The sequence below is a fragment of the Trifolium pratense genome, linkage group LG1, assembly GCF_020283565.1.
Source record: "Trifolium pratense cultivar HEN17-A07 linkage group LG1, ARS_RC_1.1, whole genome shotgun sequence".
Classification (NCBI taxonomy): Eukaryota; Viridiplantae; Streptophyta; class Magnoliopsida; order Fabales; family Fabaceae; genus Trifolium; species Trifolium pratense.
Window position 1 is genome coordinate 53212353 of NC_060059.1, and position 72089 is coordinate 53284441.

The 72089-nt window shown below is 33.8% G+C and overlaps 6 protein-coding genes across 6 annotated transcripts; 3 read left to right on the forward strand and 3 right to left on the reverse strand.

Moving 5' to 3' along the window:
• Nucleotides 1–931: 931 nt before the first annotated feature.
• Nucleotides 932–9305, reverse strand: LOC123906392. Its single transcript, XM_045956305.1, has 8 exons — nt 8773–9305; nt 7733–8101; nt 7392–7651; nt 5041–5182; nt 4507–4878; nt 4249–4380; nt 3648–3776; nt 932–3524 (listed from the first exon to the last, which is right to left on the reverse strand). The coding sequence occupies exons 1-8, from the start codon at nt 8884–8886 to the stop codon at nt 1284–1286; spliced, it is 3759 nt and encodes a 1252-aa protein (XP_045812261.1). The 5' UTR covers nt 8887–9305; the 3' UTR covers nt 932–1283.
• An 894-nt stretch (nt 9306–10199) lies between these two features.
• LOC123906403 (protein FAR-RED IMPAIRED RESPONSE 1-like) lies at nt 10200–12604 on the reverse strand. The gene is made up of 3 exons (XM_045956306.1): nt 11654–12604; nt 10503–10600; nt 10200–10253 (listed from the first exon to the last, which is right to left on the reverse strand). The coding sequence occupies exons 1-3, from the start codon at nt 12600–12602 to the stop codon at nt 10227–10229; spliced, it is 1074 nt and encodes a 357-aa protein (XP_045812262.1). The 5' UTR covers nt 12603–12604; the 3' UTR covers nt 10200–10226.
• Nucleotides 12605–14855: 2251 nt separating this feature from the next.
• Nucleotides 14856–17122, reverse strand: LOC123896479 (E3 ubiquitin-protein ligase SINAT2-like). The gene is made up of 3 exons (XM_045946862.1): nt 16895–17122; nt 15479–15865; nt 14856–15176 (listed from the first exon to the last, which is right to left on the reverse strand). Exons 1-3 carry the CDS (start codon nt 17120–17122, stop codon nt 14856–14858), a joined length of 936 nt encoding a protein of 311 aa, XP_045802818.1.
• An 8128-nt stretch (nt 17123–25250) lies between these two features.
• On the forward strand, nt 25251–28465 carry LOC123898720 (activator of 90 kDa heat shock protein ATPase homolog). Its single transcript, XM_045949738.1, has 3 exons — nt 25251–26492; nt 27879–27958; nt 28042–28465. The coding sequence occupies exons 1-3, from the start codon at nt 25617–25619 to the stop codon at nt 28133–28135; spliced, it is 1050 nt and encodes a 349-aa protein (XP_045805694.1). The 5' UTR covers nt 25251–25616; the 3' UTR covers nt 28136–28465.
• A 15230-nt stretch (nt 28466–43695) lies between these two features.
• Nucleotides 43696–45576, forward strand: LOC123885822 (histone-lysine N-methyltransferase family member SUVH9-like). Its single transcript, XM_045935154.1, has one exon. It carries the CDS (start codon nt 43797–43799, stop codon nt 45474–45476), a length of 1680 nt encoding a protein of 559 aa, XP_045791110.1. The 5' UTR covers nt 43696–43796; the 3' UTR covers nt 45477–45576.
• A 15891-nt stretch (nt 45577–61467) lies between these two features.
• LOC123885832 (protein trichome birefringence) lies at nt 61468–65121 on the forward strand. The gene is made up of 5 exons (XM_045935165.1): nt 61468–62492; nt 63004–63196; nt 63299–63492; nt 63793–63951; nt 64250–65121. The coding sequence occupies exons 1-5, from the start codon at nt 61750–61752 to the stop codon at nt 64587–64589; spliced, it is 1629 nt and encodes a 542-aa protein (XP_045791121.1). The 5' UTR covers nt 61468–61749; the 3' UTR covers nt 64590–65121.
• The last annotated feature ends 6968 nt before the right edge of the window (nt 65122–72089 follow it).

Here is a 72089-nt window from a genome sequence, read left to right on the forward strand (position 1 = left end):
TTTTGGTATGTGAGAAATGTAAATTTTTGTGAAAATGATGTTACCAGGGAATCTAACTCAGTCACAAACCATTTGAAACCAAGATATGTTGATTTTGTACAAGTCTTTGGAGTAATTTTGGCGCACTAAAACCTGGATGGTTAACTAGTATATACTATGCTCTTCGCACATTCATAAATGATCCTCAACATGGTCCATTTTGAATACGTATCAATGCGAAGCTTCATTTTCACACTTCAATCTTAATGTTCACCGTCAAAAGTGAAGTTGTGTGTGTGTGTGTGTGTGTGTTTTTTTTTTGACAGAGAAGGTGTGTGTTTTTGGTAAGTGAATTATTTCCAACACATCAACGAACTCATAGGAATGTGTTTCTAGCATGTTCACTGCTCGTTTGGAACACAGGGATGGAAATTTTCTCACATTCCGACACATGTTTGCCGCATAAGCTATTTGTAATGAGTATGAAACACAAATACATACATGTACACTGGATACAGCACATCAACATTGATAATAATTTTTAAAAATGATATAATTCATTGTAATCATGTGTCAGTGTCATGTCGGACCCGACAACGCAGGTCCAGCATCAAAACACACTTAATCTGAAAAGTGTCGTGTTGGACCCAACAACGGAGGTCCAACATCAAAACACACTCAATCTGAAAAGTGCCGGCATTTTATAGGCGGTGAGTTTGTAATTGAACATTATAGAAGGTGATGTGAACCATCAATACGGCATCCTATCTTCAAGGAAGACGAGTGTACACTGTATGAAACCTAAAATTTCTGCAAGACAATGCAAAAACAAGAATTTTGCGTCTCTCCTGAGTCCAAATTATGAGGTTAAAGTGAGATGCTCACATTAGAGATGACAAGATGTAATTCTGAATCGAGCTACCATGAAAGTTGAGAAAAATAGTAAGTAGAGTCAAGCAAATTTAGCACTTTAATCACATTGATAATGTTCATTCAAAATCCCCATATAGTTTCCACAATGAAGCAGCTTTGGTTTGCAACATGACAAGGGAAAGAAAATTGGCACAAACAAATGCCTCTCTTAAACTTATAATTGTAATCTCACATATAAAAAAATAAAAAAATCCTTGAAAGCCAAAACAAAGAGAAATTGGATAACAATCAACTAATAAATCTATAGAATAAAATAAGAAATTGCTGAAAGAAGCTTATTGTTTCCCAAATTACAAGATACCTCAAACCTCCAAAGCCACATGAAGATGGGGACTGAATACCACAACGGTTGCCCCTTATACTTCTCACTTTTAGAAAATTGTAAACCTTAAGGTATTACTCGCCGCAAACAAGTTGTACTCCTCCATGAAAGCAGTCTCTTTCTTATTGCAACCATGATCTTTTTCAACTTGATCTGGCGAACTTTTTGAGTTGAAATCTCCAACATTTTCTGAAGATGCACTAGCCGTTTTGCGTTCATTTGAAAATGCTACAGGCCCACCAAAATGAAACAAGGAAAACCCACCGTTACTATCTTGTGACTTGGCGGAATTGCCACGTTGGTCTTCCCCATTCAGTCCTTTTCTTGAATTAGCTGCAACTGGAATAACCCTTTCTGCCATAGATTCATTAAAACGCTCTTGCATGGATGCCGGCTTAGAAATTTGACTCAGTTCCTCTCCATTTAAGCCGTTTGTTCTGGCAACTGGATGATAAACTGGAATTGCAGCAGGGTTAAATTGGGGTGTTGGTTGCTGTAAGGAACCATACTGCAAGCAGAACCGAGGGTCCTCATTCAAGTTATATCCAAGAGGGCCAGCATATAAATAGTGATTTGGGTGTACAAAGGGCATAGCAGGAGCAGCTGGCCATGAAACTGGGTTTTGATGGTAGTAACTCATTGCTGAAGGGGTCTGAAACACAGGAAACTGTATGTTTCGGTTTGGCATTGGAGGAAGAATGCTTTCAGCTTGAGAACATACATTGGCGAAAGAAATACCATTTTCAAAACTTTGGGCAGTTTCTAACACAGGACTCCCAAACACTTCACTTTCTGCTGCATCCAAGGATGGAACAGATAGCGATCTGCTTGACAAACCCACACCATTTGCATTATGAGTTTTCTCGATCTCAGGTTCATAACAGCCAGACACGCCATTGTCAACGCAGGTTGAACTATCTGTTACTTCGTATTTTTGGCTAGCATCTTCAGAATCTGAATTTGAGAATTCTGTATTTTCAGGGTTTGAAGAGGTTGTATTATTATCGCCCTCACTTAAGCATGATGAGCAGTTATCGGAACTAGAAATGCTACCCTGACTGCGATCAGAAGAATTATTCATGGCCGATCTCCTTGTCGGACTTATTGCAGGTTCCTCGGATCCAATTTCTGTGGAGCTGCAAGATCCTTCAGCTTCTGCATCAAGATCATTCTGACAACCTGGAGTGATTCCACCGCTCTTCAAATCACTATCATCATTGTCAATTTCACCTGAATCATCAACTTCATCAACAGGTGACCTGACTGGATCGAACGTCTGTAATACTTGACCTGTGGACCTCAACGTAACATCAGAGTCTGAATTACTACGTGCATACTTATTGAGCGATTCCGTAGGCTCCCAAACTTTCTTTGGTTGAAGCATATCCCTACTTGGATAGTTCCCTGAGAAGACTCTGTTTTTGGGTCTTCCGCTACTCTCATGCATTAAGTCTCCCTGATTATACTTACTACCCCGATAAAACTGCCTAGATGTATCTACAGCAGATTCAGACACACTAGTGGCTTTCATCTCGCGGCTACCTCTGGTCATTCTATTGTTCACGCTACAGCTGCAGGAATGGAAATCATATTTTTCACTCATCCGGTAGTTGGAACTATAGAACTTGTCATTGCACTTATGACCAACGTTACGACCATTGGTTTTCGGAACATTTATTTTTGATTGTCTGTTCAATCCACCACTGATTCCCCTGGAAGATGTCCCAAAATTATCTCCATAGTGTCTTGGCTCAGATCTTCCTACCATTCCACCATTTTCGTGAACAACTGCATTATGGTGCCTGTCAGACCACTTTGAAGACATATCGACTTGAAACTCTTTCCTATATCTAAGTCTTTGACGATAAAATTTTGGTTGTTCAACTTTGGAAGTACCATTCCTTTCATGTGCATTTGCAATGTCTCCATCATAGTCATCATAAGCATAGTCTTGTGCTCTGAAAGTACTACACTCACTCGAGAACTCTTCATCTTGGATGTTAGGATAATCATCCTGTGATATATTAGTCTCATCTGTTGCAATAACAGAATTCCTGCATGTAATAGCGTTATTTTGCTCTGTATCAGCAGGTGCAGGCAGTTCTTCCTTTGTTGCTTCAGGAGAGCTAGGAACATCAATTGACTCAGAACACTTTTCCTCTTTATTCTTATCCTTTCCTTTTAGTCTTTCCTTTCTCCTAAGTTTTTTTTCTCGTTCTTTTGCTCTTTTCCTCTCCTTGCGCTCTTCTTCTTCACGTTTTTCCTTTTCTTCTTCCTCAAGAAGTTTCGTCTGCAAAAATATCATATAATTAGGATTTAGGAAGTATATTCACAAGATAGATAGAAGCAAGATCTCAGTTTTTTCATTTAATTCTCAATAATCTGTTCCTAATAAAAGCATCATCATTAAGACCTGCTTTTCTAATGTAATGATCTCTTTGCATGCTACATGAACTCGTTCCTCCAGCAATTTTAGTGCAAGACAAACGAATATGCTATGCGCATTTTGACGTGCTGTTCCTTCTCTGAAAGCTTTTTCTACCTGTAAATACAGACATAGTTAGAAGCAGAACAAGATGACTACACACAAAAACCATGGCCAATGCAAAAAAAATCCAAACATCCATAAGTTTTACTTAAACCAACAAGTCTGGCAAAATAAACAAAGAGTAAAAACATAGTCTGCAGAATGCATTAAACTTTTTCTTATTATAAAGTGAAATAGATTGGATTACAATATGAAGTTCAACACATGCCTAATAGTAATGCCATCCTAAATCCAAAACTAAACAGTACCCTTTCCAATATAAATTTTTATTCATTTGACGTATTGATTTTTACCCCTCGCCTTATCAATTATACTGTTTCGTGAAGAGTGCCATATTATCCTTTAATTTTGATAGTTACGGATGACAAAACCTCAAAATTCAAAGATAGTGTACTGTAAAGATGTTCATAGAAGGTGGAATAAAAAAAGATTTTTAAGCACAAAATAGCAATAAAGCAAAGCATACCTGCTCTTTGAATATAACTGTAGCAGCATCTAGAAGAAATTCTCGAGCAAGTTCAGGGCTCTTCGCATGCTTTTGCGGACGAGTGCATTCTCCATCAAGCTCATTCCCATCTTTGTCCATCAAATCATCATCCTAGAAGCAAGCATTGTATAATTAACTGATGAAACTTAGACAACATTCCTCATAAACGATTTTTTAAATTCCATGAATTTTGGACATTAGAAGGGAATCCAATTTCCTTAATGAAACATGAAGTACCTCTTCTTCTTCCGCCTCTTCAGCATGCTCAAAGAATCTTTTAATACTTTCTCCTTTTGTGATGGTAACATAACCATCCCCTACAATTAGCCTGCAATGTACGCACTCTTGGCCCTTTAATGCATGAGCTTTAACACAAAACTCAGTACATCGGCCATCTAGTTTCCAAGCTCGGAGGGTAATGAAGCATGCACTCAAGCCACCAAGATCTAGGCCACTGACTTGAACACATCCATTTGTTCCAACATTTTCAAATTCCAAAATGTCTGCTTTTCCTTCGGTTGTCCCCACAGCCCACTCAAAGTGATGATACGATCCTACAGTATCTGCAAATGTTTGACGCCAATCCGCTTGAATTGAGTCATCAGATACCTGAAAAAGAAGATGTATTGAATTAAGAACAGTATCTAATATAGTCCTAATCCTAACATGTAGCATGATAAATCGTCTATTTCATACAAATGATATTAAAGAATCTACCATTGAAATCTGAATCACAGCAGATTTCACAGCATAGAAATATGGAAGTCATACCTCATACTGAAATGCAGTATCGGCAACACAAAACCAACTGGTGCAACGAGGTTCTCTACGCATGCGCTTCAGTTCTTTTAGCTCCTTGAATTCTCGAATAACATTTCTTCTACAATCTCTGCAAAACCTCTTGCTATCAAACCTGATAAACAAAAGGTAAGCTTTTAGTAAAATCTAAAAATAAAATGTAGTAATAAATAATATATATGTACACACACACAAGCAATACCCTCAAGGACAGAGTCATATACTTTCAACAATACTATAAACTATATCATGCAACAAATTATATGAAAATTTCACATATTCGAAGTAGCATGCGAACAAAGTTTAGGAAAATAATTTGCTTAATAACCAAAGGAAATAAATCTTCAAAATCTAATAGCATTAAAACAATAGAAAGCAACAAGTTTTCTTTGGAAGTGGAACAAGCCAGCAACCGGACATAATGTCAAAAAAAAAATTTAAAAATGCCAAGGAAGAAAATGATGTAGTAGATATATAATGTCAAATTTTATATTGGGCCTAACTCATCCTCACAAAACCGGCTTGTAAGGTGAGGATTGCCAAAGCTATATAAACGCTACACATGCCATATCTCTTTGCAATGTGGGACTAAATCCACCCCATCACACCCAACACAATGAAGGTGTTGGAGGCTGCAATGAAGGCAGCCCAAACGCGGCAATTAGGCGGATGGGGGCGGACCGCAATGAAGGCGGAATTTCCAACACACCCCCTCACGCTCGGGCCCAATGGGCCTGAAGCGTGGATGATGCGGGAAGCCCAACAATAGATCTAGGATAGGCTCTGATACCATGTCAGATTTTATATTGGGCCTAACTCATCCTCACAAAACCGGCTTGTAAGGTGAGGATTGCCAAAGCTATATAAACGCTACACATGCCATATCTCTTTGCAATGTGGGACTAAATCCACCCCATCACACCCAACACAATGAAGGTGTTGGAGGCTGCAATGAAGGCAGCCCAAACGCGGCAATTAGGCGGATGGGGGCGGACCGCAATGAAGGCGGAATTTCCAACACACCCCCTCACGCTCGGGCCCAATGGGCCTGAAGCGTGGATGATGCGGGAAGCCCAACAATAGATCTAGGATAGGCTCTGATACCATGTCAGATTTTATATTGGGCCTAACTCATCCTCACAAAACCGGCTTGTAAGGTGAGGATTGCCAAAGCTATATAAACGCTACACATGCCATATCTCTTTGCAATGTGGGACTAAATCCACCCCATCACACCCAACACAATGAAGGTGTTGGAGGCTGCAATGAAGGCAGCCCAAACGCGGCAATTAGGCGGATGGGGGCGGACCGCAATGAAGGCGGAATTTCCAACATATAATAATATCAAGTATTGAGATAAAATGCTAGCCAAAAATACTAAGTAAACAAGTATTGAGATGCAAAAAGAAAATGATGTAGTAGATACATAATAATTTCATTTTCTTACGTATACCGCAAGAAACAGAATTCGTCATTTGAGCGAACTAGTAGTGTTTTCAACATCATATACAGGTAATTGTTCTATCACAATTTCTATAATAATGTAAATGAGGACTAGTAGTGCTTTCAACATCGTATGTAGGATTGTTCGATCACAATTTCATAACTTAAGTGGAATCATTAGAGAGACTTAATATAATGTAAATGAGCATCACATTGAGATTGAAATATTTTTTTCAATTATTTTCTACTTCAATTTTTCAAAATCAGACTCATAAGAATTCTATTTGAAAAATTCAATTGCCACAAAGTATAAAAATAAAATAAAAAAATAGCAATAAAAAATATAAATAAAATAGATGTTGCAAATAAATACATAAAAGTCATAAAACGATAGAATTTGGAAATGAAGAAAATGGCACGTTAATATTATATACCGCAACAATTTGATATCAATTATCTTCTTTAACAGCTCACTTCAAACGAATATGAGAAAAGGGAAAGAATAAGAGCAAAATGTTAAAATTTCTAAAATATATAGACAATAAAGTAACAGTTAAAATATTTAATTATTTTATCTGTTAGAATAAAAAAAATGTTGAATTATTTAACGTTGTAGCATGAAAATCTATGACAGTCATCACGCACGCGCATTCATGCCTAAAATGAGTTTTTGTCCTTTTTTAAAATGCATTCAATGTAAGCGAACTACAAGTGTCATTGCATACTGCATCTAAGGAAAATATACTCAAGTCAATAAAGTAAAATAGGTAATAAAACATTCGATACTATCATTACTACAAATTATTATTGTTTAGTGGCTGTTACGGCCCTACATTATCTAAGATAACACACTATGGGTAATGGTCAAATAGAAATCACACCTGAACATGAGTCTCTCTATAAAATCTTCTTCCTTCATCCTTAGAAGAGATTGTCTTGTCTCCTCACCCAGTGCCGACCAAAAATCCACCAGTGTGTCACATGAAAGTCTGGCAGTATGTAGGGCACAAGTTTCCCTTGTCCCATGCCCTCTACCGTAACTCACTATTCCTTGGCTTATCCAACCACGGCCTCCGCCACCACAGGCATCAGGATAAAGCAGTTCTCTTTCCCGCTCCCTAGCGCGTGCGCCGTCAAATACCTGATATTATAAAAATGATAAGCTACCAAACAGGGAAAATGATTGCATCACGAGAACCCAATACAAATACGCCACACTTACAATTTGAAGTCCCTTCAGAGACTTTGAGTACAAGTAGCAATCCATAAGTGTGAGTGAACCCTCACGCGTTGTTGTCAAACCTCCCCAAGGATGGACTGATGGATCTTGAATGTCATCTAGGACCCCATTGGAAATCGATGATCCACCGTTATTTGGATTTTTGAAACCCCCATGTCTGCCACAAGGAAACTGAACACATGTTCCTTCTTGCTGCAAAGATTTTCCATACATAACGATCTGCAAAAAGCCTTCAAGAAGCAATCCATTGCATCTGGAGCAGTACATATTTTTTCGCGCTTGCTCAAAAAGGGTTTGCTTGTCTATCCTCAAGAGTTCCTGCCGAGCTTGTGGTGACAACTCACTCCAAAACTATATCACAAATAAATAAAAACAATAAACACAAAAATGAAACCGTTAAGGATATTACGAACCACAAATTTATCTCCAAGAAAATGGTAACAACATGCACAACACATTCTCTATTCCTGTGACTTATATTATCAATTCCAATATCGGCTCCTTATTTACAACAAGCTATGATGCATGGACACTCATCAAACACTGACACGACACGATACTTATGACTACTTTGAATTACATCATTTTCTCAAATTATTATCGGGCGTGGACGTGTCAGTGTCCGGTGTATGTGCCCATGCTTCATAGTTTATACAAGCCAATACATTTTTAATATATAAAATAAAATAACAATGGTTCACATTAGTACAATACATACTAATGGTTAACTTATATAAATAACTTGTGAACTACTAGAAATTCAAACCATATGTAACATCAATTTACTTTTATATAGCATTATTTTCAGGCACTGATGTGAACACAAGAAAGTAAACTAAATAACCAATTATCAAACAATAAAAAATGATTGCATCCAATAATCATACAAATAAAAAATCAATCAATGAATTTTCATCACTGCCAGCCAGATCCAATAACCAATCATTTGCAACACAGCAACCAATACAAAACAATGATCTAGCATCATCTAAAATAATAAAAAAAATTGGATCGATATATACCTTATGGAGCTGATTGTAACCAACATCATCACGATTCTTGGACCAAAATCCATTGGCAGAAAGAGAATTAATCGATGGCGATGAGCCATTAGTGAATTGAGGTAATCCTGGCATATTAAATTAATTTTTCAATATGTAGAAAAAGATTGATACAAAAAAGTTTTCATTCCTTTGAATAAGGATCGAAACGGATTATTGAATTTTGATGTGAATCGGAATCGAAGATGAAAAAAAATGATGGATGATGAATAAAGAATTGACAAAATCTAGATGAATAATTCACAGATCGAGAATTGGTAGAGAGATTTAGAGAGAGAAAAAGAGGAAGGGTGTGGTGTGGTGTGTTCAATTAGGATGAAGATGAGATTTGGTGTCATGTGAGACTGCTTTGTTTGTGTGTTTGTGTGTTGTGTCATGTCGTCATGTATACATTCACATATTATACATTTATATATATATGAAGTTGTAGAAAAGTTTGAGAAAGAAAGAAAGAAAGACATACTCAAGGTGAAAAAATTTATTTTGGTAATGCTAAATTATTATTATTTTTATTTTATTTTATTTAGATAAGTGATAAGTACCACCAAAATTCATAAAGGTTCGATGGATTCGATAAAGATATCAAATTAGAGGTTTAAAGAATATGATAAAGACGTTTAATCTAGTAATATTGATAATTTGTTAGTTGAGTTAAAGTTTATGATTTATCTTTTTTGTTTACTAATATTGTTATTGTTAATTTAATTTATTATTACGTGCTAATCACGGAAACAAAATTACACTTTTATAATATTGGTCGTTTTCTGAATCTTGAGGTTTACCCTAACTCTGAAAAGTTATCATTTAAGTAAACTTGTTTGTGTAAAAAAAGTTGCAACATGGTGACATCATATTTTGACTTAATAATGTTGACACTTTATGTTATGAGAAATGCTATCCTCAAACTCTCTCACAAACTCCTTTTAACACACTCCACTATATTGGTCCACGTTGCACCTTTTATGACTCGTCTAATTAGTTACTGATTGAGCAATTTAAAAAGGTATTTAATATTTTTTATTTTAATTTTTTTACTATAATAACTACTCACACGTATGTAACCCACAATTCCCGTAAAAATAGTCACTTGGATAATCTGTGAAGGCAATGAAGAGTGATGAAGCTAACTTTCACATTTTAAATATTTGAATGGTTGTTTAAGTAAACCAGACAAGTTGATCGAGACACTAATTATCAACTACTCTTGGACTAAAACATAGTGTTTTGAATGCAAACTGCCACTGCAAACAATATTTGAATATAAACTAAGAAGTATATATAAGTAACAATATATGGTCTGTGAAAAGATCTAGCTGAATTATAAAATCAACACTACCAAATCCAGTAAAATATCATCTAGTTTGCACAAAAATCCAATAAAAAATCCTACAAAACAAATCTCTAAAACAACTTTATTAACTCCTCGAACACTCTTGATTTGCCTGTGAAAATGAGAAAATGAAAGACAGTTAGTTGAAATTCAAAATGCATCTTATAGCCAAAACATTAAGTATAATGTCATACCATCATTGTTGATGCAACTTTGATTTCATCATGTGAGATATTGTTTCACTTTAAACAATGACAGACTTCAAATCACTTCAAATGACAACAAATATATAACAATAATGAGAAAATCATGTTAAAATAAGATCATTGTAGAAATTTTGATAAAGTGGAAATATTCTAACCTTCTTTTTTTTATCATTAGATGTTCTTTTACGACCTTTCTCTATTCCACTCTTAATTCTTCTTGGAGCACCTTTTGTTTTTTTCTCTTGAGGATCACGTAGTGGCTTCTCATGTAAATTGTTATGACTAACTTTTTCCTTGTCTATTTTCAAAGATTGATTGATAGTTACACATTGTTTCAGGGCCTCTTCAAGTGCATGACATGCAAAATCATAACTCTCAAAACTTAATGATCCTTCCTCAAGCAATTCTATAGCATTTTCATATAAATGATCATATCTCTCCTTACTAGAACAAACATCTTTCTTTTTCCTTTTGTGATGCTTGCTTCTAACATCTTTGGTCCATCTTCTCAATATATAATGTGGCGGGACAGCAAATACACCAACAGCTTGGAGTGCCATTAATGAATGTCTACAAAGATATCCATTATACTCAAACAAGTGACATATGCATGATATTTCCTCTTTTGATACATCACACTCTACAATAAACTCTTCATTTTTCTGAAAGTCAAAGATTTTAAAAGTGGTAACTTGATTATCTTTATGCTCTTTCACAATACGACATCCAGATAATCCCAAAATTTCAACTTGAAATTTTTTGAAGACTTCATGTGTATAAATCATTGACATTTGCTTCTCAAAAGGTGATGGAGTCCTAAGAACAGGTTGTTTGTGCCATGTATTAAAATCAGCTTGCATTTCCGCCTCTTCTCTATCTTGTAAAGCAACCTTATATTTTTCAACAAATTCCCGTAATGTAGTTTTCTTACATACATATTTGTCAAAAAAAGAATTAATGCTCTCTGATCTCTGAGTAGTTGACATGCCACCAAAAAAAGTATCCTTCATGTAAACAGGAACCCAATGTTCACGTTCTTCATATAAAGAGTGAATCCACACATCTCTCGATAGTTGAAATTTTTCTACCATTTCATGCCATGAATCTTCAAATTGTTGTTTTGACCAAGACTTATAAATGCATATGTTGAGATATATCATGAAGTCTCTATGTTTACTCAATACATGACTAAGCTTCTCGGGCACCTTACGAAGTATATGCCAAAGACAAAAGCGATGTCGAGTATTAGGAAATACCTCTTTAATAGATGCTTTCATTGCTCTATCTTGATCAGTTATAATTGCATTCGGAGGTTTTCCACCCATTGCTCTGAGCCATGTTTTCATCAACCATGTGAAAGTATGTGTGGACTCATCTGAGAGTAATGCACAACCAAGTAACCTTGATTGAAAGTGATTGTTTACACCAATAAAAGGAGCAAATGGCATTTTGTACTTATTTGTGATATATGTGGTATCAAACGAAATCACATCTCCAAACTCTTGATAGTCATCTCTACCTTTTGCATCAACCCAAAATACATTTTTTATACGATCCTCATCATCCAAATCTATTGCATAAAAGAATTTTGGGTTTTCTTCTTGCATGTGCATAAAACACTCCAACATTGCATTTGCATCTCCTGATTCTAAAGCCAAGCGCCGACCTTTATCTAAATGATTTCTGATATCTTTCTCCAAGCAACCAATGTTTTCATATCCTCCATGTTGTTTGGCCATTGCATCGTAAATTTGGCTTGTTCTCACTCCAGCATGTTGCCAATTTTCAATACAATGCTTTTGAGCTTTATTGATTCCTCTATGACAAGGAAAATAATGTGCATATCCTGGAAAAAGTTCATGGTTATGATGTTTAATGAAATTGTGAACAATCCAGTTTCCGTCACAATTTCTTTTTATACGTAAGCTAGCCTCACATTCCACCTTCAAACAAGGACGTGGATTTTGTGCAATGGATTCCCGCTGCTTCCCATATCTTGTGCAAGCATAAGTCACATCAATAAACTGTCTCGAAGCTTTTGAACGACGACTATGTTTAGTTGATATTCCAAACCCGACAACTTTAGCATAATCCCTGTAAAATGAATGAGCATTTTCTTGTGAACCAAATTTCATTCCAGTGTATGGTTCTTTATCATTAACCTCAACAGCACATGAATCATTGTCGACAGTTTCATTGAAAGCTTGCTCTTCAATCCCATCAACAACATGCTCTCCATTTCCATCAACTTCCATGAATTCCTATACTATAAAACAAGTAACCATATTACTAAAAACAAAAATAACTAATTATAGTATACCAAACGTAAAAGAATACATTTATGATAAAGTTGGTTGGATAACATCAAAATAAAAAATATATTACAATAGAAAATTATATGCTAAAACTGATAGTCTACAAGCCACGTATTTATTGCCATAGTATATCAACCCGTAATTTATCTCAACTTACTTTAATTAAGAGATAATAACAGAGTGAAAGTAGTAGTGAAATATAAGACTTGTAGATGTTGGTTGTCTTCAAAAGAGGTGATGGTAGCATGCATCAACAATTTTTTGACAGAGAAAAGAACAACTTGCAATTTGTGTAGCGGCAAGGAGAATTCACAGTGGCGCCAAGGGAAAAAGACTATTTTTGCGGGAATTGTGGGTTACATACAACGTGTGAGTAGTTATTATAGAAAAAAAATTAAAATAAAAAAATATTAATTACCTTTTTAAATTGCATAAAAGGTGCAACGTGGACCAATATAGTGGAGTGTGTTAGAAGGAGTTTGTGAGAGAGTTTGGGGATAGCATTTCTCTTATGTTATTAGTTTCTAAACCATGTTCATAATTATTTTTATTTTTATTGTTAATTTAATTTATTATTACCTGCTAATCACGTAAACAAAATTACACTTTTGCAATATTGGTCGTTTTCTGAATCTAGAGGTTTACCCTAACTCTGAAAAGTTACTGTGATTCAATTTATGTAAACTTGTTTGTGGAAAAAAAGTTGCAACATGATGACATCATATTTTGACTTAATAATGTTGACACTTTATGTTAATAGTTTCTAAAACATGTTCACAATTATTTACGTAATAAAATGTGATTGGATGAATGCGTAAAAAATAATTATAATGTCCATATATACAACGAGTTGGAAATCAATGTTTACTATATAATTTATAATTTGTATAATAAAATTTGATCGGATAATTGCGTAAAAAAAAGTATAAGGACCATATATACAACGAGTATATGTCGTGTTGGAAATCAATGTTTACTAAATAATTTATTATTTATATAATAAATCTAATCGAATGAATATATAAAAAACTCTATATAGTGATAATACATTGCACGTTTATGTTACGTAACGTAACAAATCATTGTTTGGTTATTAATCAAACAAATATCAATGTTTCATTAGTTTAAGCAGCAAGAAATTCAAAAATTGTAAGTAATTGACTCAAGATTAAAACTTTTTTAAAAAAAGAATAGGCAAAACTATTATTAATAACCCATCGAATTACAATTATTCATAGTGGACTCACTAATGATAACACCAAGGATCGTTCCAACCCAACGTTTATCACATAACATGGATGCCCTTATATAATAGCGGATATGACTTCTAAGTACCTGCTATGTCAAGCATATAATATAACTAGTTTTTGAAATTTATGTGCCCTTGATTCTGAAATCTTGTTACAGTCAAAGAGACAAAACAACCACCCAGGTCAGAGACAAAACAACCACCATTCTTCTCACAGTCGAAGACAGACAAAGAAAAGAGGTGAAACAAACCTAATTGAAACCTGAAGATGAAAACGATGAAGCTGCCAATTACAACAAGCACATCCACCACAAGGACGGCGGTTTTAAAAAGCCAACACCATATGCAAAAATGCAAACAGTCCTTATCCAGGTAGAAAAGTGGCCCAACCACGAAACTCCGGTTGCAAACTACAAACAGAGAGGTAACAGAACGACCGTGACGATACGCCGACGGTAAAGTGACCCTAAAGGGTTAACGACCCCTGTTACAATAAATTAGCTCGCACTTTCACTATATTTATCCTCCCTTTTTCTCCAACATGAGACATTTAAAACTTTTAAAGAGATAAATTAATAAATAAAAATACAAGTGTTTCTAATTTTTAGAACTCTTTTTTCGGTGAAAGAACTTGTTTTACTTTATATTATTATTATTATTATTATTATTATTATTATTATTAAAGAAAATAAAAAGATAGAGGTCAAAATAACATGTAATTCACATTCAAAAGCAAAACATTTATTAGTAGTAATTAATGTCATTTTAATATCAACAGAAGAACAAAAAGTTCAAGGCCGGTTTGAATGTTACCTCTCTCATGTTGATGAGAGTCTACGAAGACAAATAAAATCTTCATTCTCTACAGAGACCAAAATCAAATGTTTCAGGATTTGTACAATTTATAAAATCATCGTGTGACATCCTAAAACAATTTAAAAAATTCATTCTTCTTTCCATATACGACCTGTGACCCTCAACTTTAATTGTTGTTTATCACCACCTGAAAAATAAAGAGCTAGATTTCTTTGAATGATGAGTCCATCTTGACTGTCACGGACTTTTCTATGACTCTCGCGAATGCTCCTTGGAATTCCCTGCCATATTAGTTTGCGGCTATTTGCCCCAACCTCTAAACTATACCTGAATTTCTTTGCCTCTTTCTCATCACCCAAAAATCGTAAAAATGCCATATAAACTGGAGATGTGCCAAGTAGAAACGCCTCGAAGTGCAAGCAAAAATGCTTTCCAAAACAATTAAAAACCTACAAAGATATGAAGCTTTCAATGATGACACGTTTTCGACTTGCATTTTAGGTTGAAGAAATATTTTGGACACAAATCAACGGAAAATATTACATTATGCAAATGAAATCAATTTGAATAGATAAATCATCAAAATTTATAAAAATGTGAGTGACACTAATATACACTTCAAAGAAGACGTCCAATGATGAACCTCTTGAATTGTACATACTATAGTGAGTTAACTTTTTTTTTTCTTTGCGTTTTAACATAAAAATACAATATATATAATCATCTAATAAATTTTTAAATAATAACTTACGGTTAGCATCCATGTGGCATTTTCAACTTCATGTGGATTTGATTTGACATATCGATGGTTAAAGGTGAATCCGTCATGTATGTCGACCTTGTGATCCTCCTTGAGATGGGTCATAAGTGTTGGAATGTCACACATCATAGAGCACTCTGATCCAGCATATGGGCAATTGTATGGACGAAATTGACAATTCTGCTCATGCTTTAGCTTAGTGTGGTATGCGAATATATCATGACAACCTAGATTATGGTATCTGCATGGAAGCTCCATTGATTCTGCGACTTTCTCTAAAGCCAAACACCTTATATTCCCAAGATCACGATGACATGTTGGGCAACGATTATGCACTACAATCTTACAATTGGAACATAATGTGTGGCCATTTGGGCACTGAAACACATAATGGAGAGACATGACATCAAGGAAAATATTAAAATTTAGAAATCTCATAAATGAACATCTAATTAACAAGTATTAGCTAGGGATTTTATTTCATAAATTTATACAGACACTACATAAAATATTAGTGACCGAAATATGATATATAGATCATTTCTTAGTTTAAATATGAACTTGAACCAACCCAACATTTTGACTTGGTAAATTTTTTGGTCAGCTGGGTTCAAACAAGTTATAATCTACTCCAATAGCACAACTTCAAAATATGCAAAAATCTAATCTAATAAATAAAACACACACATCAATATATATATATATATATATATATATATATATATATATATATATATATATTACCCACGATATTAATTTATGAAGCAATAAAATATCAAGAGAATGTTACAACAAATTTCTCGAAGGAAAAAACCTACCACACAAACTCCCTTCGCAAATAAATTGAACCACATTTTAAATTGGCTTATTTGAGCACTTGTAAAATTGTTTGGGAGAGTTTATAGAAACAATTCTGGCATTCTGGCATGTCAACAAGTTTTCAGCAACTTATTTTCATAAGCTCTCCATGATAATTCATAAAAACAACTTTTAGCTTATATGAAATTAGTCTGACTTTATTTTTCCTCTGTTATAGAAGAAATGACTTATATTGTGAGTCATTAAATTTTACATTGGTTCCAAGGATTTAAGCCATTAAATTTTCTAGTTATGGTCCTTACCCAATCCATCCCTATCATTCAAGATTAATACCAAATTGAAGTGTAATACACATCGACATTAGGGTGAATTGTCCCAAATTAGTATTTAAGCAATAAGTAATAAAAATATTTTGTGGAAAAAATCATTCTACATGAGTATGAAGATATAGATTAACAATCCCATTCAATATACCCGTTTTATTTTAACATCATGTAGTATAAAATATGAGCTTTTTGAACATGCAAGTAAATTTCAAGTTGAAAGAAAAGTGAGTTTCAAATTGAGATGAAATTACGAGTACTAAACCTGATGAATTGGGGGATACATTAAATTCTTGCAAACAGGACACTCTAGTAGGTCATAGACACCATTCTTTGAATGATTCCCATTCTTACCATCCAAATAAGTCCTTGATTTAGCAAATGTACTATTATAGTTGGCCTCAGATTTAGACTTAGATGTCTCAAAATCTGAAAATATCAGGTTAGACTCAAGAACTTCTTTGAAAGAACTGCCAGTGCCTCCTAGATCCATTGAAAAATCAAGACCTATAATAATCCTTTTTCAATGACCAAGACTCGGAATTCTTCTTTCATATGTTTCTACAAGCGTCACTCATCTGTTACAAAATAAAGAGATCAATTCATAAACAACATACTCAATAAATGATATACTATTTTAAAACGGTATATCCTTCATTTCTTCAAAGTTCATGAATTCAATAAAAGAAAATATTTATTATGCCAACATCATACACCATAGTAGTTTTTAAAATTGTACTTTGTCAATTAAATCTTTCTCATTACCAAAACAATAATGAATTCAATAGAAAATATTCATGTATTTGCATTTCATCAGTTTAACTACATGGAAAAAAGAACAACGCATATTTCTCTAACAAAAGATGCCCTTTAAACTTTTTCTTTGGATCAATTTGCCCTTTAAACTTCAAACTACTATGAAATTATTAAAATCAATATCCAAAACTTTCAATGTACTTTGATTTAAGATGAAGAAAGAAAATAACAAAGTCACAACTCGCAACAAAATACCACCACCGAGAACAACATTCTCATCCCATAAACACCCTTCTTTATTCTTACTTCTATCCTATGTCTCCGATTTCTTGAAAAATCTAGGAAATTGTGGAAAATTCCAAGTCAACATTCATGTTTATATTAAGGTGTAGTCAGGTGACATGAGTTAGGACACCGAAACAAGATTAAGGAGGAGATTCATGTTTCAATCTATCCTGCTAACAAATTCCTCACTCCCTAATAAATTATATATCCATTAACATTTTCAAACAAACATTGGATCACTAACTCATTTCTCTCTCCCACCTCAAACCTTCCACCAAAACAATCAATATGAGAAAAGATAAAAACAACAATGCAGAGATTAACCAAGCACATTATCAAAAAAAACAAAAAAATAACCACGCAACATAGTTCTTGTTGGCTTTTACCAAAAAATAACTGTATAGCACCTACAAAAAAAAAAACAACAGCCAATCTTCAAATTTAACATCTTAAATAAAACCACCATTAACTTATCACATGCAAAATAACATTTCATTCCTTTAACATGAACAATGAAACAAAATTAGGCACATAACATGACATGCCAAATAAAAATATACCTGAAAGACTATCATCCATAAAGTCACAAGATGTAAAATTTTTTTAAAGTTAAAATTAAATAAACAAACAAAAGCACATTTTTTAATCACAAACAACATGTTCATTTGGGTGAACAATAAAAAAGATCTAACAACTTTAAAATAATAATAATAATAATAATAATTTAAATTAAATGTAGCAATAAACGATGAACAATTTGTACCACAAAGTCCGCAAGATGTCGAGAGTTAGTTATGAATGGACGTCGAGCATCAAGATTGCCTTTTTCTTCTTTCTTTCTTTCTTTCTTTCTTTCTTCTATGTTTTTTTTTTAAATCATAATGTTTGTTTTTGTTACTTGTATTGTGCTATATTTTTTGTTGTTTATCTTTTATTAATTATTATCTTTCTTTTTAAAATTTATTTGTTTCTAACAACAATTTAATTTTCTTTTAAAATTGGTAAAATATTTTGACTTTTTTTTCTAATTAATTAAGTACGCTCCTCACAAATGTGGATGCAACAATGATAATACTAGTTTCAGATGTCATCACCACCTCCCAGCATAAATTTACAACAACTTTTTCTCCTTGGAATAATTATGTTTATGAAATGAAATAAATTAATTTTCATTTTCATGCTTAACATATTAGTATCTCTTTAATTTAGTTTTGAAAATATATGAAATAAAAAAAAACCGACTTTTTTTGTTACCAAAAAGGGTGTCTAGTAATCCAGAATTCAATCGGTAGATTATTTCAGGCCAATCATTTAGTTAAAAATAAATAAACTTTAAAATAAATTTGTTATTACTCATTAAAAAAAATAAAAGAGTAGTGTTATATGGTATGAATACCATACTCACGAAACACAAGAAAGGGGTGTAAGTAGTGTAACACCCTAACCCATACTACCCTTAAAAACGTAATATTAAAAACTTTTTAACAAGTGTAAAGGCAGAGTGTCACGCGGTAATTAAAACACAAGCATACACACAGAGCGTCATGAAGTTTAACATGAAAAGCAACAGCGGATTCAATAAAAACCAAGCATGCATAAAGATATATATACATAAGCCATATTCATCCCTAAGGATGTCACTTATACAAGAACTAGCATAACAAAAGGTAACACCGATATACGATGAAAGCCAAGCGTAATCCCCGACTCGATGTTACATTACCAGAGCAATTACTATTTACAAACTCTACCCAAAAGCTAGCACTAAAAGGAGAAATCTATGCTAAGTCTCCTCACCAAAAGATACTTCAACACCAAGCTAAAACAGCAGTCTAATCGTCGGCACAGTCCTCAGCCTGAATATCTGAACCCCCAAAGGTCCAGCAAATAACACAAAGCAGAGAGTTAGAAAACATAATCGCATATCATACGAGTATAAGAAAGGCCTTACACTTTCGAACTATCATACATATTCTAACTCACGCCATACAATTACAGTATTAAATACATAGGAATTTACCTAGTATGCTACTTACAGCAAACACGTCAAAACCAGTCAAGTAATGTCACATAACGATTACCAAGTAAATGTGCATATACCCTAATGCAATCTAATGCCAATCAATTCACTGTCATGCCATCCCTAAACATGACTAAATGCATGTGGTACCAAGGCGTCTCACCAACGGTGGACCAAGAACAGTTTTATATCTTGCTGGATATGTCGGAACTTACCGAACCATCTTATCTCCCTTGGATAAGCCAACACAGTTTTATATCCTGTTGGATAGCAGCTCTGGACTCATGGATTCATCTAATCCGATCCTCGGCTTCATTATGGACACATAATCCATTTTCGTTATTGGAACCCAAGTTTCCAATGTTCACATACAATCATGAATGCATGTATGTATGCACATATCAACCATATGATATTCTCTAGCTCGAAGCTACTCTTTATGAATGCGGGAACACAATCCTAACACATTCACTTAACATTACAACTTAATGCCAAAACAACACAATATTCACTTTAAACTGCATCTCATTGCATACACGTACAAACCATATAACGATTAACAATAAGCATTAACAGCATCAACATGTATCAACAATCATGTAAGGATACCCTTAAACCATGTTACAAGTGCCTAATTACACTTACAACCATTAACAAAAAGTTGCAGGTTCAGTACTGTTCGCTAAGCGAAGCAGTAGCGAACAGGTAGTGAACTATTCGCTAAGCGAAGCTCAGTTCGCTGCAGCGAACTACGTCAGAGGATTACAGGTGCATGGCGAACAGGTAGCGAGCTTGTGGCGAGCAGGTAGCGAGCTATTCGCTAAGCGAAGCTCCTGTTCGCTTAGCGAACTACACCAGAAAAATATCTGTTCTTGAGTTTTCTAAGACGGTTTAACATTGGATCCAACCAAAAATTCATTCAAACATGTTATAAATTCTCTTAAACAACAATTCCAAGCATATATGATATCAAGGAACATTAATCATCCCTTACAAACCTCCAAATACCTCACAAGATCATGATCATGCCCTTTTCTTGGATTTTAAGCAACTTTCATAAACTTTTCAAACATGATTCAAACACATACATATTTTTCATGGAATCAAGCTAGTGATTAACACATACAAAGTGATGATGAAGAACATCACACTCACATACAAAAGCTTAATCAAAAGTCTAAAAAGAAATTGAGTGGGAGAGTTCGGGAATGGAGACATAGACAATCTCCCCTCTCCTTGCCACTCAAGAATCATGAATTCTAATCTCTTACCTTAGCAAAGCTGATGATCCAAGCCTTTCCTCTTCTCTCTTGCTCGTGATTCTCTCCTTGTTCTTGCCTAAGGTTTTTGCTTTGCTCTTGCTTACTAACTTCTAACTTCTCAAAGAAAATAAATTGTGATACTATTCATTGGTTTGACTTGCTACTTATACTACTTCCTAAAGTCATGAACCAAGCCCAATTGGCTTAGGTCCATTGCCTTTCACGCCCATTAAGCCCAAAACAAAGGTTCTCGCGTCTAATATCTTACGCTCGGCTAAATAATTATTCGTCGCTCACTAAAATAATAAAAGCCAATTAATAAATAAAATAACATTTAATAAAATATACGAATACGAAAAATGGGTCGTTACAAGGGGCACTACGAAAATATTCAGGACGCGCACTTGTAAATTAGATAGTTTTAATAGGCAAAACTTACACACACAATCCACAACTTACACATTTTTTACTTTAATTTTCTTTTTGATGAATATTTTGCAAGTGCACAAAACAATCGCAAGTAGTAAAAATTATCGATCCTCAAGGATTGTTATAATTCAAACACAAATTGAATACATACTTAAACACACAAATTTAAATGTAAAAATGGGGGAAATTTTGTTTGGTTCAAAAGTTGATCATAAACTTTAAAATTGACTTAGAATTCAAATTGATGGAAGAAAAGCGATTGATCCTTTTGGTTTATCTAATTACTATTTCTCTTGGTAATTTCATGTATGATAACAAATTACTCAATTTAGTTTCATGATTAGATTAAACATAATTGATTATGCCCAATGTCTTGGTAACATAATCCTCTCCCTTGATCATTAATCTCTAATTTCTTTGGACGATCGATGATCAATTGAGGAATAAAAACTTTAATCCTTTAGATCTCAATTGAAAATCCAAAATGTCTTAAGTGAAAGTCAATTGATCATTTATTCCTAGATCGATGATTCATTCCTATTTTCATAGTAAAACAAATAATTGAAATCATCATACAATTGGTCAAATCATATAAAGCATTAAGCATAAGGAATTATCAATAGAAACTAACTTCGTAATTCATTCATCATATCAAATGACAATCACATTATTCAAGATCAAAAGTAATTAGAATCCCCTAAGGATCAATCATAAAGATTTAGTCAAACATGTTTAAATAAGAAATTACATTAACATGAGTGAAAGAAATCATGATTACAAGAAGAATCTTGATGTGTTTCCACACTTGAATCCTTGCTTGAATGCCTCTTTGATCCTCTGAAATAGCCGTAAAAAATCAGTTCTTGATCCAATATTTCGTAACCTAAAAATCAGAAAATGTTTTGAATTTATGGTGCAGTTTTCGTGCCAAGCCAGACTTGGATCTGCCCAAGCTGGGCGCAACAGGCAGTGGCTCAGACAGAAAAATAAATTTTTTCTGAGCCAGGCTTGGTTTTCCTGAGTCAGGTTTAGTTGACAGCAATAACACCAAATTTGACTCATTTCTTCCGATCCGAGAAACATCAAAACTCAATGTAATTCCTTGTATTATATTAAAACATGGTACAAACTAGTTGTTTGCTTGCATTTGCTTAAAATAACATAGAAATGACATGAAGTCGTCATTTTTTCACATACAAAAAATTAAATGATCAAAATATTGCACTCTCATCCAAATTCAAATATGAACCCCACCGCTCTTGTCAAGATAAAAGTGAGGGAACATGATTTTTTTATTCAACGTATAAATTTAACATTGGAAAAATATAGAGATGAAAAAAGAGTGAGTAATGGATAGAACATCAATGTTCTAGAGAGTTGTGGAACGCTAAAGCACAGTGTCGCCACAAGGAAGCATATGACGTGCAGAGAGATAGACTTGATAAACGATTTCCACTTTGCTTTCCAGCTAAAGAATTAAAAAAATATATTAAGAAAAAATAAAGAAATAAAAAGACGTCGTGTAATTCGTCTGTAGATTGGGTCATAACATTAAGCATTATTCAAAATAAAATTTGTCACTTTAATCTATATTGTTAATTAAGTTACTTGAGATTGATGATAAATTTTATATACTTTAACAACTATTTATTCAACTGTTATGATTGGGAGATGAAACAAACTCTCATGACAGACTTTCTCTCTTTGGGTGAACGCGTACCTTCTATTCTCCAAAACAAACCCTAGAGCCACCGCCTCCTACGTCTCCCAATACCACCCTTCCACCATCTTGCTCCATCTAACCTAAATCTACGGTAAACAATTGCTTTATTTAGTTGGGTTCTATACGCCGCACCTCCACCTTTGCCTTCTTCCCTAAGCGACCGAGCCACCGCTTCCCACCCCCTCTCTCTCTCTAACACACACCAGTCGTCCTCATGTAGCCTCAGTGGAAGTGGTGCGATGAAACCCTTTCTCTGCATCACCTCATCACCCGTTGAGGGTCTCTAAACTCCAAATTTGTCTGGTTATGTTCTTCGGTGGCCACCATGCCGGCGGTTGAGGATTTGGGGTCTGTATCTCAAACCGCGAGAATCATTTGTTTGTGAGTTTCTTCTTTGAACCCACGAGGGTTTAATTCTGCCGGTTGTTTCATTGTTTTCTTTCACCAGGAGGATCATCGTCGTCACCAGTTTGGTGGTTCTATTGGTTGTTCTATTTTGGCCTGCTTTAGATTTGCTTCGAAAGGTTGGATTTCCATTTTGATCCTCTTGATATCGTCAGATATTTTACGGTGGTGGCGTCACCTCTGTCTACAATAGATTGTTTGGCTCAAAAGGGTTGTTATACGTATTGGTGCCTTATATGGAGTTTTACTTTGGATCGTTTTTGTGTTAGCAGTCGATTAATTTCAGTATTGTATAGTCGGTGGGATCTATGTGCCCTGTTTTGTTGGAAGCTTTCCACGAGATGAATTCATCAAGACATATTTCGGCCTAATATTGCTCGAAAGAGCTACGTGCGCAGATACTTCGAGTCGACGGTAGTAATCCTTCGTCCTGCTAATGGGTTCTCTTGATTTTGGTAATTCTTTACTCATGGTTCGCAGCCCCGTTATTTGACCCCTCCTCGATTTGGATTTCGATTGGTTCAAGGTTGCCTGCCTCTAGTGTGTGGGTCTCAATATATCTGTATCATTCCTTGATTTCGGTCTATTTTGCTTGAAAAAATCATCGCTTGTTGCAGGGAGTAGTGGGTACGTGGACTGTTCCGTGTTGACGGTCGGTTCATTCGACTCCAATCTCTAGGACTTCATTGTCCTAGGCACTTTTGTATGGACTTACTGTGTTAGGTTTATGCCCCTCCAGTTTTTGTATCTATTTTTTTAATATAATAATAAAGAGATATATGCAAAGGATGCGAGCGAAACATGTTTTATCCTCTGATGTCTAGATGCTCTTTGGACTACTTATTATTTTATGGGAAAAGCTAACACGTGCCATAATGACACATGTTAATTGATAACTTGAAATAGTAATTAAATAGTATTAGATAAAACAATCTTTGACTTTTAAAGTGATAAAATGCACAATTTTCGATACAAAATTACTATCTATATACACAAACAAGTAGGGTTGGGAATAGGCCAGGCGGCCTACAGGCGCCTTCGCCCTGGCCTTTTTATTAAAAATGTCAAGCTTAGGCTTTGAAAAAAGTCTGTTTACATAAATAGATCAGGCTCATGCTTCTAAAAAAGCCTACAAAGCCTGATAGGCCGACATGTTTATATTTAATTATTATTATTTATATTATTTTTTGCCAAAGAAAAAATATATTATTAATCATATTTGTTATTTTATTAACTTTTAATTATTGTGTTAATTATTTTATTAGCTTTTTCTTAATGTTGAAGAAATTATAAAAGTTTAAATGTGAAATAGACTTTTAAGGCATGTTTAGTCTATTTAAGAAGACTATATAGAGACATTTATGTAACATAGACTTTTAAATAAGCTACAAGGCTAGGCCAGACTTTAAAAAGGCTCAAGCCAAGCCAAAATAAATAACATTTGATAGGTCGTAAGCCAGACTCAGGCCTGAAAAAAAATTGTAGGTCAGGCTCAGGCCTATCAAGACCTGACCTGTTCCCAACACTACAAACAAGTGCCTTAAGGGCACATGTTAACTTTTTCCATATGAAAATAGGGGAAAAAAAAGTTTGATTTTAAAATTCGTGAATGTGATAAAATAGGAAAACTAAAAGTACAATTAAGTCCAATAAGTCCAATAAATATAAGGACCAAAATTGAAAAATATTTTTTGTTAGCTTATCGATTAACTATAAATTTGCTTATAAAAAAAAATTAACTATAAATTCATTCACTAGTATAAAATAACTTATCATCAGTTTTTTTCTTTTTTTGACGGTCCCGTAACTTTTTTTTTTTTTTTTTTTTAAGTATCCCTTATTTTTTTCCAACTAACTATAATTTAATTTTAACCCCTAAGAAAAGCTAATAATCCGAATGTAGGTTGTTAGTATTTTGTCTTCTAGATCCTTCCTAGGCCTCAGTTGTTGGAGTTGAAACCAGGGTTTTTTTCTTCATTCTCTAGACTCTTCCAAATCCCAGAAATCCTATATAATACTACACAACACTCAAAAAACCTCACCCAAAATCATAATCACCAATCACCATAATCACTTTTCAATTCCTCACATATTCACTCCCAATTCAATGGCGAAATACGGCGAAGGTGACAAACGTTGGATCGTAGAAGACAGACCAGACGGAACAAACGTCCATAACTGGCACTGGTCAGAAACGAATTGTCTAGAATGGTCTAGAACCTTCTTCAATAATCTCTTCAACAACCTCAAAATCCTCGACGGTGAAGGTGGATTTTACATCGCCGTCAAAAAAGTTGAAAAAGTTGATGGTGAAGCTTATGTTAATGTTCGTAAGGGGAAGATTATTCCTGGATATGAAATCAGTGTGTTGATTTCATGGGAAGGTGAAGCGAGAGATTCTGATGGGAAGATCTTGCATAAGGTTAGTGGTAATGTTGAGATTCCTTATATTTCTGATGAGAATGCTGATGAGGATCCTGAAATTAGGGTTAGTGTTAAAGATGAAGGGAAAATTGGGAAGACTATGAAGGAAGCGGTTATTGTGAAAGGGAAGGCTTTGATTTTGGAGAAAGTTAGGGTTTGGGTTGAGAGTATGTCCAGAGGAGGACCGGTTAAAGATGAGCTGGAGACTAAGAAGGTTCCGCCCCAGAAGGCGGCGAAGAAGAAGGAAGAGGAAGCTGTTTTTGCGGTTACGGCGGCGAAGGAGAAGGAAAAGAAGAAGGAAGAAGGGAAGAAGGGTTGTAAAACGATTAGATTGAATGAGAAGTTTAATTGTAGGGCGAAGGATTTGTTTGAGATAATGATGGATGAGAATAGATGGAAGGGTTTTACTCAGAGTAATGCAAGGATTAGTAAAGAGGTTGGTGGTGAGATTAGTATTTTTGATGGGTCTGTTACAGGGGCAAATTTGGAATTGGAGGAAGGGAAGTTGATTGTTCAGAGATGGAGATTTGGAAGCTGGCCAGATGGAATGCAATCAATGGTAAGTGTTGTTTGTTTGTGTTTTTTATTTGAACTATGAAGCACCGACACAGATACGAACATTGATATGTTGACCGATAATAATTTAAGAAAATAACATAATTCAATGTAATTAGTCGTGTCATGTCGTTGTTGGACATACCTAATCCAAGTAGTGTTTGTCCTTTATAGGTTTTTCTATTTGGAATTAAGGTTTTAAATTTTGGTTGCATTGCGGTATATATGATCTATTTGGATTAACGTATTTGAGTTTATTTACTAGGCATAAACACTCGTGATTTGTTTGGATTGTCGACTTATTTGAGTTTATGTACTAGACATAAACACTTGTGATTTATTTGGATTGACTTATTTGAGTTTATGTACTAGACATAAACACTTGTGATTTATTTGGATTGACTTATTCGAGTTCATGTGCTAGACATAAACACTTGTGAGACTCTGAGCTTATGAAAATCAATAAGCTTTTTTCAGCTTTTTTCTACAAGTCTACAACATAGTTTATGAAAACAATTTATAGTTTTTATGAAAATAGTTTATAGTTTTCTTTATTTCATCCTTTGCCATAGAAATAACACATTCATTAACACTTATATAATGTGTTTATTGGTATAAGTGCTTAATTAAGTTGTTTATTCATATTATTGCTGAGATTTGTGGCTTAATATGGCTAATGCAGCCTCAATCATGGTTTATATATTTTTTTGTGAATCCTCAATAATTGTGATAGAAGCTGCATTAGCCGCATTTGACTGCAAGGATTGTGATGTAACCACAACCGATAATTTAAAACTCTGCTCTTAATTACAGTCGCAGAAATAACAAAAATTATGATGTTGTGACCTACATTGCGGTTGTAAACCTTTATTTAAATCCTAGACATAAACACTTGAGAGAGCTTGTGAAAATAGTTGTTGACATGTCAATAAGTAGTCTTGAGCTTCTTTCTTGAAGCTCTTAAGTCTTAAGGATAGCTTTTGAAAGTAGCTTATAGTTTCTATGAAAATAATTTTACTTTATTTATCTGTTGTCATGTAGAAATAACTTATACATGAACACTTAAATGATAAGTGTGTATTTTATATAAGTGTTTAATTTTGCTGTTTATCCAAATAAGGGGAATAATATTGTGGAGATTTTTGGTTAAATGCGGAAAATGCAGTTTGAATTGGGGAAACTGCAAAATGATTTCGATTGAAGCTGCATTTGGCTGCAAGGACTGTGCCGCAACAACAGCCGTTAATTTAAAACTCTAGTCTCAATCACAATTTCAGAAGCATAAAAGACTATGATGTTGTGACCTAAGTTGTAGTTGGAAACCTTTATTTAAAACCCTGTTTGGAATGTCAATTGAGTATTTATTTCTAAATGGGATTGAATTTTGTAGGTGAGAATTGTGTTTGAGGAGCCAGAATCCGGAGTTACGGTTGTGAAGCTAACACACACTGATGTGCCTGAAGAAGACAGGTAAGAGTTTGATTATTTTGGTTATTGATGGAATGTTTCGTTTTGGAGAATTGAGTTATTGACGTGATTGATTTCAAATGCAGATATGGGAATGCGACTGTCGTAGAGAATACAGAAAGGGGATGGAGAGATCTCATTTTCCAAAGGATTCGGTCTGTGTTTGGTTTTGGAATGTGAGATTTCATAAATGTTTGTGTTGTAGAATTCGATTTTTGTTTTCATTTTCATTTTTATATGGTTAGATCATTGGATTGGCATCGCATTGGATCATTTTATTGTGAAAGACAAAGTGTCTTTTGCAATGATTTCTGCTGCTACTTATTTCTGGTTTCAGAAATTGTCTCTTGTTTATTACCATGGATGGTCCTTGCTCGTTGTATGTCTAATTTAAGATTTGATCTTGTCATCATTGTTTTTTACTTGTTGCAATTATCAGTATCCTTTGGTGACAGAATTAACTCTTGTTCTACAATTGAAACAGTTGAAATTTGAATTTGAGATGAATTATACCTGTCTTCATAAAAATTGAAAATGGGTTATGGAATTATGAATATTTTTCCTGCATCATGTATTACTAATTTTTACTTAACTCTGACTTGCTTACATATATTGAAAAAAAATAGGGTGATTAAGTTTACTTGTTAGCAGTAGGGACTAGGGATGCTCCCTGCTTCAAGTAAAATGCAAATGGGAACTTAGCTTTGGGTATATTATTATGTTGAACCAAATTGGATTATATCTTCCTAATCATACTAATTGATTGGAATGTAGTTCTGTTTTGAATTTGCCAGTGAACATACATAAGCGTTTGTTTTAAACTTCAGTTGAACTTAAAGGACCAGTTTAATACTTTAGAAACTTAAAAGAGTAATATAATTTGTTACAAATTTAAAAGACTAATTTAGCAATATGACAGCAACAAACCAGTCGCAAAAAATATAAATCATCACACCACACCTGAAACAACAATAGAAAAACAAATGAAAAAAAAGCACAATATGGCATGCAAACTTATTTTGGTTGGGATGACAAGGCATGCAAAGACACTTGCACTATGAAGAAAAGGGGTCTTGGTTTGAGCAAAATTCAAAAACTTTCTCAAAAACTTTGGAGTGCATTAATAGAGTGACTTGAACTCGAACCTGTTAGGTTCCAAGGTAAACCCATATTCCATTGATAGGTTCCTAACAGAACCTAACCTAGCTAAATTCATTTTCAACCTTATTTACAAAGTAAAGGCATTTCACTGAAACTTAGAACAACTATCACTTGTTTATATTCTGAAGCCAGCACAAAAAAAGGCTTCACTTTCTACTAATGATCACTTACATTCCGAAAATTTACTTTTCTACTTACCCTTCATACATCAACTAGTTCCTGCCATAAAATGGATTTGTGGAGCAACAGAATCTGAAGCACCGTTCAAGTGCAGAAATACACTAGCTCTTTTATAGCTTAGACGAGAACACATTCATATTGATATTGATATTGATGCCTTGCTCTTGGCATCATTCTGATTCTTCGAGCAATACCCTTGGAAGAAAAACTTAGGCGAGAAAACACTCTGGTTCGGTTTTTGGGATCATCAGAATACATACCCTTTGACTTTGAGAGAAGGGAATTCAAATGATCACTTTCATCTTTGGACTGTAAGTCAATTACAGCGACAGAGGAAGAGTCACCTATCATGTTATATTCTCCATTACTCAGCAGAAATCTTGGTACATGGATAGAAGAAACATCGTTTTCAACAAGCATATCTAACTCTATCTGTTTATCTTCAGAACACTTGCTGAAATTATCAATCTCCCATCTTCAAGGTCAGAATTGTCTGTTGAACGCAGGGGTATAAAATCTTCAGAACACTTGGAAATTGGAATAAGTCAAAGCATAATATGAAAATAAAGAATTTACAACCTGTGCAGGGAACTGCTTTCCTGATGAAGCATATGCATGCCACCATCTAATATCGCTTTAAAAACCCCATGAAGTTTTCTTTCATCAAATTGAAAAAGGAACAAAATCATTCCTGCCTTGATGTTTTTAACAAAACTAGAAAAATTATCCGGCAGTGCAAACAAATTCCTCTCAAAACATTCTTTCAAAGTACTTCTATTTAACATGAAGATGGCACCATGCTCAGGAAAACATCCAGATACCTTTTTTTTGCAGAAATTTTGGAAACTAAAGATCAAACAAAACACCATTGATGTAGAGCTTAGGCGCAGAGAAGAGAAAAATGAGCGCAGGACCTAGAAAAACTAGCACAGAATTTAGGCTCAGAATAGGAAAAGTTCATTACTCCCAAAACTGTAGAGAAGAGAAAAATGAGCGCCGGACTTGGAAAAACTACCACAGAATTGAGGCTCGGAATAGGAAAAGTTTAATACTCACAAAACTGATTCATACACTTGATTGATCTCATATATATACACTGCAAGAATTAGAATCAACTAAACTAAGAGGTAGTTACAAAGTGAAACTAATCCTAACAAATTTAGAGATCAAACAGTTATGGTAGTTGGATGATTTGTGAAGCAAGTAACCAAACATTCCTTCTTATCTTTAGCTTTCATAGAGATCCCGAGTCCATTTTTCGTTCTAACAAAAAAAAAAAAACTTTCTGCATTACACAGACAAGCAAATTCCAAATACAACGGTCAAATTCAATTCAAGAAATGAATAGTGAATGTTATACTTATACATATGCATTACATATTATAATACATTCGTGAGGAGTGTCGTGTGATCTATACTTTAAACTACTACAGGATTCGTTTTCTGCACTCGGAGTTGGAAGCAAGCAGGGGTGGAGCTACATGCATCGGCTCAGACCCTTGCCAAATTTTATTCGCTAAGGATTTAGGAGAGCTCATTCTCTACATCAGACCCTCGCCTTTGGAATAGCAGCAAAAAAGGCAACAGTATAAAACACCACAGCAGACCAACCATAGACCTCCATAGTCTAGTCATTACCTCCTCCTCCTCCATCATCCTTCACCAACAAACTAAACCATCACCAGTAACTAACTTGTACCCATCTTTTTGAATGTTTTTCTCTCCACTAACCAGGAGCAAACATATGAATGTTTTTTTTTTATCCAATAATCACTATTATTTTCAATTTGAAATAGATTCACCATTGTGATAAGATCATGGCAAAATAATCCTATAATTTGCAATTAACAGGTTCCTTTTATATCACTTTAGCTTTTGTAATGTGAGAATGGTAGTTAAATGATAGGTTGTTTCTTAAATGCATCAGTAAAAAGAAATGGATTTATTCTAATTTTTTCTATGCTATCTGCTATATTTGGATTTTTTTTATGACAATTTATTTTTAAACAGTGGTTGTGTTGATAATAAGAAAATTGAAGAATAAATACAGTTGCTTGTGAAACAATCAACTGTCTCATAGTGATTAATTAGCTGTTACAAGTTGTTATGGTTGTTATAACCTCTTGTTAGTTAGTTGTTATGATCCTACACTTGTATATATAGCCCTCTATAGTGATCATAAACTTTGAGTTTGTGTAATAAAAATTTCTCTCTTCTCTGTGCGCATTCTGCGCCTAAGCTTGATGTCTGTGTAGGGCCGTAGGCTCAACTAGTGCCTATCACTTTTACTCCATTTCTGTGATCACTAAGTTCATCCACGGCAGTTCACATTATCATTTTACATGGTATTATGCCTCTAATGGGGTACTGCCTGCCATTGTTGATTCCTTTCACACATTCTCACAATCTCCTTTCTCTTCAGATTTCATCTGTGACTTTGCTTCTTGTTCCTTTTTCTTTGCATTCAAGTTCAATTTATTGAATCTTCGTCTTTTTCTTTCCCCTTCATTGCGATCATGTCTGTTGATAGCACAACCGATATTGTTAAGGGGGAGGACCTTCTGATTCCCAGAACAAAGGATATCAAAATGACAGTCTCAATCCATTTCTTGCATCCCAATGAGAACCGGAGTCCTATATTGGTTACACCATCGTTATATGGCTCCAACTATCACTCATGGTCTCATGCCATGACTATGGCTCTTCGATCCAAGAACAAACTCCACTTTATCAATGGAGCTCTACCTCGCCCGCTTGATGATGATCGTGATTCTCTTGCATGGAATCGTTGCAACACCATGATAATGTCGTGGCCCTACAATTCTGTTGATCCAGAAATATTGTTTTTGATTAAAAAATTTCGAAAAAAATTGCTACTGCTGTAAAATATTATCGGCTGAGTCGCGGGTGAATACGCTTTCTTTAAGACGTTTCACGGTATTACTCAAATTGTGCAGAGTAAACTATCAACCGTGAAGTCTCCAGGATAAAACAGCCTTCACAATTTTAATACCGAATTGCTACTGCACTGTAGAATTCGGGCAGAGATACACCCTTCTATTGATTCGATGAATCAATTCAATAATTGATACAAGAGTATCAACTCAATGAAACAACAAGGAAAGGAAAATTTTTGCGTGAAAGAAAGCAAGGAGAAAGAAGGAAAATAATTGTTCAGAGACTGTATGAACTGATGAAAAATAATGAAAGCAAAGACTGCTATTTATAATGCAGTTCTGAACGAATTTGAATAGTGGGGAACTGATTTTTCTACATTTGAGGAATCAGTTGAATTTCAAAAACAAATCACATGTGACCTATTTTGTAGGAACAAATTCTTCTTTTGACTGAGCAACGGATAAGTGCTGACACAGCTTTGAAGACCCACACACTTAAAACCCACACACTTAAAGAAAAAATAAATTTTTTCTTTTTCTTATTAAAAAATTAATATATCACCAAGACCCAAGCCCAAGCCCGATCCGAGCCGGTCGGACGGCGCACGTGATATTCAACATTGTTTGTGGTCTCCCTTTCTTACAAAAGTGGGTACCCCAAGGGCACACCTTGGTTGCCACTTAGTGGTATATAAACACTACCAAGTAGTGTGATCTTTCCAATGTGGGACTCAAAGAGTCTTTTTTCAATTCACACTATGCATGGTTCCAATACTTGTGTTTATTTCAATACCAAGTTCCTTCCAAATTCTCATCATGTTCCAACAAGAAATATCTCAGAGCATCTTGTGGATGGATTCAACTTTAGAAATTTGGCAAGACTTGAAAGAAAGGTTCTATCAAGGTGATGTCTTTCGCATATCTGACATTCAAGAAGAGATCTACACTCTCAAGCAAGGTGATAACACTATCTCTACCTATTATACCAAAATGAAAAAGTTGTGTCAAGAACTTGATAACTTCAGGCCAATACTTAAATCCGATTGTGTCACTGATTGCTCTGCTGTCACCAAGATGAAAGAAAATAAGGATAATGACCCTCTTCCTAACATTAGCAAAGTGTACTTATTACTTGTTTAGCAAGAAAGACAAGTTGTCAGTCCTGCGCACCCTCAGGGTCATACATCTCTTTGAAAGTGGGAGGATTGTTTCTCAAAAACTTGTCCAGTCTGTTTTCTTCAGTGTTGCCCTGATTGTCCTGTTGTGCCATAACCTGGGCAAAATTGTTCAGTGCGTTTGCGATATCTTGGTCATTGCGTCCGGCCATTTCTGGACAAAATCCTAAAAGTTAGAAACGTCACGACTTGGTCCTGACTTGATCGACCTGCTCTGATACCAACTTGTAACACCCAGTTTTTCCATTTATTTTAATTGAGAAAAATGTAATTTAAATAATTATTGAGTGTTAGACCTGCTCGAAATCATACAATTTTCTAATAAATTTGCAGCGGAGAATTAAATCATCTGGTCCTTTTTATAAGGAATACTTTGAAAAACTCACATAGACCAAAGAAACACATTTAACATAGTTATTTCATTTAATACTCTTATAAATTTAAATTTATTCTATGTTTTAATTACTCTTTATTCAACTAACTTATTCTCTCTATCCCAAATTATAAGAGAAAAAAGCTCATTTTTTTTGTCCCAAATTATAAGGGAAAAAATGATTTTCAAGAATGTTTTTTCCTTATTCTCATAAAATTAAATGCAAATTGCATTTAGTTTTATCTCTCTCCATTTTTCTCAATAAACAACAACTAATAAAAATTGCTTTTACATCTTCCTATACAACTTATTCCAAGAAAAACCCACAAAAACATATTTCAAATTATCATGTTTTACTTTTTTTTAATAAGTGTGATTTTTTTATTTTCCCTTATAATTTGAGACGGATGGAGTACTTATTTTTAAATTCTCATAATAAATAAGGACATGTGAAATTGAACATTTAAAACATTTGAAAATTGGTCAAAGTTTCTTATAAAAAATGACTATTTTTTAAAAAAGGACTGAGAGAGTAATTAATTAAAAAATCTTAACAATGTAATTAATTCAGTCAATAATTCAGAACTAATTAATTCAGTCAAAAATATGTTTTTTAATAATTTATGACAAGAAAGATTTGTTTGATAATTATTTCTTAAAATGTGTCCTTTTTTAATAATTCAGAACTAATTAATTCAGTCCAAAATTTTTTAATTCACCTGGACTAAAATCTTGTATGTGTTCATTCACACAAAATAGCAGTAACCAAAAAAATTCACATAAAATAGCATATCATTAAAAACACTCATCTATTTCCAATGTGAATAAAAATCCATTGTTTCATCATCAATATAAATACACACATACACTCACTTCATATTCATAGCAATAAAAAAGAAGCACAACAACGCTATGAACAACAATATGGATTCTCAAAAACTAAACCCATGCCCAACTTTCTCTTCAGCACCACCTGGTTTCCCAACTCCAATACCCTTGTGATGAAACACCTCTAACAAATCTAAACCATCAAGAACAAACGCTAACCAACGACAAAACCACCAACAATATATGACTCTTCCCAATCATCATTGTTGCCACCATGGCAAAACATGAAGTCTCAAGAATCCTGATTGATCGAGGGGGTTCTTTTGAAAAACTTAACCTCCTTGAAGGTAAGGAAACATGGACACTTATTTGTGCAAAACCTAACTGTTAATTACTTTAGATATTATATGAATTATATTTATAATAAAGATCATACATTTTTACAGGAATACAAATACAATAAATAATTGATTATATGTTATTTAAGATTTATATATTTGTATGTCAAAAAAAAAGATTTATATATATATATATATATATATATATTTGTATTCACCAAAAAATGGTTTAGATTTATAAAATTTTATCTTTTATTTATCATATAGGTTTTTTGTGTTTGTGCATTCTTAATAAAAACTTAAAATGAAATCGGTCAAAATACATTATTAGACTAATAACGCATGACAATTGGTCAAATTAAAGTATGCACGGCAATTGAGAACTATACTGAACATTTATTGACAAAATGTCATATATTGTCTTTTCATGTAAGGAACTGACATATTTTAAATTTAGCGGATTAAGATTGTTAATTTACCTAATTTCTGCGGCTTTAAAAAATTGCTTAATATTGAATTTTATAATGTTAGATTAGAGTTTGGAGCACTCAAGAATCTTATTTCTGGTTGTCCATTACTTGAAATTAGATTCATTCGAGAATTTAATTTCAAGTAATGGACAACCAGAAATAAGATTCTCGAGTGCTTCAGACTCTAATCTAACATTATAAAATTCAAGATTAAGTAATTTTTTAAAGCCGCAGGAATTAGGTGAATTGACAATCTTAATCCGCTAAATTTAAAGTATGTCAATTTCTTACACAAGAAGACAATATATGACATTTTGTCGAAAATTGTTCCGTAATTCTCAATTGATGTGCATTATTTGACTTTAATTTGACCAATTGTCATGCGTTATTAGTCTAATAATGTATTTTGACCAATTTCATTTTAAGTTTTGGAAAATGCTAAACAATGCTCCCGGGGCACTGGTTAAGCATGTTAAAATAGAAATTTTATCTCAAAATACGTGCATTCAATGCCTCAAAAGTACACAAAGTTGTCTTTTCAATATAAATTTTATTTTTTATTTCCTTTTTAAGTATACTTAACAAGTGCCCCGGGGGCACTGTTTAGCATGACCTTTAAGTTTTTATTAAGAATGCATAATTATGTCTAATATTATGCAAAATTATGTTGAGTCACCGTCATTCCGACATATATTATGTGATACTCCATCCGATCCTTATTATAAGGAACACTTTGAAAAAATCACACAGACCAATGAAGCACATTTAACATAGTTATTTTCATTTAATACTCTTATAAATTTTAATTTATTCCATGTATACCCTTATTTAATTACTCTTTATTCAACCAACTTACTTATTTTTAAATTCTCTCTCATAATAAATAAGGGCATAAGTGAAATTGAACATTTAAAACATTTAAAAATTGGTCAAAGTTTCTTATAAAAAGGACCAAATTTTTTGCCCTAAGTGTTCCTTATAAAAAGGACCGGAGGGAGTACTAAACATACATTTAATGAAATAGTGATATGGTATTATGATTAGCTTAAATATGATTTTGGTCAAATTAAAGTATGTGTGGTCATTTTTAGTCAAAGTTGTTTCATTAATTGTTGTTCAATGTAATAATGTTTTTGTTACTGATTTTTGTTATTTTCGTAAAAAAAAAGTAATGTTCCAGAAACGGTTTACATGCAGCACCGAATAAGAATTGATGGGGTATTAGTAGATTTTGTGCAAGAATTGATGGGGTATTAGTAGATTTTGTGCAAGAATTGATGGGGTATTAGTGCTCCTCTTAATATATAGAATGTATATATGTTGATCTATTATGCATTCCGTCCGTGTATATATATACCATGAGGAGCTTTGGCCATGAATTTTTTTTTTTTTTATAATCAAGCTTTGGCCATGATTGATTCAATGTCTTTGGTAATTAGTGTACGTTGCTGCATATAGTTGGCCTCTTGGTCAATAAAAAAAATCGGCATTATAAATTGTGACTTAATTTTGATATCTTGTCGTTCAATCCAATCATTCTTTCAAACAATCTAACCTTTGATGTGTTATATTCAAGAAAATTTTACGGTAATTAATCATTCTTGTATAATGAGGTGGTCGTCTACTAATTTGATTAATTTTTTCTTCTTATTTCCTATTTTAGTTCTAGACTAGATTGTTTATATTTTACCTAGTATACCTGTTGAGTTATGACTATTCCTTATGTTATTTTGTGTATCATATTTCTGGATAGATGTGGGGTTTTAGGGTTTGGGGCGAGCATATGCATGTACGGTTTAACAAGCATTAGGAATAAATGGCCAAATAAGTGTTGGAAATTATAAATATGCAAGAGACATTAATGGACTTCATAGTTTACAAAGTGGGAGATCAAATAATAGAAACGGTCTTCAAATAATAGATAAATTGAATAATTAATTTATCTAGTTCACTTTTTAGACTAGATACATGTAAGGTTTAGGGTTTGGGGGCGCAAATATGTATTCGGGGTTGAAAAAACATTGGGAATAAATTACCTAATAAGTATTGAGAGTGAGATGGGTAGCTCAATTGGTTAAGTTAGTTGAATTAAATGTTAAAAAGCAGGAGTTCAAGGTTCAAAGAGAGAAAAATGATTAGAACTATCAACAAAGCGGGTGGCCGAAGTTCCCATCCAATTGTAAACATATCTCCAAATCTTAACCACAACTTCACATGTAAAGAAAATATGGTTAATGTCTTCGATCTCCTTGAAACAAAACACACAACATCCCTCATGTTTGCTTGTAATAACACTTACTAGGAAAAAAAAACAATGTTTACGTAATGTTTAAAAAATTTAGTTAAGTGTAGTTAATTTTCTTGATTTAATACAAAACATCAGTTAAGTTTATTATATCACCCCTTTAAATTTTATATTAAAAAAATACAATTTTTTTGTTAGAATCAATCAACAGCTAATTTAAAGAGTTTATTAAAGTTGGATTACTTTTGCATCTCTTCTCTTGTAGTACCAATGTAAAAAAGGTCACTCACATTAGTAGTAGATGCTAGTAGTAACTGTGGAGTACTCCATCCGTCCTTAATTATAAGCAAAATTTCACTTTTTAGGTTCATTAAATAATAGATGTATCTGGACTATATTATAGTCCAAATACATAATTTATTCAACGAATTTAAAAAGTGAATTTTTTGTTATAATTAAGTCCGGAGAGAAAGAGGAGCGTTGGATGAATAGTAATCAACGGTAGAGAAAGTTTGCAATACAGGATACAAGTGAGTGAATTTATAACTACTATTAAATAAATTTTATTAAGAGTAATGCTAGGGTCACACACTCTTTAGACACACTCCAATTGAAACTAGCCATGTCATCCACTTTTTAAATTTATTTACCTGCTACTATTTAACTATTGATTTTAAAAATATATATATATATATATATATATATATATATATATATATATATTTATATATATATATATATATTTATAGATCCTTGAATTTTAACTTTTCATCTTCCCTAACCTTTCAACCATGCCCGTCTCTAGCATGACTAGGGGCGTCTCCGAGTTTTAGGAGATTCTGTGCAAAATATAAAAATGCCTCCTTAATAAAATAAAAAAAATTAAAAAAAAATTGTTGATTTAAATTGCATATAATATAAAAAAAATCAATCTTATAAACATATAAATTATCAATATTAAATCAATTGCATTAAATTAAATGGAACAAGAAATACAAAATAATTATCTTTGTATATAACGTCAAAAAGGAACATCCTAATCTAAGATCAAATTGTATGCAAAGATTAAAATGGACTAGAACTATATTTACGATTATAGATAACTAATCTATTGATACATATGATATTTTATGAACATTAACAATATATAACTATTATTTTAGGGCCTAAAAAATAATCTATTAATATACATTTGATATTTTATAGGTATAAATAATATATAAGTAATATTATAGGACCTCAAAATTTTGAGACCCGATGTCATCGCACACCTCGCACATGTGTGCGAGACGCCTCTGAGCATGACTAATTTTTATTGGAGTGTGTCTAAAGAGTGTGCTAGAGGGTGTGACCCTAGCATTACTCTTTTATTAATTAACAAATATTCCAAAATACATGGAAAATAAAATAATGGATTCTCTTTACTTTCTCCACCCTCCTCTCTAGTGGAGTTTTTGCCTTTCGTAGGAATCGAACCACGTACCCTGAGGTTCAAGTACGTGTTCAATCAATTCCCACTAGGTGGCAGTGCCGGGATCGCCCAAGATGGGGCCCGGGCTGTTACAAAAAAGGCGCATTTTTTTGTAACAGCCCGAGCCCCAACTTAGGCAATCCCGGGCTGTTACAGTTGATATGTAAGGAGTTGTACTGTTTTATTTTTTTTAAAGGGTATGGACTGTTGGTACCGCTGAGTTTTGAAGAAAATAAAACAAACTACTATTTTTTAATACAAATAAACAAAATTTAATTAATCTGTTATATAATATAATAAAACTGATTACTACTATGTTTACTAATTTGTCTTTATCAATTTTAATAATATTTCAAATTTTGTATCTTTCATCGTAGTTTTACTCTACTAACAATATATGCATAAAAATAGGAAAAGAAAGAAAAAAAGGTTATAGGAAGTTTAGTAAAAAAATATAGAAAAAAAAACAACAAAAAAGATTATATATGAATCTATGCATAAAAATAGGAATAAAACAATAAAAATTTGGTAGTTTTTATATGTATAAAAAATATTATATATATTAAAATTGCAAAAATAAAAATAAAAATTATAACAAGGACTTAAATTTGTTGCTATAGGTACACTAAAAAATTGCATTATTTCCAGCGACAATAATTGTTGTTGGGATAAGTCACTTTTCCCAACAATAATAAAATTTTTGAGAAAAAAATTAACTTATTACAATGACTTAAATTAGTTTTTGTTATATGTATGTTTTTGTCAACAATTTGAACGTCGCTGCAATATAGTCTCTGCTAAAAATCTTTTTTCTTGTAGTGACAAAAGAAAAAAGTATCAATTTGGTCCCTTACGTTTATTTTATGTTTCAAGTTAGTCATTTCCGTCAATTTTGTCAATGTGACAGCCAATTTGCATATGTGGACAGACACGTGGCACTTGTACACATTGACACGTGTACTGTTCAAACGGTGTTAGTGACAAAACTTCCGGAAATGACTAACTTGGAACCTAAAATAAACGTAAGAGATCAAATTGAAACTTTGTAAACGTAAGGGACCAAATTAGAACCTACAATAAACATAAGCGATCAAATATGCAATTAAGTCTAAAAAAAATACCTAAAATCACCCATTTCCGATGAACAAAAGGAGAAGAGTATCAGAGAGAATTTTTTTCTCAATGGAAAACTAGGTCAACAATTTTGAATGTGAGTAATTTAAATGACAACATCATTTTTTACTTGTGATAAACGAACAATAACACACATAAAATGGTGATATAATTTGTTGCTTCAATATTCTAACACGGTTGTTTTGGAGTCAAATGTTTTGGAGTCAAATGTTTTGGATGTTATCCAAAAGCTTTGGAAAAAACGATGTTCCGTCCATAGTTAATATTTTTTATTGGAGATTGATTTTAGAGAAGCTACCTACACGGGCAGCCCTTCATCATAGAGGTATATTGAATAATCTGCATGATCTTTCTTGTATTTTTTGTTATATGCATACAGAAGACTGTTCCCATCCATTCTTCAATTGCTCTTTTGTTAAATGTGTGTGGGAAACTATCTATAGATGGTTAGGACAGAGTTTACCGGCAGGTTTGAAAGGTTGGAATCACTTCTTATCCTTTGGTTCTTTGGTTAAATCAAAAAAGGTAATCAAATTCGTCATTTAATTTGGTTGGCCACTACATGGTGCCTATGGAAGCTTATAAATAATGTTGTTTTTAATAGAGTTTTCCCGGATGTTTCCAATCTTATAGATGATATTAAAACTTTCTCTTTGTTCTTAATAAAGAAATAGTTTAAGTTGAATAGTAGTAGAGTTTTAAAGAAAAAAGTTTCACTCTGATTTTATGATAGACAATTGTAATTTATATCTAAGTTGGTATGAATATGATGTGCAATATATATGGAGCAGGGTTTGAGTCTTAGGGTCCGTTTGATTTGAAAAATATAAGTACTTGACAGAACAGTACAAGACAGTACAAAACAGAACAACAGAAGACAAAATTTAAGGTGTTGAACAATTTTTTTCTTTGTATGATTTTTGATGGACAAAAGGTTATTTTGGTATTTTAGACAACTTGTGCGGAGGGCAAAAAGTTGTCCCGTGGTTCAGTAGAGCACAAGAATTTAGATTTTTGTCCAGTCCATTGACCCCAATTTGTCCTGTCCCAGGAACGGTTTTGATATCTAACACAGCACAACTGAAGTTGTCTTGTCAAATCCCTTATTTTTTAGCGAATCAAACACACCCTTAGTATACCTACATATTCACCTTAAAAAGTGATATTTTAGCCATTGGAAAAAGGTTTCCTCAATCTATTGGAGAAAACATGAGAAAGTAATGTGGAGATATTGACAACTAGGAGATCAATTATCAAGATCTCCACTATTTTATTTTCAATGGAGAGAATTTAGGGGTGTGTTGATTTCCATGAATTATATATACTTTTTAACATTTGTTCTTCTGGGTAGAAGAAAAATAGAAATTATTAAATGTTAATGTGTTCATTTTAACTTTTGAAACATTAAATTTCTTGTATCATTAGATGTTGAGTTTTTATATTGGGATATCTTAACATGTGCCCTTAGGATACATGTCAACACGACCCTTTAAAGAATGCAAATTTTTCTAGGAATATACTATAAAGGCCCGTTTGGTGTGCAGGATAGGATAGTGATTAGACATGGCAATGGGTACCCGCGGGTACGGTTTTTACCTTCCCCGTTCCCCGCCCATTACCCGACGGGGATGAAAAATTGAACCCAATCCCCGTCCCAAATGGGTTCGGGTATACCCAAATGGGTTCGGGTATCCCCGAACCTTGCTCTGCTGAACCTTACCCGAACCCAAAATTTTCCCGAACACTGACATACATACAATACAAAAAATTTCAAATAATAAAGTACAAACCAAAATTTCAATGCATTAAACATACAAATGAAATGATATTCCAAAATATCAAACCAAAATTATCAAAATCATAAAATAGTACCGGTACAAACCAATATTCCAAAATACCGTCAAAACAACCACATAACCAAGAATGTTCTACATCATTGTTCACTGAAATTGCTAAAAAAACAAATAACTAAGAACCATTGTTCATTAAAAATCCTAACTCAAGTAGATAAATTATATGATCTTTGACATTATAAATAAATAAATAGGGGTAATATAGTAATTTTATATAAACGGGCGGGTTCGGGGACGGGTTCGGGGTGGGTACCAATATCTCTGTTACCCGCCCCATCCCCATGTTTTGAAATCGGGGAAAACCCAAACCCGAACCCAAACCCAGTCAAATCAGTTTTTCCCCGTCAAACTCGGGGTGGGTTCGGGCGGGTACCCGCGGGTACGGGTTCTGTTGTCATGCCTAATAGTGATAGGATAGAATATAAAACAGGATAAGGATATGATATGATATCAGCAGGATAACAGTTATCCTCAGTTATCCTATCTTGTGTTTGGTGCACACAGGATAACAAACATGATAACTATTATATCATGTTTTTAATACATACTTGCTCTTAATAATATGATAAGATATATAAATTATTTAAATGACAAAATTACCCTTGTAAATCAATTGTTATTTTTTAAAAATTATTTTGTAATACTTTGAATTTTTTAAATAAAAAATATAAATAAGTAATCAAATAACTTTATATAGTTTAAAATAAAAAACATGAGAAAATAATAAAGTTTAATTTTTTATATGAATCATGATCAAATAAATAACCCAATCATATATACATGTTAGATGAGTTAAATAAATATATAATATATCTCATACGTAAATAATAAAAATATCATTGCAAAATATTATATTTAATTTCTTATAAAATTTAAATTAATATCCATATTTTACGATTTTTTAATAATTAGTTTACTTTAAAATATTGTAATTTTAGTATAATTTTGATTTTTTTAGATTATGTAAATTACAAAATTACCCTTGTGAGAAAATCACATGTATATTTAAAAATTAATTATTTTATTATTAATATACTATCAAATTATTTTATTATTTATATTTTATTAATTTTCATTATTTTATTTTAAAATATATTTTATAGAATAAATCAGTAAAAATAATAATTTATCTTATCCTGCTGGTAACCCAACTCAAATTCAGGATAAGAATTTTAACTAGAGAGACATGATAGGATAAACTACATGATTAACTTATCATATCCTGCTGTGTCACCAAACACTGGACTGAAACAGGATATGATACAGTTATCTTATCATGTCTCTTATCCTGCGCACCAAACGGACCCTAATTATGTACCGACCACTTTTTTGGAAAATATCTCGAATTAAAGTTTTCTAAGTAATTAATTTTTTTTGACTAAAGTGTAATTAACACGGTCAATTATTCAAAAATAATTAATTCGGTCAAAAATATGTTTTCTAATTGTTTTGAAAAAAATTTAATATGAACACATTTTGGTCAAAAAAAATTAATGCATGACTATATCCTTTTTTGACCAGAAAAATTGATTGCACTTGGTCTATATCCTTGTATATATTCATTCACATAGAACAATGAAAAAAAAAAATAGACAACATATCATTAAAACACTCTTCTATTTCCAATGTCCCTAGCTAAAAATCGATTGTTTCTAACGTCTTATTTCATCAATATAAATACACACAATCACTCATTTTGATCTTCACTTCATACCAATGAAAAACAACACAACAACGGTAAGAAACCTAAACCATCAAGAACAAACACTAACCAACGACAAAACCACCAACAATATGCACCCTGATTTGCACCACATCACTGAGCTTTTCCGAAGGAATTTTGGCTCTCAACGAATCCAAAATGAAGTCACAACACAAAGACTTCAAGGACAGTTGAAGGAGCTAGTTCGTGTTTCAGATCTCGATTTACCGAATCATCAACAATTGCGTGCAATTGTAAGGAGAATAAGAATGACATATGATTCCGTTCGGCTTTTGGCTGTGGCAGAAGAAGAAAACGGGGTTGTTGTTCATCCGGAGAGAAGCGATCAAAGAGCTTCTGCTTTGATGAGGAGGCACGGTTTGTGGTTGAATCGTGATAAGACGATCATCGGAACAATTCCCGGTGTTTGCATCGGGGATGTGTTTTTTTATAAAACGGAATTGGCTGTTGTTGGTTTGCATGGTCAACCAGAAGCTGACATTGATTATATACCTGGTAGTGTGAGTTCGAGTGGCGAACCGATTGCTACTAGTGTGATTGTTTCTGGTGGATATGAGAATGATGTTGATCAAAGTAATGTTATTGTTTATTCTGTTTATGGCGGTGAGGATAAGAATTCGAGGCAAGTTTTTCATCAGAAGTTAGAAGGTGGGAACCTTGCTATGGAGAGAAGTATGCATTATGGGATTGAAGTTAGGGTTATTCGTAGTGTCCAATATGAAGGTACTGCTTCTGTGTTTGATAAGGTTTATTTTTATGATGGTTTGTATAAGATAGTTAAATCTTGGGTTGATAGTAAATCTGGTTTTAATGTCTACAATTTTAAGTTACAGAGAATCGACGGTCAAGCTAAGATGGATTGTGTTGTTTTTAACCCTAGGTGTGTCTTATCTCTAGATATTTCCAAAAAGAAAGAGAATGTCGATATTAGGCTAGTTAATAATATTGATAGGAATCATGACCCGATCTATTTTGAGTATCTTCCGAGGGCTATTTTTCCGCATTTTGTGTTACAACAGAGCGGGGGGGAAACAGGTTGTGAATGTATAAACAACTGTGTGGATGGATGCTTCTGTTTCATAAAGAATGGAAATGAATTTCCATATAGTCAAAATGGGATTCTATTGAAAGGGAGGCCGTTCATTTTTGAATGTGGTCCACTTTGTCGCTGTCCTCCACATTGTCGTAACCGTGTTACACAAAAAGGTCTGAAACACAGGTTGGAAGTGTTTAGATCTAGGAACTCTGGTTGGGGAGTTAGGTCTTTGGACCTTATTCAAGCAGGTACTTTCATATGTGAGTACACCGGGATTGTCTTGACTAGGGAGCAACAACAAATTGTTACCATGAATGGTGATTCATTGATATATCCAAGTCAATTTGCAGAAAATTGGGCGGAATGGGGTAATTTATCCCTAATAGACACTAGTTATAAATGTCCATCCTATCCATCAATTCCTCCGTTAGAGTTTGCTATGGATGTGTCAAGAATGAGGAATGTTGCATGCTATATAAGTCATAATTCAACTCCTAATGTGATGGTTCAATTTGTTCATTTTGAGCATAATAATGTGATGTTCCCTCACACTATGCTATTTGCAATAGAGAACATCCCTCCATTGAGAGAACTTACCCTTGATTATGGGGTAGCTGATGGTGACTTGAGTGGCTAACTAGCCATATGTAACAAAATATTTTGAAAGCTTCACAAACTATACATTATGTTGAAGCTGAGTTTTAGGGAAAGTTTATAGGGGTAGAGTCAACTCCTTTCCTTTAGTTTATTTATTTTTATTTTTAATTTCTATTGTAATTTTCTTTCATACTCCATCCGTCCCAAATTATAAGGAAAAAAAACTCATTTTTTTTGTCCCAAATTATAAGAGAAAAATCATTTTCAAGAATGTTTTTTTCCTTATTTGCATAAAATTAAATGCAAATTGCATTTAATTTCTTCTCTCTCTCATTTTCTCAATAAACAACAACCAATAAAAATTGTTTTTACATCTTCCTATGCAACTTATTCCAAGGAAAACCCACAAAAACATACTTCAAATTCTCATGTTTTACTTTTTCTTAATAAGTGTGATTTTTTTATTTTTCCTTATAATTTGGGACGGAGGGAATACTTTGTTGAATCTACTCTCTTAGCCATATGAGTTACAAACATTTTATTCATTAAAACTACTATGTATTATGGTATTCCTAATAGTCGGATGTAGCTCAAATGATGAAAAGTTCACCATTTGTTTTGAGAACTTGTTAATCAGAAAAGATTAAGTAGAATTAACCGTGAATATACCTCCTTCACTGATTCGACTTTGCCATACATCTTCACTTTGTTGAAGTTGAATTAAAGTCAATAACTTTGAAAAAATAAACAAGTTCTTCCTTCCATAAAAAAAAAATATCTCCTCCACCTTCAAGTCTTGATGAGACCTAATAGATCACAATAAAAAAGACAAAGACAAAATTCTGCTCCATACTTTGATGCCAAATATTTTTCCATTGAAGTTCTTCATTAGAAAGTAACCGCCATCTACATATTACAAGGAGAAAAAAATTTAAAACCCTTAAAACTTATTTTGGCAAACAAATATCCTCCCAATTAACTCACAATATCTTCCTCGCACCGGAGGATCTCCTATAAAAATCTCCTTAGAATATCAACTATAGCTTTCCAAACAAACTTTAGCATTTTAAGAAAAGACACAAAAAAAATTAATAGACCCAAGAACCGAATTTATCAATAAGTTTCTCTTTTATTTTTTCTGATTAATGTAATGCTCTGTTAGGTTGTTTACAACATATCTATTAATACTTGATAGAAATTTAGCAAGTGTACTAAATAACCGTCAAGTAGTATAATAAAATCGTTCTTTCCGCAGGGATTGTTGTAAATCAATTGTAATTTGAAGACATACTCATGTAAATTGACATAAATTGTAAAAAGGGGGTTCTTGTTTGGTTTCAAGTTCAAACTTTTAAACTTTGGAATTGCTTTGGTGTTTAGATTGATGTAAGAAAAGCGATTGGTCCTTTTTGGGTCATCTAATTACTATTTCTCTTGGTAACGCCATGTATGATAACGAATTATTCAAATTAGTTTCATGATTTGATTAAAACACAATTGATTATGCCCAATGTCTTGGTAACATAATCCTCTCTCATGATCATCAATCCCTAATTTCTTAGTAAGACCTATGATCATGTGAGGAAGAAAAACTTTAATCTCTTAATCTCAATTAACAATCCAAAATTTCTTAAGTGAAAATTAATTGATCAATCGTTCCTAGATCGATGATTTATTCCTATCGTCATAGTAAAACAAATCATTGCAATCATCATATAAGTCGCGAATTCATACAAAGCATTAAGCACAAAGAACAATCAATAGAAACTAACTTCGTAATTCATTAATCATATCATATGACAATCACATAGTTCAAGATCAAAAGTAATTAGAATCACCTAAGGACCAATCATGAGAATTTAGCTAGACATTGCAAATTCAGAAATTACATCAAATAAAATGAAAGAAAGCATGATTACAAGAAGAATCTTGATGTGTTTCCACACTTGAATCCTTGCTTGGTCACTCTTGATCCTCCAAAATCGCTCCAATAGCTGTTCTTTTGCGTAAAAAAATTCGATAATGATCCAGATCTGATGTTTCCTTTTTATAAAAATGATCAAAAGTAACGTTTTCCGCCTGAGGCACAGAATTTCCGCCTCAGGCGTAAAGAATTACGTTTCAGGCACAGCTTTTTCCGCCTGAAACGGCAAAACAGAGAGCAATCTTGGTTCTTCAGTGAAATTTCCGCCCCAGGCGGAAAAACTTCCGTTTTAGGCGTAAAAATACTATACAATCCACCAATTTTCATTTGCTATCTTTCTTCGCATGTAGCTTCAAATCAATGTTTCATTCTTCATGATTTAGGTCAAAAACCTCTAAAAATACTTGAAAATGGTCTTTATTTCCATGTAATGACTAATGTCATCACAACCCCAAACTTGAACTTTTCCTTGTCCTCAAGGAATATCTCAATCTCCAGGAAAACAAAACACTACCTCGATTCATCTGGCTAAACAAACTCAAACCCAATCAAGTTAGACGTAATTTGCATGATATTTCAATGATCAATTTCGTCATGATTCAAGTACACACAGTTTCAAATTTAGGCAAAACAAAGAGCATCAAACAAAGATTGACCATACTTAATTTCTTCACACCCTCACCGACTCTCCTGTTTAAGGGTAATATAATCACTCAATCAACACATCATAACTAGACTACTATAAATTTGCAGACATTCTCAAAAATCAATCACCATGTCATGAGCACACACATTAGAGGACTTTTAAAGGTTATAACGTGGCCTGGTTAAAAGGTGGATGGTGGCTTTTCTGGTAAGTGAGTAAAAAAAAACTTGAAATTAGATACCACTGAGTCAAATAGATACAACACCCCACCCTACTTTGTAAGAATTTATACTTAGAGAACAATTCACAAAATTCCTTTTTGTTTTCAAAAAAAAATCACCATGATTATTATTTTTTTTTCTTCTTTTTTTTTTTCGATACTTCTTTTCTTGGTGAACTTTTGAATTTTTCTTTCATAATTTGGAATTTTTCTTTCATAATTTTTTTAGTTCTCTAGTATAGTATATCCACCCCAAACTTAAGTTGTTGCTAGTTCCAAAAGCAACCCCAAACTTAGTGAAATGCATTGTGCAAAAACCACTAAAGGTATCTAATTTTCCAAGAAAATCATTTTTTTTTTTTATATTATTTTGATAACTTGGGTCAGATACAAACAAAACATTTTTCTTTAAGCTCAAAAGGGGTTAAACAACGGATAAGCAATGATAAGGGTGGCTAGAACAGGCTCAAGGTACCAAACAACTTGCCTCGTGTGTACATCACAACAATAAATCAATTAAAGAGAACATGCGCAAATTCTAGAGACATAGCTAAGTGTGGAATTCTCATAATCATCAAAAGAAATCAGTGTTTGGGCTCAAAATCTCACAGTTTTTGGCTGAATTAAACTATGGTCAATATTTGTGAGAGTCCCTAAGCCTTGCCTAAATCATCACTATGATGCATCCGAAACAATCAAAAACATCACAAATTCATATCACACATTTGGTCAACAATTTTGAATCTAAGATGATAGCCAAACAAATTTCAATAGTGTGAAGTTTTCAAAAAGACTAAAACATTCAAAGAAAACACAACGACTAGCTCAAGTACTTATTATAGACCAACATCAAGCATGCAACAAATTAAACAAAGGAATCATAATACACAGGCCAAAAAGAATCTATAGAGGAGAAGGACAGTAAAGGTGAATGGCACAAAACCTCAATCCTGCTCGGGCATGTTGTGATCATGATCAAAACGAGGCAGATTTCCAGGAAATTGCATTGATGAGGACCCTCCTTCATCTGGAAGGCCAGCTGCCCTCCTTTGGCGAATGTAGGTAGCACGGTTCCTTTCATGTGTAGCCGCCATGCTCCTAACTCTTTGATTGTGAGCTTCATCAAATTCATGCATTGTTGGATATCTCGGATAGAAATATGCCGGGACTTGCTCCCGGTAACGCATGGATGCTTGCCATAAGGCGGATGAAGTGTCATAGTGGTCCGCCATATCAATGCCCTGTTGGGTGCTCATGTCCATTTTCCACACCATGTCAGCAAGAACATTCACATCAAATTGCGGAGCTGGAAAACCCTCCATCTCCGGAGCCTGTGGCACTTCATGGTGCATCACATTTTCAACATTCTCCTCCCTTTCTTCACCTCCTCCCTCAACCGTGTAATCCATTACATCATCCACATCAGCAAATGGAATGAATGTCTTGCCGAAAGTTTTTCTTCTCACATCTCTCACAAAAGTCGTAGTGACTTTTCTAGACTCTTCCATTTGATCATCATCAAAAGTAGCAACATTTTGATCCAGACACAGTTTAGTGATCAAACAGAGGTGTGTTAGACTATATGACCCGGGATCTTTCTGGATAATTGCAGACAAATCATCACTCAGAATTGTGCCCAAGTCTATGTCTTCACCTAACAAAATAGCTTGAAGTGCTAGCCCTACATCCATAGGAATCTCAGAATTGTTCCCACTTGGCTCCACGTTATTTATCCAAAATTCAGCCCAAATCCGTGGAATATCCAACAAATGAGCGGTTTTAAACCGCTGGGGTGGGAGCTGCCTAGATGGTCTCACCCACACACTTCCGGGTGCAGTCAGCTGAGATTTTAAAGCCTCACGCTTATCTGATGCCATGGTTGCCCTATTCTCACGTCGATGATTCAGAACACAGAATTCAGGAACATTGAAATGAAATATCCTATTTATAGTTTCCGGGGAGTAGTCTACATCTACCCCGCGTACTTTAGCAATCCGTGGTGACGAATTTTTCACTCGCCATGCATTACTCAAAAATTCTAATGCTAAAGTACGATTTCCAGACCGAAGACAGAAATTAAACTCATACCAATGCCTGTTGCGGAATTCTGCTTCAATTAAGGGAAATGCTAGCACTTCATCCGTGAGACGCCTTTCAGGTTTGAAGTCCTTACTTTTGAGAGTCTGGTACCGATTGTAGGCCGTTGGACGAACAAAACGTGACCGAGGAATTTCAGTCACAACCGGCGTTGGAGGAGGTGGTGATTGCTCTCTAGGCGGTGATGGTGGAGGAGAAGGCGAAGGTGACGGTGTAGGAGTTCGGACTACTCTCCTTTTCTTCACCACTTTTGACCTTGATTTTGAAGACCCAACTTCAACTTCCTTGTCTTTTGAGGATTTTTTGAATATGTTCTTCATGGTGAGAAAGGTAAAGATTGAGAAGGGTAATGGTTTATGGGTGATTGATGGAAAAGATGAAGATTTATGGTGGTTTTGGATGAATTTTCGTGTAGGGTTTTGAAGGGTTTTTGATTTTGGGTTTTGGAAAAATTTGAAGAATTGGTTGTTGTTGATGATGGGTTTTGAAGAATAGAGTTGGATGGAAGAATTTTCGTGGGTTTGGTGTTATGGGTGTGAGAGAGGTTGTTGTTTTAATGGGGTTTTGAAGGATTTGGGAGGTTTAGGTTCAAGAGGGGTTTGAGATTTGAGGATGAAATTGGTGAAATAGAATGGGTGAATTTGTTGTGGTTGTTGTTTTAATGAAGGATTTGTGTTGGGTTTGAAGGTTTGAATGGTGGTTAATGGAGAATTTGTGTGAGGAAGGAGATGAAGTTTGAGAGAAAGGATAAGGTTTGTTGAAGAAGATGAAGTTTGAGAGAAGGAATGAGGGTTTCATGTGTGTTTCTTTCGCCTAAAACGCGCAAATTCCGCCTAAAACGTAAGCTTTTCCGCCTGAAACGGCAAAACAGTAAGCACCATTTTTTTCAGTGTGATTTTCCGCCCCAAACGGCAATTTTTCCGCCTAAAACGTAAAAATATTGAGCAATCCAATTTCTTCAGGATTTTTACGCCCCAAACGTAATTTCTTCCGCCCCAAACGGCAAAACAGAGAGCACATGAATTTTCTTCAAAATTTTTACGCCTTAGGCTCCATTTTTTTTCGCCCCAAACGTAATTTCCTGGTTGTACACTTTTCACACTCCTCTTTTTTTCAATTTGACCTGCAAAACACAAAAAATCAAAAGAAAAACTATTACGGTTAAATAAAACCTTGGGTTGCCTCCCAAGCAGCGCTACTTTTAGCGTCATTAGCTTGACGGTCTCGAAACCTTAAGGGTCTTCGAAAAGTACTGCCACCTTGTGGCGATTAAAATCTCCTCCCTTATAAAACTTGAGTCTTTGTCCATTTACTTTGAAAGATTTCTCCTCCTCTCCTGGTGTAAAAATTTCCACAGCCCCGTGTGGAAAAACTTCCTTAATGACAAACGGACCAGACCACCGAGACATCAGCTTACCCGGGAATAACCTTAAACGAGAATTGAACAACAAGACTTGCTGTCCTTTCTTAAACTCCTTTCTTACCAACCCTTTATCATGATACTTCTTTGTCCTTGCTTTAAAAATAACGGCATTTTCATATGCTTGCATCCGCCATTCTTCAAGTTCGTTCAGCTTAAGCAATCTTTTCTCACCCGCAAGACCTGCATCAAAATTTAAAAATTTCACAGCCCAATATGCCTTGTGTTCTAGCTCAACCGGTAGGTGACATGATTTGCCATAAACTAGTTGGTACGGAGAGAACCCCAAGTGTGTCTTGAACGCGGTTCTATAAGCCCAAAGTGTATCATTAAGCTTCATTGACCAGTCTTTTCTTGAAGTAGAAACCGTTTTCTCCAGAATTTGTTTCAATTGCCGGTTAGATACTTCAACTTGTCCACTTGTCTGAGGATGGTATGGAGTGGCCACCTTGTGCTTAACATTGTATTTCTCCAAGACATTCTCCAAGTATTTGTTACAAAAATGTTTGCCTCCATCACTAATGAGAATTCTAGGAACCCCAAACCGAGTAAAAATATTTTCTTTAAGAAACTTGACCACGGTATGAGAGTCATTTGCTTGGCAAGGAATAGCTTCCACCCATTTTGTAACATAATCTACACACACCAATATATGAAGGTTAGACCGTGAAGATGGAAAAGGTCCCATGAAATCAATCCCCCAACAATCAAAAGGTTCTACTTCGAGCATTTGGTTTAGAGGCATCTCATCCCGCTTTGAAACATTGCCGGTCCTCTGGCAATTATCACATCTTCTAGCAAACTCTACACAATCTGCAAACAGTGTCGGCCAAAAGAAACCACTTTGAAGCACCTTTGCTGCTGTTCGTGGACCGCTGTGATGACCACCATATGGAGAACTGTGGCAATGCCACATTATGCTTTGTGCCTCTTCCTCATCAACACATCTACGGATCAAGCCATCTTGCCCCACCTTAAATAGGTATGGATCATCCCAAAAATAGAAGTTAGCATCTCTAAAGAATTTCTTCTTTTGTTGATAGGAATAGTCCTCCGGGATTTCATTTCCTGCTTTGAAATTAGCCATGTCAGCAAACCAAGGCCTTTGAGAAACCATCAGCAATTTTTCATCCGGGAACTCTTCGTTAATGCACTTCTCTTTTGTGGTCACCATTGGATTTTCTAACCTTGACAAATGGTCCGCGACCACATTCTCCACACCTTTCTTGTCTTTAATCTCCAAATCAAATTCCTGCAAAAGTAGTACCCACCTCAAGAGTCTAGGCTTTGAGTCGCCTTTTGTGAGGAGGTACTTAAGTGCCGAGTGATCTGAAAAAACAACAACTTTCGATCCAATCAGATAAGAGCGAAATTTTTCCAAAGCAAATACTATTGCAAGCAACTCTTTTTCAGTAGTTGTGTAATTGATTTGGTTTTCATTCAAAACCTTGCTTGCATAATATATAGCATGGAAAAATTTCGCATGTCGTTGGCCAAGCACCGCTCCAACCGCATAATCACTTGCATCACACATTAATTCAAAAGGGAGATCCCAATTAGGTGCAACGATTATGGGCGCGGTGACCAACTTTTCTTTAATCACAACAAAAGCATTCAAACATTCATCATCAAATTTAAATTCATTTTCCTTCACAAGGAGGTTACTTAAGGGCTTAGCTATTTTCGAAAAGTCTTTGATGAAACGCCGATAGAAACCGGCATGACCCAAGAAACTTCTCACTCCCTTAACATTAACGGGAGGGGGCAATTCCTTAATAACCTCTATCTTTGCTTGGTCAACTTGAATGCCCTTTGAAGAGATTTTGTGTCCAAGCACAATACCTTCTTTAACCATAAAATGACATTTTTCCCAATTTAAAACTAAATTGGTACTTATGCATCTCTTCAATACGGCATTCAAATTGGCTAAACATTTATCAAAAGACTTACCAAACACAGAAAAATCATCCATAAATACCTCGATTGTGTCCTCCATCATATCAGCAAAAATAGATAGCATACACCGCTGGAATGTGGCCGGTGCGTTGCACAACCCGAAAGGCATCTTCCGGTACGCGAATACTCCAAAAGGGCAAGTAAAAGCTGTTTTCTCCTGATCCTCTGGGTCTACTACAATCTGATTGTACCCAGAATATCCATCCAAAAAGCAATAATAGGCCTGCCCTGCAAGCCTTTCCAACATTTGGTCCATGAATGGAAGAGGAAAATGGTCCTTCCTTGTTGCCGAGTTCAACCGCCTGTAGTCTATACACATCCGCCACCCAGTGACGGTGCGAGTGGGTATCAGTTCATTTTTTTCATTTCTCACAACTGTCATACCACCTTTTTTCGGGACCACATGGACAGGACTAACCCACGCACTATCCGAGATTGGATAAATCATACCAGCTTCTAGAAGTTTAAGAACCTCTTTCTTCACCACTTCTTTCATGGTTGGATTTAGTCTTCTTTGAGGTTGCACCACAGGTTTGTATTCATCTTCCATTTTTATCTTATGCATACAGAATCCGGGACTAATCCCTTTCAAATCAGAGATGCTCCAACCCATGGCTTCTTTATTTTCTCGCAAGACTCTAGTTAGCTTCTCTGCTTCCAAAGAACTCAACCTGCTGCTTATGATTGCCGGTTGTGAAGCATCTTCTCCTAAGAAAACATATTTTAAGTGAGGGGGGAGCTCTTTCAACTCCGGAATAGTAACTTTTAGGTCCTCCTTACCACTAGCTTTCTCTTCCACAGCATACATATTTTCAAAATCTTTTTGTGCTTCTTCTTCTTTACATGATTCAAGCTGACGGAGACAAATTTCAATCTCCTTGTCCCATTCCTCCTCCAAATCATCGATGGAATTAACAATTACTCTCTCTAAAGGTAAGGATGGTGTTTCTTCCACTAAGACATCTTCTACCACTTCCTCAATCACGTCAACCTTGTAACATTGTGGCTCATCATCATGGTGTTTCATAGCTTTGAACACGTTAAACATGACTTGTTCCCCATGTGTTCTCAACATAAGTTCTCCCATCTCAACATCAATCAATGCTCTTCCGGTAGCTAAGAATGGTCTACCCAACAACAATGGTTCTACATCTGCATCATCTTCCATATCAAGGATGACGAAATCCGCCGGGAAAACAAACTCCGCAACTCTTACCAACACATCATGTAGTATGCCATATGGATGTACTATTGATCGATCAGCCAAAGAGAGTTGCATTTTTGTAGGTTTAGCAACGGCTCCCGGAATCTTTTTCATCATTGACAATGGCATGAGATTTATGCTTGCTCCCAAATCACATAGAGCTCGACCAACGGAAATGTTGCCAATAGAACATGGGATAGTAAAACTTCCCGGATCTTTCTTCTTTTGAGGAAGCTTCTTTTGAATTATGGCGCTACATTCCTCTGTCATATCAACTGTGTCATCATCAAGAGGTTTCCTTTTCTTTGTCAAGAGATCTTTCATGAATTTGGCATAGACAGGCATTTGTTCCAACACTTCAGCAAAAGGAATGTTAATTTGGAGATCATGAAGCATCTTCATAAATTTTTTGAATTGTTGATGATCATTAGCCTTTGCCTTCTTCTTGCGCGGATATGGCAATTTAGCATGGACAGAACTTTCTTTCTCCTCTACACCCTTGCCTTTCTTTTCAACTAACTTCTCATCATTCTCTTTTTCAATTTTTTTCTCTTTCTCATCTTCAACTAACTCCTCTTTCTCACTCTCAATCATTTTTTCTAACTCATTCTCAACTTCTCCCTCATTCTCATGTTCAACTTCTCCCTCAACATTATTTTTTTCTTTCACTCCCTCAACACTAGGCTCACTCTTTTTCTTCGTTACAATCTCAGGTGAAGGAACCACTCTATTTCTCAAATTAATCGCCTTGCAACTTTCATTCCTCGGATTATCCTTTGTAGAACCTTCAAAACCATTATTTTGAGTAGCCGCGAATTGCCTTGACAATTGCCCAACTTGAGTTTCCAAGTTCTTAATTGAAGCTTCATGATTCTTGTTGGCAATATCTTGGTTGGTTTTCATTTGATCTTGGCTAACCTTCATAGCTTCGAAGTTCCCTTGCGTCACCTTTATGAATTGAGTAAGTGTATCCTCTAATTGAGAAGGTCTCCTTTGTTGGGAGTTTTGTGAAGAAGATTGTTGTTGAGATTGATTTGAGTTTTGATTTCCTCCCCAACCAAAGTTTGGATGATCTCTCCAACCTGGGTTATAAGTGTTTGAATATGGATCATACTTTGGGTTGTTCCTTTTGAAGTTGGCTAGGTACTTTGCCTCTTCTGACCCTTCAGGAAAACATTGGCCATTAGCATGCCCTTGTCCACAAAAATCACATTTCACTTCATTAGCTGCCATGACTGGCATTTGGGCATTAGGAGTGCTAGTGAGGTGTTTCAACACAGCTGCCATTTGAGAATTCATCAATGTAGATTGGGCCAAAAGAGCAGTTTGAGTATCAAGCTCTATCATGCCTGCCTTCTTCTTTGCACCACGATCATTTTCAACTCTGTACTCATTTTGAGCCATGGACTCCACCAACTCTCTAGCTTGAGTTTGATTTTTATTTTTCAAAGATCCACCTGCCGATGCATCTAGAAACATTCTAGTTTGAGCTCTCAATCCTTGTGTGAAATGCTGCATTTGAGTATGACTATCGAGCCCATGCTTAGGACACTTCTTCAGGCTCAGTTTGAATCTTTCCCAGGCATCATACAATGTTTCGGAGTCTCCTTGCTCAAAACTTGTAATGTCAGCTCTTCTTTCCAAATACTTGTGAATTGGAAAGTACCTATCCATGAACTTCATCTCTAGCTCTTGCCAAGTATTGATGGTGTTAGGTGGTATTGTGTCCAGCCAGTCTTTAGCTCTTCCAGTTAACGAGTACTTGAAAAGCCTTAATCTTTTATCTGATTCAGATACTCCTGGTGGGTCTGTATAGTCACAAGCTTCATAGAAATGCTCCAGGTGCAGATTTGGACATTGTGTTTCTGCCCCTGAGTATTGATTCTCTTTGAGGGCGCTGAGCACTGAATTCTTGATATCAAATGACACATGATTTCTCGGTTGGAAACCCAGATTGGCAAGCTCTCCATTGTTTCTTTGCCCATAGTCACCTAACATCCTCTCAGGCACAACTGGTGGAGGTGGTGGTGGATTTTCAGCCATGATGTTGGCTTCGTTGTCCGATGTGTTTGGACTAGAAACCGCTTCTTCACTACTTTCTTGTGCAACACCTGCTAACCGGGCAGCCTCTCGGGCTAACCGAACTGCTTTCCTGTTTGCTTTAGCTGTTTTCTCTATTTCAGGATCAAAGACAAGTTCTCTTGCTACTCTCCTACCTTGCATAAACAATCAGAAAATACCTTAAGAAGCAACTGCACTACACAAGAATGAAAATGAAAATAAAATTCAGAACTTATTTTTTTGTATATATATATTTATAATTAAAATAAACAAAAACTTAATCAATAAAACAATAAAATTTCAAAGTATGACTCAATTGCCTTGTTGATTTAATCAACAATCCCCGGCAACGGCGCCAAAAACTTGATAGAAATTTAGCAAGTGTACTAAATAGCCGTCAAGTAGTATAATAAAATCGTTCTTTCCGCAGGGATTGTTGTAAATCAATTGTAATTTGAAGACATACTCATGTAAATTGACATAAATTGTAAAAAGGGGGTTCTTGTTTGGTTTCAAGTTCAAACTTTTAAACTTTGGAATTGCTTTGGTGTTTAGATTGATGTAAGAAAAGCGATTGGTCCTTTTTGGGTCATCTAATTACTATTTCTCTTGGTAACGCCATGTATGATAACGAATTATTCAAATTAGTTTCATGATTTGATTAAAACACAATTGATTATGCCCAATGTCTTGGTAACATAATCCTCTCTCATGATCATCAATCCCTAATTTCTTAGTAAGACCTATGATCATGTGAGGAAGAAAAACTTTAATCTCTTAATCTCAATTAACAATCCAAAATTTCTTAAGTGAAAATTAATTGATCAATCGTTCCTAGATCGATGATTTATTCCTATCGTCATAGTAAAACAAATCATTGCAATCATCATATAAGTCGCGAATTCATACAAAGCATTAAGCACAAAGAACAATCAATAGAAACTAACTTCGTAATTCATTAATCATATCATATGACAATCACATAGTTCAAGATCAAAAGTAATTAGAATCACCTAAGGACCAATCATGAGAATTTAGCTAGACATTGCAAATTCAGAAATTACATCAAATAAAATGAAAGAAAGCATGATTACAAGAAGAATCTTGATGTGTTTCCACACTTGAATCCTTGCTTGGTCACTCTTGATCCTCCAAAATCGCTCCAATAGCTGTTCTTTTGCGTAAAAAAATTCGATAATGATCCAGATCTGATGTTTCCTTTTTATAAAAATGATCAAAAGTAACGTTTTCCGCCTGAGGCACAGAATTTCCGCCTCAGGCGTAAAGAATTACGTTTCAGGCACAGCTTTTTCCGCCTGAAACGGCAAAACAGAGAGCAATCTTGGTTCTTCAGTGAAATTTCCGCCCCAGGCGGAAAAACTTCCGTTTTAGGCGTAAAAATACTATACAATCCACCAATTTTCATTTGCTATCTTTCTTCGCATGTAGCTTCAAATCAATGTTTCATTCTTCATGATTTAGGTCAAAAACCTCTAAAAATACTTGAAAATGGTCTTTATTTCCATGTAATGACTAATGTCATCAATACTCTCTCAAATTGTAAGGGCTGAGTACACCTAAATACTCCTTATAATTCAATTTTTACTTATAAAAGAAAATCAATAACACCTTTCCTCCTAAGCTAATTAACATATCAACTCCAATAACCCAATCTTTTTTCAATACGGAAATGAGTACGTTCTTTTGGCCAGTACGAAACAGCTTCTATTAAAATTTGAAATTAGATATTGGATTTTGACGTGCCATGTCTATTAAAAAAATATTATGAATTGAATATTGAACAATCATAAGATGTGAATATATCTTATTAAATATTCAAATTTTTCTAAACAATTTATTCTTAAATGAAGCTGATTTATGACTTAAACTAAATCACTTAGTACCCACAAACTTCCAACTTTATTTTGCTAATCTACGTTTACATTCATTTTCCCCAAAAAAGGAGAACAAATAAAAAAAAAAGAAAAAAACACCACCGACTTTTTGTACTCTCGTAGTACAGTTTTTAAAGAAGTCAACCCAGTTTATGTTTAGTCTCTCTTTTCCTTTTTAAAAGGGGAGGGTTGGTCTAAAACAAACAACAAATAAAATAAAGGGTAACGCTAAAGAGTATCCTTAGGTCATTTGTTAAATATATCAAAAAAGAAGTAAAAAAAGTTAATATTGAAAAAATAATTTTTTATATTTTTAAGCATTAAAACACACATTTTAAGAAAAATTTTCTTATTAAAATGTTTTAAGAATATCTGGGAAGAACACTGTTTAACATTTTTCGTAAAATAAATAGTCAAACATTGGCTTGCAGCTATTTTTTTTTTCTTTTCCTTCCTAAAATCAACACGCGTTTTATCTTTTTAAAAAGAATGGAGAGAGCGACATGTTTCCAACTGGTTCCATATGGCATCTAGTATTTTTTTGGCTACTAGTATTTTTTTTTTTTTTTAATGTTTCCATGTTATCATATTATAGGCTATATATTATACATGTATGGATACATATATAATTAAAGGAAAATGCTAAACAGTGTCCCCGGGGCACTGGTTAAGCATGTTAAAATAGAAATTTTGTCTCGAAATGCGTATATTCAATACCTCGAAAGTATAAAAAGTTGTCTTTTCAATATAAATTTTATTTTTTATTTCCTTTTTAGGTATACTTAACAAGTGCCCCGGGGGCACTGTTTAGCATGACCCATAATTAAAAACATAACCTCCATAAGTTCTTGCTCAATTATAAATATTGATATTGTAATATTAGATGCTTTTAATTACATTGGAATTTGATATATGTTAGTTGGCTTAAATGCAGTTTTGCCTCCTGCTTTGATTAAATCGTAATTTTATCCCTCTTGTTTTAAAACGCGGACTTTTACCCCCTTGTTTTATAATTTTTTGGATTTTGCCCCCCCTAAAATTCTGCTTTCGAGTCACAACTTCAAAGCTTCGCACACAACTCAATTTGAATCAATAATTCACCAAACGGATATCGAAATGATCGTAATCGAGTTATCTTTCCACAGAATCAAACCCCACTAAATTTGGAGTTACAAAGAGAGATTAATTACCATTTTAGTGAAGGTGTGTCCCCCAAAATTTTTGCACAAAATCTGCTTTCGAGTCACAACTTCAAAACTTCGCACAGAATTCCATTTGGATCCATAATTCACCAAACTAGTACCGAAATGACCGCAATCGAGTTAGTTTTCCACATAATCAAACTCCACTAAATTTGGAGTTACAGAGAGAAATTAATTATCATTTTATTGAAGGTCTGTCCATATCAATTAATGTATGGAACTACTACTGGTATTTTTGTCATGTCTCTCACCCTGTAGCTCATTTTTCAAAAGTATTTACATGTCCGGAAAGCTAACGAAATTACCCTTGTTGTCATTTAAATTTCGTCAAATTTTGAGTTACGATGTGTTTGGTAGACGATGTTGAATTTGAAGGTCATAAGTAGATTTCTGCAAAATTAGTAATTGGACAGACCTTCCCTAAAACTGTAATTAATCTCTCTTTATAACTCCAAATTTAGTGGAGTTTGATTCTGTGGAAAGCTAACTCGATTATGGTCATTTCGGTATCCGTTTGGTGAATTATTGATCCAAATTGAGTTGTGTGTGAAGCTTTGAAGTTGTGCTCGAAAGCAGATTTTGTGCAGAATTTTGGGGGACATGCCTTCACTAAAACGGTAATTAATCTATCTTTGTAACTCCAAATTTAGTGGGGTTTGATTATGTGGAAAGATAACTCGATTACGGTCATTTCGATATCTTTTTGGTGAATTATTGATCCTAATTGAGTTGTGTGCGAAGCTTTGAAGTTGTGACTCGAAAGCAGAATTTTAGGGGGGGCAAAATCCAAAAAATTATAAAACAGGGGGTAAAAGTCCGCGTTTTAAAACGGGGGTAAAATTCCAATTTAATCAAAACAGGGGAGACAAAACTGCATTTAAGTCATGTTAGTTTTAGTAATGTTTTTCACGCGAGTGCTATTATGCACAAGTTACTTAAGTCTTCCATGGTTCATAAGCTATTAATATTAGTGCAACAAATACGAATTTTATAAAATCGATCGTTGGATTGAAAGTTTATATTATATATATCATTTATATTTTTTATAAAAAAAATCGAAAATCATTTGATATGTTATTGAGACTCATCAAATTAACGGTTTATGGGTTTTTATTTAATACTGTTAATCTTGATTGGTCTCAATAACCTATCAAATGATTTCCGATTTTTTTTAAAGAAATTATAAACGATATAAAATTTCAATCTAACGATCGATTTTATAAAATTTGTATTCGTTATAATAATATCGACAACTTGCTCACCATGAAATAATTTTTTTCTTTAATTACAATATTCTTTTCAATTATTACACGACACCATAGAGCCAATAGTGGCAGTTTTGATGTTAATCAAAAAAACATGTCGGCATCAAAAACAATAAAAAAAGAAAGAAAGAAGAGAAACATGTCATACTCTCAATAGTTATCATTATTATACTTTAATCAAATCCTAATCAATGTATCAATCGAATATCATAATATTCATATCATCACCAAAAGCATAATATAATCGACAATCATCTTTGTCCACTAAACCCAGAAAAAACCAACCATTAATTTCTTCAACTATTTCAACTTCATTTATAAATTAAGTCATATTCTTCAACCAAAAAAACAGTTACACACCAAACATGTCTTGACTTCATTGTTTCTTTATCTGTCTCAAACAAGTACAACCCTTTAACATCAATGGCTGAATCCACCAAACATGTTCCTAACTTAAACATCAAAAGCCTCTTTTCAATTCTCAAAACCAGAAGAGCAACCACTTTTGCTTATGCTTTTATGTTTGCTTTTGTTTCTTTAACTGTTTTCTTAGCCTTTTTTCCTTCTTCAAATGCTTCATCTCCTTGGTTCAATAACATATTCACCACAAAAACTTCCATTTCTGATTCTTATAAATCTCAACTTTCTAACATTTTCTCATTCTTTTACCATAACACAACCACTTCTTCATCTTCTACTTTTAGCAACACTTCTTCATCTTCTTCACCTTTTAGCAACACTTCTAGATCTAGCAATAACAACACTTCTCAATCTTCTAACACAAATACAAAAACATTCAAAGCAACCACTTTTGGAAACAAAACTCAAAACCCATCTCAAGATTCTGTTCCAACCACCAATCAAACCTCTCATCAAGTTTCTGATGAAACTAAACATCAGAAGAAAACAAATCAAACTGCAAATAAGGATGTTGTGTTAAGTAATAATCAAACTGCTTTGAAGGTGAAGGATGAGATTCATATGATGGAATCTTTGATGAAGTGTGATTTTTTTTATGGAAAATGGATTAAGGATGAATCTTATCCTCTTTATGAACCTGGTTCTTGCAATTTGATTGATGAACAGTTTAATTGTATTAACAATGGAAGACCTGATAAAGATTATCAGAAATATAAGTGGCAACCTAAAAGGTGTACCCTCCCAAGGTTAGAGAATTTTGATGAATTTCTTATTAGCACCAACTTTTTCCTTTTTTATGAGTGCTTTGGTATGTCCAAATTCTACAATTATTTTGTTTTGGTTTGTTTTAAATGGTTAATTTGTTAGGGAAAGAGCGAAATGTTAGTATCAGGGATCGAACCCTGGTTCTCCTACATTGAACTTCTTTGATGTCCTAATCCATACCATGAACTTCTTTTCGGGGACATGTTTGTTTATCAATATGAATTGAACTCGGCACTCTTGAATTTACAACACACACACATTGCACGCCCACTTGCGCTTTAAGAGTGTTAATGATTAATTCTAAGAGTGAAGAATATTTTGGTCTTCACAATTTTCTAACGGCCCAGGGCAAAAATAAAATTCAAATTAGTCTCTGACATTTTCATACTGAGGACAAATTAGTCCCACTGTTATAACAAATTAGTCCCCGGCATTTTAGAAACTCTAGTTGGTTGATTTGCTGATATTTTGTATTTGTGCAATTGCTAATAGGTTGGATGGAAAAAGAATGCTTGATTTGCTGAGAGGAAAGAGACTTGTTTTTGTTGGTGATTCCATCAATAGGAATATGTGGGAATCTCTTATTTGCATCCTCAGAAACTCTGTGAAAGATAAAAGTAATGTTTTTGAAGCAAATGGAAGAAGCCATTTTAAAGGAGAATCCTCTTATTCATTTGTATTCAAAGTTAGTGTTGTTTCCCTCTGCATTTTAAGTTTTCCTTTTTGGTTTGTGCAATTTCTTCTTCACGCTTTATCAATTTTTGATATTGATTCCCTTGTTTGGTAGGATTACAACTTCTCGGTCGAGCTTTTTGTATCACCGTTCTTAGTTCAGGAGTGGGAAACTCTAGTTAAGAATGGAACGAAGAAGGAAACACTTCGGCTTGATTTGGTGGGTAGATCGTCGAATCAATACAAAGATGCAGATATAATCATCTTCAATACCGGTCATTGGTGGACTCATGATAAAACTTCTAAAGGGTAAACAAATGCATTTCAGTTTCCTCTTAGAAGTAACTGTAGTTCTAGCCTATTGTTTTCAACCATATTTTGATTTTGTTTTCTTCCCTCTGGTAATCCGGAGTTCGGCAACGAGGTAAGTAAAACATGATCAGATAGTTCTAGGGTCCAAACTCTGATACTCCTGATCGATTAGACATTCACTGAAGTACATTAACCACTTGAATCCAACCACTTGATTATTCTAATTTTGTTTTCTTGCAACTCAAGATTCTAGGACTTGTTAACTATCAACTAACTTGCACAAGAAATTTTTTCTAGGAAGGACTATTACCAAGAAGGTAGTCATATCTATAATGAATTGAATGTTTTGGAGGCATTTCGAAAAGCTATAACAACTTGGAGCAGATGGGTTGATGCTAACATAAATACATCCAAGTCTATGGTCTTCTTCAGAGGCTATTCTTCTTCACATTTTAGGTAAAGTAAAACCGAATCTGTGATTTATTGTATTTATCTTGGTGTTGCATTACTTTAGGGTTCAATTTCGGTGTCATTTTTCTGGTTTGCATTAGTTATATTAATCATGGTTATAACTATCTTACTATACATGTGAGTCATATCTAAATTTGATACTAAATTGAATCCAATTGATATTAATGTATCTTACGCTTCATAACAAGATTCAATTCACGATATGATTTAAGCGTTATCTTAATGACAATAGATCAAGAATGCCGGCACTTACACATGTTTTTCTAATTCTATCATTTTGTAGTGGAGGGCAATGGAATTCAGGTGGACAATGTGACAGCGAAGTCATCCCGATCAAGAACGAAAAATACTTGAGGCAATACCCTCCTAAGATGAGAGTTTTGGAAAAGGTACTGAGGAATATGAAGACACGTGTCACTTACTTAAACGTCACGAAAATGACAGATTTCCGTAAAGATGGTCATCCTTCTATCTACAGAAAGCAAAACCTATCATCAGACGAAAGGAAATCGCCGTTGATGTACCAAGACTGCAGCCATTGGTGTTTGCCTGGTGTTCCTGATACATGGAATGCAATTCTCTATGCAGAGCTTCTAATAAAACAATATCAAAATCAGCATTGAAAAAAAAGACCATAGGTAAATTACCAAATTCAAGGCCACATTTACCATTTTTTGTCCCTTCCATATTTAGGACAGGGGAATAAACAAACCATACAGAAAAAGAAAGAAAAAAAAATGACTCTTTTTTCCAAATTTTGTAAAGGTTCAAAAAGTGTGTTATTCATACAAGATATAGGGGCAGTTTTTTTCCTTCAAACTGATCAATCAATTTGTTAATATGGTTCATGTTGGTTTGGAGAAGATAGAATGCAAAGGGTGGTTTAGATTATCGTAAACCACCCACTTATAGTAATTTTTTTGTTTATGCTTTCACCACCAGTATCCAGTCCATCAGACCATCTAATCTGGTTCAGGGGTCAGTTCTACTATCAAGTGGTTTCAGCCCCTCCCGATCGCAGTTTATTGAAACAATTTATTGTAAACCACTTATAGTAGTTTTTGTTTAATGTAAACTAATTTATTGAAACAAACTGATTATGTAGCCATCTTAAATATACATAGTGAAGTGAAGGTTACATTGAATTTTTTTCAATAGGGTCATGCTAGGTGCTGTTAGAAGTTAGAACGTTGATTAAGGAATCCAAATATGAAAAATTTTAATTGAAATTATACTAACTCTGTCTCAAAATACTTCTTTTTTTGTTATATTTTCTTTGATCAACCAAAGAAACAATAAATATTAAAATAACTTCAAATAAAATAAATAAATATTAAAATAACTATTTTGGCATAAGATGTGCACAAAACATAGAGAAAAAAATTGTGTTGCTTTTGATAAAAAAAAATTTTGATACGTTTTTTAATACCAATAACCTATGAAGTACAGACACCTCTATGATTAAGCGTGTCGCGGTGTTCGACACGTGTCGGTGTCCGACACTCGTATGACACTCATGCGACACGTGTCGAATAGCTTAGACCGGTGTCCAAAAAAAACTTAATTTCGACACTCCTTTGATCGGTGTCCGATTTCTGTAAGACACCCGTACAACACATGTCGGACAAGTGTCCCAAAAAAAAATATTTCTTTGCTTATAACTCTCCTTAAGCACATATCACACATATCTACAAGAGTTAAAGATGTGTCGAAACAACAATATTGATCAATGAGAGATTGAGGAGATTACATTTTGATTACAATTTTTTTAGTTTTTCAACAATAGATGGATAAAAAAAGATAAAATACTATCATATCTTGTTTTAAAACTTTTTTTAAGAAATAACTTCCTCGACTTAGATTTACATGTATATATTTTAATTCTCAATTTATATCTTTTTTAGCGATGTCGATGTCCTATATTTTTTACATTAGCAGTGTCGCAGTGTCCGTATCACGGTGTCCGTGTCGGAGTGTTGCTTCATAGGCAATAACTGAAAAATAACTAGCTAGATAATAAAGTCTTCGGTTTGTTTTTTTTTTAAAAAAAAAAGTCTGTTATTTTGCCGGACAATAGTAATTATTCCATTTCTATAAAGAATTAGATTGGATGGAACTTTTCTTCTCGTCACATGAAGTCTTTGACTAATGCAAGTCTTGTATGCATCTGTCCTTTTCTTTTCCTTTTTTCATAAGTAAATAATATGTATATTAATAAGGAAGTACACAACAACCCTTGACAAAATAACAACCCTTACAAAGAAAATGCTTTTCTTTAATTAGTATATCATCCGATCTTTTTTATAAAGAACATTTTGAAAAAATCATACAGATCAAGAAAACACATTTAACATAGTTATTTTCATTTAATAATCTTATAAATTTTAATTTATACCATTTATACATTTATTTAATTACTCTTTATTCAACTAACTTACTTATTTTTAAATCCTCTCTTAATAAATAAGGACATAAGTGAAATTGAACATTTAAAACATTTGAAAATTGGTCAAAATTTCTTATAAAAGGACCAAATTTTTTCCCCAAAGTGTTTATTATAAAAAGGATCGGAGGGAGTATCATTTATTTTTGGTTTATTTCTTTTTATGTCGGTGGATTATTTTGTAATTAAATCTTTAAACTAAACAGTTTTTAATTTTTTATAATTGGTCCCTATCCTTTTAAATAAGTTGTTACTAGTCCTTGGAATTAGGAACTTAAATATAAATTAATTAAATGTTTAGGGGCCTAATTAAGATAATTAAAAAAAAATTATTACAGAAGATAATTAAAAGTTTAGGAAGAGCTTAAATAGTAAAATGTATAAAAGAAAAAGAAATATTAATATTTTATTAGTATTATAAAGTGACTTATAACTAAAGATAATTTTTTTATAATTTGAGACGTTTGTGATTACACAATATTTAAAATTTAAAAACTTAATTTTATGTAAAATAAAAAATTTAAAACTTGATTGAAAATTTATTTGAGAGATCTAATTAAATATTTTTGACAAATTTAAAGACCCTGATGAAAATGGTTTCATTCAATTCAACAATCAAATTTTTGACAAATTTTTGTAGTGTTTACACTTTGCATAAGCCATTATATAGGCATTTACATCATACATGGAAATGAGTCTAACACATTCAAGGCCCAACTCACCTACAAGCCCAACACATTATTATCTCCTAACATAACCTTCCCTTAAACTGAATATCACAAAAACACTTGAAAAATTCAGTTTAAACACACAAGACCAATCATTCCAAGACAGCTCCTAAGTTTGTAAAAAGTATGAAGCTTCAATGATTTAGTCATGATGTCTGCTAGCTGGTTTTCTGATTTGCAGTGGATCAACTCAATGGTACCTTCCTTAGCAAGGTCTCTAAGGAAATGAAAACGCACATCTATGTGCTTACACCTGCCATGGAGAATTGGATTTTTAGACAGCTTAATTGATGAGCTATTATCACAGTGAATTGGTGTTACTCCTTCTTGACTAATCTTCAAATGCTTCAAGACATTTTTTAGACAGATGTTTTGGCAAGAGCAAGAAGCTGCTGCAATAAACTCTGCTTTAGTGGTTGAAAGGGTCACAATTGGCTGCTTTTTTGAAGACCAGGAGATAGTTCCACTTCCAAGCATGAATACATACCCAGATGTACTCTTTCGATCATCCAAGTCACCAGCATAGTCTGAGTCAGTCCAAAACCAGTTGTTCCTTTTACATACCTCAATATCCTTTTGATAGCTGTTATATGTATTTTTGTTGGTCTCTCCATAAATCTAGCTACAAGACACACTGAGTAAGCCAAATTAGGCCTGGTTGCTAGAAGATACATCAAGCTTCCCACCATTTGTTTGTAAGCTGAGGCATCACTGGACTTGCCATCTTCATTTTTCACAAGCTTGCACCCAGTAACTATTGGAGTGGACACTGCATTACAACTTGTCATTCCAAATCTAGATAAAATCTTAGTGGCATACTTCATTTGGTGAATGAATATTCCCTCATCTGACTGACACACTTCAACTCCAAGGAAATACTTCATCTTTCCCAAATCTGACATTGCAAATTTCTGCTTCATGGATCTTTTAAAATCATTGATTAGATTTTGATTCTTACCAGTAACAATCAGGTCATCCACATACATACTTACTATGAGAATGTCACCATTGTCATTTTGCTTGACAAACAATGTGTGCTCAGCTTGACACTTCTCAAATCCTTCAAACACAAAGTATGACTCAATTTTGATGTACCATGCTCTAGGTGCCTGCTTAAGTCCATACAATGCTTTCTTCAATTTGTAAACCTTCTAACTGTCTCCCTTTTGATACCCTAAAGGTTGCTCCACATAGATATCCTCAGTTAATTCTCCATGTAAAAAGGCATTTTTTACATCTAATTGGTACACACACACCAACCTTTGCTTGCTGCTAGGGGCAATACAGTTCTAATTGTTTCCCATATTGCTACAGTTGCAAAGACTTCATTATAGTCAATGTCATACTTCTGAGTATATCTCTTGGCAACCAACCTGGCCTTATACTTGTCAATCTTCCCATTTTCATTATATTTGATTTTGAAAATCCATTTTACTCCAATTGCTTTTGAACCTTTAGGCAAATCAGTTAGCTCCAATCCATTGCATATTTCATAAGAAGGACTACTCGAACTAAGAAAGAAAAAGTCAATAAAAGAAGGACTACTTGAACTAAGAAGGATAATCCGACCCGTAGGTTATTCGAGCACGTTGTACATATAGTTGTACATTATTTTTTTTAGAAAGAATGTGATGTTTTATATTCTAAGCATTTATAATATAATTTTGTTATTCTGTTATTTAAAATAAATTATATAGGGTAAATTAATAAGGATAAAAGTTGAAGAAAAAATATAAGTTATAAGCTAATTGATATAGGGTTTCAAAAATAAGTTATAAATTAGTAAAATAAATTATAAACTCACGATACCATAAAAAAAAAGTTATAAGCCAATGATGAAAAAAAATTGTTACCAAACAGATCTTTTAACTTATAAACTATAATTTATTGTGCTTGTCAAATAGAGCCAAAATATTCTCTCCAATCTTATATATAACTGATATATCATGTTCATATTATATATAAGATATATCGGTTATTTAACAAATATGAAAAAAGAATAAAATTCAGAGGGAGAATCCTACTAATATTATCGCAATTTTGTAAATTGTAGAATTAGAATAAAAAATGACTTGGTCTCCATGTACTCATAGATTCTCTTCGACCTTATTTATAAGCAAAAGTCAACAAAATATTTTGGTCTCAAATATAAGCAAAAGTTACAAAATTCAACTTCATTTAATGTTATTCTTCCAAAAGTATCCTTATTAATTATTCTATTTTTTTACATAATTGTAAAATTCCGATACATATTTAATATATTGTAAGGTCATTTTATAAATTTTAATAGAAATATCACATCAAATTAAGTTAAGAAATGTAGTACTTCATGTGAAAAAAGAAATTTTTGCTTACAAATAGTGAGAGGCCGCAGGGAGTACGGTGGTATGAAGAATAAGCATACCTAATTAAAAATGGAAACTACTCGTACTATTAATTAGCTAGAAGGGGAGGTAAAGTAATTGGTTTAGCGTAATCTAGTGTACTTAGCCACTAGCCAAACAGTGAACCGTAGCTACATAACATAGCTCAGATCCTTATAGGCCTGCGGAAAGATCTACGAGAGATGTGGTGTTTATACTGTACTATCCAACATGAACATCCAATTCAATGTGTTATCGAAAAGAGAAAATCTTTGTACAAGTATTTACTCTGTTTGTAATTTTAGAAGAAAACTAACATGTGTTTTAAGAGCATTTTTTTTTTTGGAGAATGTTAACATGTGTATATATGGTACATGTTAAGGTAGTAAAAATAGAAATTATGCCTTAAAATTTGTGTATTTTAATTTTTCAAGTATTAAATGTCTTGTATCATTAAATGTTAAATTTCTATATTAAGATATCTTATCATGTGTCCTATATGCACATGTTAACAAGACCAGTAAGTTAAGAGCATCTAGATATTAAGGTAGAGATAGACAGCATGTAACACCCAAACCCATTATTTAATAAAATTCTACCATGATAAATCTTTTTCAAAATACGCGGCGGAAAATCAAAGTTAGTGATTATAAAAGTCATGGTTCGAGCATTACATTCTTCAATCAAAATAATACTAATGTAGTTAATTAGTAAAAATACTTATTTATACAAATCTTTGAATGAAATAATATATTTATTGATTATACAAAATAACCTAGACAATGAACTTTATATACAATATAAAACCCTTTTTTCCCATGTCACAATCAGAGCGGAGCTTCATCGACGACTCGACCTCGATAACCACAAAACCTGAGAATCTGGACCCCCAACGGTCCAGCACATAACACATAAAAGAGAGTTAGACGACATACTCAAAATATACAAGTGTAAGTACATGGTACTTAAACACTTCTTCATAAAAACATGCATAATCATACATTATACACATACATCATCATCTATCATTCAATTATAAGTTCTAGATCATTATAATCAAACATCACTTCATCGAATAGAAATAAGCACACTTAGCAAAATATGTGTCACATAACAATTATCACATAAATGCAAACATATGTGTCACATATCAAATATCAATTAATGTACACATATCCTAATGCAATCTAATGCCACAATCTTCATGCTATGTCACCTAAACATATCTAATGCATGTGGTACCATCGTCTTTATTAGAGTATCTCACATCTAATATCCTTCTTTATCGGATAAATATAATCTGATATCCTTCTTTATTGGAATATCCAATATCCCTAATATAATTCATGAATGCATGTATGTTTTCATGAATATTCTCACATCAACAATCACATTTAGCATTAAGCTCGTCATTTATAAATGTGGAACACTATCCAACATTTCGTCTTTATTAAGATAATACTATACCTTAATATACGTCTTTATCGAATAACATAATTCAATATCCTTCTTTATTAGAATAACATAATCCTAATATCCTTCTTTATTAAGTTGATTAACACCTTAATATAATTCTTTGATATTTAAACAAACATCAAACAACATCAACAAGTCATCAACAATCATCAAGAAATCATCAACAATCATCAACAATACAATTAATCAATGTTATAAACCTTTAATTGCACTTAGAAACATCAACAAAATAAGTTCTAGTCTGTCATGGTGGCTGAGCGAAAGAAAGCCAGAGAAAGCTAGCAGGAACCCGTGGCTTCCTGGCTTTAGCCAGTGAAAGCCAGAGAAAGCTAGGCCTCGCTGCAAGGCTGGCCCAGCCAGTATGCCAGCCACAGGAGCTCTGTTTTCAGGTTTGAGCATAAATCCACCCAAAAATCCCATTTTTGATGTTCCAAATCCCAAATAAGTTTGTTTTCACGCATATAACATGTATATAAACATAAAAGGACAGTTCATATCACCGATCTACATCATAAACATCGAAAAAGTAAGGATTGAACACTTTTTCATCAAAACTCTCAAGAACACAAAGTTCTTGAGTTTAATCTTTCATAAAACTCATTTTTAACCATCATATTCGTTCATTAATCATGTTAAAAGCATGTTAAGCATATTAAGAACCTTAGGAACGATTTCCATCAAGAAAATCCGTTCTAAGCTAAAACGAAAATGGGGTGGAGGAAGTTCGGGTGAGGAGAAATCGACATTCTCCCCTTCCTCGAGTCACCCACGAATATGAAATCTACTCTCTTACCTTAATCCGACGAAAGCTCAACGATTGCTTCTCGAATCTCTCTTGCTCAAGCTTGCCCTAGCTCTCCTCTTCTCTTCCTTCTCTCTAGCTCTCTCCAAGAATAACCAAAAAGTGAGACTTTCTCTCACTTCAAGGGCTAAATAGCGCCCCCTCACAAGTCCACAAGGCCCATTGGGCCTTAAGCCCAATAACTTGACCCAACTCGCGTTAACTCTTACTAACTCGCGCATTAACTAAAACTCTCGATAAATAACTTAAAGTTACTATCTTACTTAAAAACCACGTCACCAAATAATTAAACACTTACATAGTGAATAATA

Coding starts and splice junctions, on each gene's coding strand:
- LOC123906392 (XM_045956305.1), bottom strand. CDS start 8,886: ATGCCAGGATTACCTCAATTCACTAATGGCTCATCGCCATCGATTAAT. Junction 5,183..7,391: donor ATAGAGAGACTCATGTTCAG/GTGTGATTTCTA, acceptor TTTGTTTATCAG/GTTTGATAGCAAGAGGTTTT. Junction 3,525..3,647: donor TCATTACATTAGAAAAGCAG/GTCTTAATGATG, acceptor ATATTTTTGCAG/ACGAAACTTCTTGAGGAAGA.
- LOC123906403 (XM_045956306.1), bottom strand. CDS start 12,602: ATGGAAGTTGATGGAAATGGAGAGCATGTTGTTGATGGGATTGAAGAG. Junction 10,601..11,653: donor AATGGGTGGAAAACCTCCGA/ATGCAATTATAA, acceptor AGAAGCCACTAC/GTGATCCTCAAGAGAAAAAA. Junction 10,254..10,502: donor CTAATGATAAAAAAAAGAAG/GTTAGAATATTT, acceptor TCATTTTCACAG/GCAAATCAAGAGTGTTCGAG.
- LOC123896479 (XM_045946862.1), bottom strand. CDS start 17,122: ATGGATCTAGGAGGCACTGGCAGTTCTTTCAAAGAAGTTCTTGAGTCT. Junction 15,866..16,894: donor TGTATCCCCCAATTCATCAG/GTTTAGTACTCG, acceptor TATGTGTTTCAG/TGCCCAAATGGCCACACATT. Junction 15,177..15,478: donor ATGCCACATGGATGCTAACC/GTAAGTTATTAT, acceptor ATATCTTTGTAG/GTTTTTAATTGTTTTGGAAA.
- LOC123898720 (XM_045949738.1), top strand. CDS start 25,617: ATGGCGAAATACGGCGAAGGTGACAAACGTTGGATCGTAGAAGACAGA. Junction 26,493..27,878: donor CAGATGGAATGCAATCAATG/GTAAGTGTTGTT, acceptor TGAATTTTGTAG/GTGAGAATTGTGTTTGAGGA. Junction 27,959..28,041: donor GATGTGCCTGAAGAAGACAG/GTAAGAGTTTGA, acceptor TTTCAAATGCAG/ATATGGGAATGCGACTGTCG.
- LOC123885822 (XM_045935154.1), top strand. CDS start 43,797: ATGAAAAACAACACAACAACGGTAAGAAACCTAAACCATCAAGAACAA.
- LOC123885832 (XM_045935165.1), top strand. CDS start 61,750: ATGGCTGAATCCACCAAACATGTTCCTAACTTAAACATCAAAAGCCTC. Junction 63,493..63,792: donor CATGATAAAACTTCTAAAGG/GTAAACAAATGC, acceptor AATTTTTTCTAG/GAAGGACTATTACCAAGAAG. Junction 63,952..64,249: donor TATTCTTCTTCACATTTTAG/GTAAAGTAAAAC, acceptor ATCATTTTGTAG/TGGAGGGCAATGGAATTCAG.